This window comes from Schistocerca americana, chromosome 5 (genome assembly GCF_021461395.2).
Source record: "Schistocerca americana isolate TAMUIC-IGC-003095 chromosome 5, iqSchAmer2.1, whole genome shotgun sequence".
Classification (NCBI taxonomy): Eukaryota; Metazoa; Arthropoda; class Insecta; order Orthoptera; family Acrididae; genus Schistocerca; species Schistocerca americana.
This window is the reverse complement of record NC_060123.1, coordinates 354,653,393-354,725,481: the sequence shown is the minus strand read 5'-3', so window position 1 is coordinate 354,725,481 and position 72,089 is coordinate 354,653,393. Positions and strand designations below refer to the sequence as shown.

Below are 72,089 nucleotides of genomic sequence, written 5' to 3'. Positions count from 1 at the left end.
AGGTGGAAGGATTACAAACCATTGTTATTCGAAGGAGCTCATTTTGATGAATAAACGGCAAATATAATCATCATCAAGAAAAATAAAACGGGAATAGGTAATTCATACTTTTAATAACCCGACACTTCACATTGGAAATTATGTATGTTTAAGTTTTACCAGCAAGATTTACATCCCGTAGCGAAAATAATTTCAAGAGCCTGCATCGAATTTTCACTCCTGGAAATGGAAAAAAGAACACATTGACACCGGTGTGTCAGACCCACCATACTTGCTCCGGACACTGCGAGAGGGCTGTACAAGCAATGATCACACGCACGGCACAGCGGACACACCAGGAACCGCGGTGTTGGCCGTCGAATGGCGCTAGCTGCGCAGCATTTGTGCACCGCCGCCGTCAGTGTCAGCCAGTTTGCCGTGGCATACGGAGCTCCATCGCAGTCTTTAACACTGGTAGCATTCCGCGACAACGTGGACGTGAACCGTATGTGCAGTTGACGGACTTTGAGCGAGGGCGTATAGTGGGCATGCGGGAGGCCGGGTGGACGTACCGCCGAATTGCTCAACACGTGGGGCGTGAGGTCTCCACAGTACATCGATGTTGTCGCCAGTGGTCGGCGGAAGGTGCACGTGCCCGTCGACCTGGGACCGGACCGCACCGACGCACGGATGCACGCCAAGACCGTAGGATCCTACGCAGTGCCGAAGGGGACCGCACCGCCACTTCCCAGCAAATTAGGGACACTGTTGCTCCTGGGGTATCGGCGAGGACCATTCGCAACCTTCTCCATGAAGCTGGGCTACGGTCCCGCACACCGTTAGGCCGTCTTCCGCTCACGCCCCAACATCGTGCTGCCCGCCTCCAGTGGTATCGCGACAGGCGTGAATGGAGGGACGAATGGAGACGTGTCGTCTTCAGCGATGAGAGTCGCTTCGGCCTTGGTAACAATGATGGTCGTATGCGTGTTTGGCACCGTGCAGGTGAGCGCCACAATCAGGACTGCATACGACCGAGGCACACAGGGCCAACACCCGGCATCATGGTGTGGGGAGCGATCTCCTACACTGGCCGTACACCACCGGTGATTGTCGAGGGGACACTGAATAGTGCACGGTACATCCAAACCGTCATCGAACCCATCGTTCTACCATTCCTAGACCGGCAAGGGAACTTGCTGTTCCAACAGGACAATGCACTTCCGCATGTATCCCGTGCCACCCAACGTGCTCTAGAAGGTGTAAGTCAACTACCCTGGCCAGCAAGATCTCCGGATCTGTCCCCCATTGAGCATGTTTGGGACTGGATGAAGCGTCGTCTCACGCGGTCTGCACGTCCAGCACGAACGCTGGTCCAACTGAGGCGCCAGGTGGAAATGGCATGGCAAGCCGTTCCACAGGACTACATCCAGCATCTCTACGATCGTCTCCATGGGAGAATAGCAGCCTGCATTGCCGCGAAAGGTGGATATACACTGTACTAGTGCCGACATTGTGCATGCTCTGTTGCCTGTGTCTATGTGCCTGTGGTTCTGTCAGTGTGATCATGTGATGTATCTGACCCCAGGAATGTGTCAATAAAGTTTCCCCTTCCTGGGACAATGAATTCACGGTGTTCTTATTTCAATTTCCAGGAGTGTATTATAACCCGGATCAAAACAAACGACGAGCGACTTCGCCGTTTTTCTCAAAAGTAACATTCAATAGCACGAACGTGGATTTCTTCTCGCTACATAGATTAAGGATCTGCTGACATTTTCATTCCCCTCCCGTTTTTCTTTGATTTTGTGAGGAAGGAACCATCAATACTAAATAGTCGATCGCCGCAGCTTGTGGAGTCCCGGAATCGACATCGCCCAGATTCAGAAGAACAATTCTTCCTCCTGTGAATCTCTGTTGGTGGAGATACAATAATAATAACTCTTATTATTTTTAGACAATCTTCAACATTTTTGCTACTAAAAGTCGTGCAATTAACTTCATAAACATTCATAACAATCTTATTTTTATTTTTTTATCTGCAAAGTCACCCAGCATAGTAAACAGTCATTCAAGAGAGAATTAGTACATTATTGCAATTAACGTGGGGAAGTGATGTTATAGACTTAGATCGTTTTCTTTCATGTTGTACTAAAAACTAGATTTCATGAGGAATAAAAGGAAGTATGTAAAGAATATTTCGAGTCACAATTTTCTGCTGTGCATTACAACTGATTTAGATTTATGTTATAGTTAAGTTCCTGACATTTACTGAAGGAACTCCGGCTGGAGAAGTCGACACTTCCTGTTATTATTTTCTGTTTTATGTACATATAGTTCCATTTCCTCTAACACATCCGGTTGCCTCTTATTGCTGATTCAACATGACCAACGAGTGAGAAACACAGGTATTTCTTGTGCATAATTATAAATCATTTAATACTATATTTTTATTGTATAGCAAATACATGCATTAGCATATGTTTTTGTGGGTCAAGTTAAGTTTCGACTGTTTGCAGTGCGTTTCTAGGAAATATTTTGTGTTATTTTGAAATTCTGACTCTCTACCTAGGCCAAAATTTTCGAAATTAAAAATTCTGTAATATCTAATCAGTAGCCCACGATTTGATGACTGCATTAGTGCCTGTTATTTTCTGAGATGTGAGGTGTTGTTCTGCAGTTAAATGTACGGAGTATGTCGTGTCTGGTTTGAATTTCTAATCCTCGCAGCCGAGGCTTAATTTTCCAAGGTATACATTCGGAATCATCTTTTTGAATAAACTTATGACATTACATCCCATTAAAGTAAACGCTAGTTCATTCTGCTTACATACTGCACCTAAACTTGTAAAGAAATGACGAAAAACGAACTTTTACGTTACCACTACCGTTTGTTTACACACAGGCGACATTAGTGAACTCGCGAACGTTATACATTGTCGCACATTTACAAAATCAAGTGTACCCTCTGTATCTTATTTCATTGATTCCTTGTTTCAAAACTTGTGACCATGTATGCGGTAACGTCATTCTAAGTGCCATAAAGACCCTCTCCTAGAAATGCATGTTACATAGCAAGAATAATTTGACCATGGAACAGGAAGAGAAAATATGTGCCCTTCAAGAACAGTTGGAGGAAGCAAGGAAAGAACTGCTAGGGGTTAGAGAAAACAGGAAGCGAAAGGAAGGCGCGAGGAAGTTTATGTGGAAGTGAAAGTTGACAAAAAGGCGGCTAGGAATAGGACAAGGTATGTGAGTTTCATTGCGTACACTAATAACATGTTCCAGCAGCTGTCTAAGATAAATGATAGATAATTAGTAGAAGCAGTTGTATGAAATATACAAGTCCAGAAGTGATCAGGAATCGTAAGTCTGCGAAAATTAGTTAGAGAGACGGAGATACTGTTGCTAGTATGTAGCCAATGGCGTCGAGCAGGTCGTCACTTCCTAAACCAACACGATGAACAGCACTGGACGTACCATCATATAGTGGGAGGTGGTGCACCGAAAAACACTGACGAACATGATAGTTTCGGTGGTCCATGCATAATGACCTATGGATGTACTGACTTCCAAATCTTTGAATACGGTACAGTCAGCGGTCGACATTGTTGTGACACTTTTCTCCTCGCCATGTTCGTCATTTCAGGGCTGCATTCTGCCTTAACTTCATTTTCACAGATGAAAATATAAGACGACATCGAACTGCACATGTGGATGAGCTCTTGCAACGAGGGGATATTCGAGAATTGACTGGCCTGCCCGTTTCCCCAAACTAAATCCCAACAAGCACATGGTGGACGCGGTTGAGTAAAGGCATTGGAGCATGACTCCATGCAACAATGACCTTCCTGCAGATGTCAACAGCGCTGGTAGAAGGTGTAAAGCACTGCCACAAGAACCCATTACCAATCTTGCGTCAAGGATTGGAGAACGTCGCAGAGAATGCATTGCAGTCCGTGTTGATCACAGACCATATTATGAACCATAACGCACCTCTTTTAATGTCCAGGGGACCATCATGAAGCGCGGAGACTTCAGTGTAATTATTGCCTTTGCTGTTCGTCTCATTGCGTATTTCCTTCATTGACCTTCTTTACTGTACTGTATTATACTGTACCGTACTATCCAGTAGCAGTTCTTTCTATGTATTATTTAAGATGAGCTATGTTACTTGGCAGTAACAAATCATTCGAAAGTTACTTCCGTCCTTACGGTGGCCGTGCAGTTCTAGGCGCTTTAGTCGGGAACCGCGTGACCGCTACGGTCGCAGGTTCGAATCCTGCCACGGGCATGGATGTGTGTGATGTCCTTACGTTAGTTAGGTTAAGTAGTTCTCAGTTCTAGGGGACTGATGTCCTCAGATGTTAAGTCCCATAGTGCTCAGAGCTATTTGAACCACTTTAACTGTCCTTACGTAATGGACACCAGTGTTTATATCAAAAAATAACCTTACCACAGTTACTGATGAGACAAATTTTTAAATGTATGGTACTAATCTAACAGAATTGTGAAAGCCTATAGCATTTTGTGAAACTTTGACCGAAGAAGTTTCACTCTGATATAAACACCAAACTAAACTTTTCCTCATGGCTTTGCTGGCATACACGTTCGACACATTCCACTCTTCCACACATCTCCTCTGTCCTTCTCTATGTGCCCATTTATTCCTGCTCTAGCGTCTCGTCGATCTCATCCTATCACTCCTATCTGTGCATGTCCTCCACAATCTTCCTGAGACTCCATTTCCTCCTCCCTCTCTCTTTACACACTCCCCTGCCCCCTCTCTCCAACCATATCTTATCCCCCCCCCCCAAATTTCCACCTACCCTCAGCATAATTCTCTCTCTCTCTCACTCCATCTGATATTCCCCTGCTCTCCAACCACCTCCACCTCCCCAACCTCTCTGTGCAGCTTCTCCTCCACTCTCTCTCTCTGTTTGCTCATCCTCCAACACTCTTTCTGGTCATCTCCTCTGCCCCCCAACTCTGGCATATTCGCCACCCCCTCTGTTCATCCCCTTCTCCCCTCTTCTACCTGATCACTTTCTCCTGCCCCCAGTCGATATACCACTCCCCTCACTCTTTTTCCATGCCCTCAGTCCCCATCCATTTGCCCATCTGCTCCTCCCCCTCTCTGCATCTCTTTTTCTGTCTCCACCACTGTCCATCTCCTCCTCCTCCTTCTCTCCCTGACCATGAGCTACTGTACTTTCTGTCCATCTACTTATCCTCCCTCTTTGTCTATCCATCTCTTCCTTACATCATCTCTGTGCCTACCTGCTATCCCCCTCCCTCTCTGTCCATCTCCTCCTACACCCATCCCATTCCCCTCCCTGTCCATCTCCTCCTACACCCATCCCTCTTTCCATTTTCGTATCTCCTTCCATCCTTCTCTTCCTGCAACCCTTCCCCTAACCATCACCTCTTGCCCATCCCTTAGTATCTATTTTCTTCTTCTCCTCCCCCTCTTCCTCTCCATCTCTTTCTCCCTTTTGTCCTTCCCCTCCTTCCCTTTTCTGTCCATTACTTCTGAGCCCCCTCTCTACCTGTCATCCTCTCCTGCACTCTCTTTTGCTCCTTCTCTAACTACCGCAACCTTTTCCAGCTGTGCTCATCTGCTTATGTTGCCCATGCAAAGCAGCTGTGCTGGCAGTGAGTGAGAAATCCTACCTGTAATGATACACTTCCATTTTTTTCGAAATTTCGAGAACATCGCGTACATATTACGATAAGCATGCACACTGTATACATTTTAGTAAGTAACACAGGCTGTTTAGATGATGAAATATTTAATCTTTGAAGCTCTATTGCGTTTACAAAATGTGAGAAATCACACAATAAATAAATTTATTTATTTTTGAGATATCGACTCTGACACTGTCTTTGGGAATGTCACATCCCTCCTTGCTGTCGTCTTTGATCGTCTTTCTCCTGAGTGTCTGTGTCTACAAACAGTTCATGTCATTCTACAATTTAAGTCATACGTAACAAAACAGCTTATTCCTTCGAGCCCTTAAAATTGTAGCTAATTACAGCTTTTTAACAAGCCATAGTACTGAATGCAGTAGCAGTTTGCTTGTAATACTTGTCATCCATTGCATTTTTTCTTCGCTCCCCTAGTGAATTAGTGATGAAAGAAACAACATTAGATGATGGCAGTTTACATGGTAGCATACAGATTATCAGATCGAATATACTTTATGTATTTAGACACTACTGCAACATAAACATTACATTTTCTGAAGCATCCTAGAATACTGCGACATTATGCATAAGATAAAACAGTTAATTTGAGCTTTGTACTTATCCTGAGTTATGTCCCAAATAATCGTTTTAAACAACACACTTTTTGCATTCTCGATGTATTTTGCAGAAATTTTAGAATATTGTGACATCATAGATATGGAAAATAGTTAATTTAAGGTCTTCTGTCTTAAACTGATTGTGGTCCATAGCTCGATCTTTGAACGTTCCTGTCAAGTACAGATACCTGTTGGTAACAGTGAGAACAACTAATGTTACAGAGATCGAACTAATTTCACTTTTTGATTGCGAAGTCATCTGTTGGAAACAGTAATCGCATCTCCAGAATTTATGGAATAATATCTAACGCAAAACTTATGTCTGATAACTGTGTATTCCTATTTCGTTATTAATATTTTACAGGCAATTATTAGTTTAAAATTATTTATAAAGCATGCGTCATATATTAGTTCCAATATTCCACTGACAATATAGCTTCGAATCAAATTTATCGATTGACAGATGAGCCAGTCCATAAACGATTTGTTGGAAGTCAGTAATGCAAACAGTTAGTCATTTTCGGTATTGTAGGAAATTCTGATACCGTGACGCATTTTTTGTTAAATATTTTGGATCGTTTTTGACATAGTGCAGAAGAGGCTATATTGGAATAGTAAAACTAGGCTCTGACGGGAGAAGAGAGAGGTGTGTAATGGAGTTTTTGATAAATAATTCGGGTTTTTCGATACTTTCGATTGCAGCTCAGATGGAGTTACTCTGTAATTTGCTTTTACATTTCAGTTCTACCTAATGACTGGAGGAGAGGGTGGGGGGAGAGATCTGTGATGTACTTTTTTATAAAAGTTCACTAAAATAACTTGTGTCCCAACCAGAAAGAGATTTCATTATATTAAACATAGCTGCGTAACAGCAACGGTTCCACGTAATTAGATTAAAAACAGCCGACCCGTTGCAAAGGATAAAGTAGTCTTTACCTAGGTTTCGATAAGTTTAAACCTATCTTCTTCAGAAGTCGGCCTGAGGAAAATGAACATCGTGATTTATATGAAAGGTATACACATAAGTCAAGATTAGAGTTTAACATATTTTGAGACAATCTTGTGTTACAGAATATGAGAAGGATTTCTTGTACTCACAGTATTATATTAACATGGAGTGACACGTCATTGCCATTTTTACAAACATCTCCATAGCTCCATTAGTCAAAATCAAATATAGCCCTAAGAGTAGGGTTTGCCAGATAAATAAAATTAAGTACATGGAAGTTGGAGAGCGCATAAGCAACTGAGTAAAATCGGCCTGCGTGGTAGCACTGCGACCAGGGCAGGTGGCGCTCAGGTCGCGTACTATGTGCCGATTGGAGTACTGAAGCAATATGTAAAATATAAATATTAATTGCGTCCTTAGATAGAGTGACAGTAAATAAAAGGAAAGCAATTTAACATTCCCATTATGACAATGTGGGAGCCTTAGAAACAATAACGTAGAAACGTATTTCAAAAAGGTAGGTGGCGCATACGCCATGAGTTACATGCAGTGTCATATACAGCCAAAATAAAATTATATTACCATATTAGTGAAGCACATAGAACGTATATAAGTCAAAACTTTAAGAATAAACAGTAATGGCATCTTAAGACGTAAATTATGAAAGCTGGTCCACAATCTAGTTAATATATATTCACTGGGATCCGAGGTTTTAGGATAAGCGAGAATTACATGAGGGCCAGTGTAGTGGCAGCCATACATCATGAGTAAATCACATTGCACAAAAGGTAGTGAGCTTAGAGATATAAAAATGCATTATAGCTTCCTGAGGAAATAGACAACTGAGGTTATCAACATTAATGTTATCAATTAAATAGTTCGGGTTTAAAGCCTTCAAAAAATTGTCTACAGGCAAGTTTCAACTGATCGTTGAGTATATTACCGTCTTTGAGCTCTAGACGTTTAAAAATAAATAACTCTTCCCACAGATCTAGTCTCCGTCCTTTAACTTGTCTGTGTAGGATAACCGTGTCTTCTAACTGTTTAGGCGTATGGCCGGCTATCAAGAGGTGTTCAGCAAAAGTAGAGTATATTTACACCGTTTCAATACGATGCTCTGGTTGGTTGGAGATAATTTAAGAATACATCAGAAATAATCTACTTTGATGTCATGTTAATTTTTTTTCACTGTTGAAACTTGACTATTTCCACCATCGTTGCTTTTTAATACTGCTCTATGATTGGCTGGAGATAGGTGGGAAAAGGAGTTGGACGACATGGGGTGAGGGAGGTGAGGGTGAGCAGTTGTCAATTTCCATTTATTCAGCGGTTGGTTGATTGTATTAGGTGATGATGTAATGAGTTGGTGGTCAGCACGGATGTCAAGCTTGATCTTTAAAAAAGGTCAAGGTAGGTGGGCCATAATGCCCATATCCATAATATTGACATGATAGACCCAAAACGCATTTTGGCAATGATACAAAGCATTATAATACGATTTGTTGCTGTCTGCAATATTCTCCATATTTCTTAGGGAAGTCTTTGATGTACCTCAGCATCAATATTGGTCTGGGCATCTGACCCTGATTGAAAACTGGGTGAATTTACTTAGATTCTGATAAGCGTTTTAATAAAACCTCAAACTTGTTTGAAGTTTGAGTAATCTCAGCCAATTGTACCCTATCTGCTATGTAAGATGGGAATCACTCGCAAGCTATACAAATTGTTCCTAAATATCTTGGACGTATTTCAGAAAATATATCTCTCTTGTTTAGCTATCACTTTTGTGTATATTATGGCTGACAGTGCACTTTTATTCCTTATGAACCCCACTGTGATGTACTTCGAAATTTTTCATTCTAGTATTTCATTAATCTGTCTTTGAAAACAGAGTAGATTATTTTTAGAATGATTATAGTGTGGACACCGGCTTGTAGTGTTTTAGGTTTTATGTGTAGAATATACTTAGCAGAGTTACCATTGCTGCCAGCTTAAATACTCTGGAAAGTTCCCTGATGTGAATGGCTCATTCAAGAAATTCATGACTTTGTCTTTCAAAACTGATATTATTATTAGTTAATGACAGCAGCAAAGATATCTGACCGCGGTTTTTCATGTCTTCTGCATAACACTCTTTCACTAGCAGAATTACAATTGTCGTCAGTTTTAAAAACTCTGGGAATATCTCTCATACGAATGACACTACTATTATGTTTGTTCAGCGAACTTGTGTGCTCAGTATGTATTGTTCGATCACAAAGACTGGTGCTCCTTCTGCTTCTGCGGTCTTGTCATCTTTTTGTTTCGGTGCAGTTTTAATGACTCCATCCCAAAGATCTTGCTGCACTGGTAACATCAGTGCCCATCAGATCAACGAAGTCAAGCGCCGTCGGGCTTGGATAGCGTTTGAATGGGTAGCTGTCCGGTCTGATGAGCGCTGTTGGCAAGCAAGTTGCACTCAGCCCTTGTGAGACCAACTGTGGAGTTACTTGATGGGGAAGTAGCGGCTCCAGTCGCGAAAACTGACAACGACTGGGAGAGCACTGTGTTGACCATATGCTCCTCCATATCCGCATACGGTGACTCGTGTGGGCATAGGATGATACTGCGGCCGGTTGGTACTGTTGGGCCTTCAAGGCCTGTTTGGACGTAGTGTTTAATGACTGCATACTCTTCCTGTAGTGATAACATTTATGTTAATTCGTGGATCTGTCCGTTAATTGTAGATAAAGATTGTCGTTACACTATGCTGTCATAGGTGTTTTTCTGCTCTATATGAATTTAAGAAGTCTTGTTAACTGAATCCCTTTCATAGTACTGATCATTTATTGTCATCTCAAAAGTACAAAGCATATAATCGGTAAAATTGAAATCGATCGTTGACATGAGTTTATACATTGGTTGCCCAGCAATTGGCCACGTCAAGTGTATTCCTATTGCTCTCACCACGACTCTAATACTGCATGTGGCTGGAGATGAATATCACTAAAGCAGATCGATTTTAGTCCGCACAGTACCATGTGTGCAAAACATTGACTCCACAGGAGAACCCCATTCATGCTGGTTGGCCTTGTATCTTGTGGTAGAAGACCGTAGTCTTCCAGGTTGTCCACTTCTCTGAATGACCAGGAGGCAGCTCCTCCTTCAGAAATATACACTCCTCCAAATGTTGACATTACCCCCGTCACTTTGACACCCTTTCTTGCTGTAATTTTTCTGGAAGAGCTTCAGATGTTGTGAAGAAGTTCTTACTTGATTTCAGCTGAGAATGTAGTGGCTGGTGGCCATGCAAAGGATGGGCTTCCGTAGTTGTAGCAATGATTTTCTGGCATATAGCAGTTATCTCGCGTCTTATTTCAGGAGTGGCTCCGACAGAAACACAGTGGAGTTCATCGACGAGTGTAGGTATTCTGAGGTAACGGGCAATTGTGACGCCCTGAAAATATTCTAAGTTTGGAGTTGGCATGTCCATACGGGCCGCTCGGTCAGCCGGGGCCCGGCAGCAAACACCTGGGGCGGAACGTTAGCCGACAAGAGGGGTAGTCCCAGCGCATGGTCCAAACACGCGATACTGTGTCGATGAAGGGGACACGCTGGGAGTGCCAAAGATGCCGGACATTTTGAAACCTTTATGGCAGTCATTTCACAGTTCATATAGAAATTAATAGTAGCCAGATGAATCATGATTCCTCGAAAAGAAACATGTACATTACCATTATGTGATCGACGATTCTGATGGTGTAATCAGATTTTCAGTATATTTATTAGTTTAAAGTTTAGTACCTGACGATGAATTATAACAGTAACACCCAGCAACGAATTTCCAAAATCTGAACCGTTCAGCCGATTTAATCGATCTACGTGTCTATAGACGAATGTTGAAAATTAGGTGGACTGATTTGGTAAGGAATGAGGAGGTTCTACGCAGAATCGGAGAGAAAAGGAATATGTGGAAAACACTGATAAGGAGAAGGGACAGGATGATAGGACATCTGCTAAGACATGAGGGAAAGACTTCCATGGTACTAGAGGGGACTGTAGAGGGCAAAAACTGTAGAGGAAGACAGAGATTGGAATACGTCAAGCTAATAATTGAGGACGTAGGTTGGAAGTGCTACTCTGAGATGAAGAGGTTAGTACAGGAAAGGAATTCGTGGCGGGCCGCATCAAACCAGTCAGTAGACTGATGACCAAAAAAAATTAGTTTAAACCTAAATTAGTACGAATTACAGGCATGTAACTTAAATAGTACATGAGTTATTGGAGGTCAAAGTGGCCGATTACTATCGATCACGTCAGGCTAAAAAATGTTCAAATCTGTGTGAAATCTTATGAGACTTCACATAGTCCCTAAGCTTACACACTACTTAACCTAAATCATCCTAAGGACAAACGCACACACCCATGCCCGAGGGAGGACTCGAACCTCCACCAGGACCAGCCGTACAGTCAATGACTGCAGCGCCTTTAGACCGCTCGGCTAATCCCGCGCGGCTCACGTCAGGCCATAAGTAGTCCACAGTTACACGAAGAAACGGTAGCAGCCTGCTTATAAATATATTTATTCATCCCTGTCTTTGTTTATATCCGATATATGCTATTCATGAAGAAATTGGTTAAATATTTACTGTGTTTAGAAAGCACAGAGACATTAGGCTACTGACCAACCTTTTGTTGCTATTCCTTTAATATATGTTTATTTAATTTGTTTATGTATTTAATGATGTATGTTAGAGCGTGTTTATGGTCCAGCTATAGGAATATTTATTTAATTTCAAGTTACTGAAATGTGAATCCAGTATTTCGTAAGTGTTTCCATGTGTTTGTGAGTGCACGTTGGCTTGGAGACATGGAAGGTGCCCTCTAACCGCTCACAGCGCTCTTTACTATGAGAGACGTATGGAGGTTGGGGAGGAGCATCGTTTCCGGAGAGGACATGAGGGAGTTCTGGAGGGTACGGCACAGGACCCGGGAGTGCTGGACGTGACGGCGCGACGGACGGACAGTCGCCACAGAGACTTGGGGAGTGTGGAGCGGTTTGCGCGTGGTCGCGGCAGATAGAAATACTTCCGAGTTCCGATTTGTGCACTTGTGAGACTTCCGTGGCTTCTATCGTGAAGCCATAATGTGCATTTAGACGTGAATATCTCGCGTGCTATACTGTTGTTCATAACTAATTACGTGCAGTAAGAATGTATTGTTTCCCTGTTATTCAACTTATATTTTATTTAATTGCTGGACCACCGACACCAATAAGTGTTTTGCAGAAATATATCGCATTCTCAAAAGTAATTCTACTATCGTACTCATCATTTAAAGTCGTTAAAATAGTATCTGCAGATTTTATTTAATTGCAATCTTTCATTTATAAAATTCTATATTAATTCGCAACCTTAGACCACTCGATTCATGTGTGTATTCACTCTGTATACTGTAGCCTCAGCAGTATTTGACTTGTAATGCGGCAACTACGTATCTCAGCCCTAAGACAACGAAACCAGCCAAAACATTTAATATTTCAACACTGAGTCTGAGGGTAGGTAATTGAGGGCCACCACACCAACATCATTTAATTCATTATTGATTGAATGCCTGCAGTAGTTAACAACACTTGTTAATGTGACAGGTCTCATTAAGCGCCACTGATGTGATAAAAGTCATGGGATAGCGAAATACACTTACACAGGTGGCGGTAGTATGACGTACACGAGGTGCAAAAGAGCGGTGGATTGGCGAAGCTTTAATTTGTTCTCAGGTGATTCATGTGACAAGGTTTCGCGGCGTGATTATGGCAGCACGACGTGAATTTACAGACTCTGCACTCGGAATGCTGGAACATTTCACATGGGAAATCTTTAGGGAATTTCATTATCCGAGATCCACAGTGTCAAAAGTGTTGAAAAATATTAAATTTCAGGCAATACCTCACACTACAGACAAGACAGTGGCCGACGACCTTCACTTAACGACCGAGAGCAATGGCGTTTACGTAGAGTTGCCAGTGCTAACACCCAAGAAACTCTGCATTCAATAACCTCAGAAATCAACGTATCCATTAGAAAAGTACGGGGAAATTTGGCGTTAATGGTCTATGACATCCAAAATCCGAGGCGAGTATCTTACCTAACAGCCTGATATCGCCTGGAGCGCCTCTCTTTGCCACGTTACCATGCCGATTGGAGCCTAGGAGACTGGAAAACTGTAGCCTGGTCACATGAGTCCCGATTTCATCTGGTAAGGGCTGATGGTAGTGTTCGAGTGCGGCGAGGACCCGACGAAGCCATGATGTGGTCAACAAGGCTCTGTGCAAGCTGGTGGTGGCTCCTTAATGGTGTGGGTGTTTACATGGAATGGACTTGGTCCTCTGATCCAGTTGAACTGATCATTGACTGGGAATGGTTATTTCCGGTACTTGGAGACCATCTGCAGCCGTTTATGAATTTCGTGTCCCCAAGCGACGACAGAATTTTTATGGATGACAATGTGCCACGTCACAGTGCCACTATTGTTCCTTATTAGTTTGAACAACTTTCTGGACGTCTCATGGGAATGATTTGGCCACACAGATCACTGGACATGATTCACATGGATCATTTATGAGTCAAAGTCGAGAGGTCAATCCAAACATAAAATCCGCCACTGTCGCAATTATGGATACCTTTATAGGCAACACGGGTCGATATTTCTGCTGGGGACTTCCAACGATTTCCTGAGTCCATGCCACGTCGAGCTACTCCGGGCAAAAGGAGGTGCGACACGATATTAGGAGGTATCGCATGGCTTATGCCACCTCAATGTATGTTTCTGATGTGACTGGACAGGTACCATGCCGAGCATGCATATTCAGCGCTGGAGTACGAGCACAGACCTGGTGAGCTAGTTGTCAGGATGAATTTGTCAGATTTCCATAAGTTACCTATGAGTTTCTGCGCCACGTTGTTTCTGGCAGACAATTCCTTTTTCATGTTTAGGCAGCGTCCCTTATATGTAAGCATATGCTTCAGAGATATCCCTAGATGTTTCTGAACATTGCTCCAGAACAAGTTTTTATTGTTGACCTGAAGAGTTTTAGCAGTTTGTTTGTCCCTGAGGAGGAATAAACAGGTCTGAGGTTTGGCAGGATTCGGCTTCAGGTGGTGGTAATATACTGATATGGTACTGATATACTCTAGATCGGTACTCCGTATCTCACCTCACGGTGGTTTGCGGAGGGTATTTCATATTCCTCCGTCACTTACTCCTTATTATCCAGTCGCGAATGGTGCACAGAAAGTACGAATGTTTGTTAGCCTCCTCTGATTAGCTTCCACTGGAGGTGGAATCTCTAACTTCGCCTTCATTGTCTTTCTGGGAGATGGAAGAAACAACATTTTGGTTCACCCCTCTAGGAACTTAATTTTGTCATTAAATCATACTGCAATGCTGAACATATCTCTTGTAGCGTCTGCCTCTCAAGGTGGATGGGCATTCTCCTTACGCTTTCGCACGTATTAAACGAAGCAGTGACGAAACGCGCTGCTGTCCTAAGGATCTTCTCTATTGTCTCTGACAATTCTAACTGGATATGAACTCAGTCTGAGGAGCAATTTCCAAGTACCACTCACACAACGATTTGGTGCGTTTCCTCCTTTGTGTATGACTGACTTTGTGAGAATTCTTCCAAGAATCTCTCGTGCAGCTGTCTTTCCAACGGTTACCATTCTGTAGCCACTAAAATGTAATGTAATGCACCGTGGTCCAGGGGTGCCGGTTCGGTAGCTCAGCGTGTTCGGTCAGAGGGTTAGCAGCCCTCTGTAATAAAAAAAACTGAGCTAATCGATCAACAACGAACTTAAAACGGATGTCTTACGACGTCCGCCCCGAGCAGATACAACGAACAAAAGCGAACAAAATGAAATAAAAAAAAAAAAACAAAAAAAAAAGGGATAGAGTCTTTGATCAGTAATGAAGACGTCATAGATTGCGTGTTCGAAACCCGCTACTGCATAAATTTTGATTAATTATCAGCATTTGCTCCCGAAGTCTTCCGGTGTAAGAAGTCACACTCATTGAACCAACGGCTTTGTCAACGGTGGCGGAAAGGCGGACGGAGCCATAGGGCATTCTTGTCCTTAGGATACGAAACTGTCCCTAAATGCGGAAGAATCAGCAGTGATCAATGGCATGCGGATGCAGAAGGCAATGGAAACTACCGCATTAAGGACGAGTAGCGAGCATCCACAGGACATGTGGCCCGTTAATGAACAAGTGTCATGATGATCTCTCTGTTGGCAAAAAGTTCCGGAACAGTCCCCCATTCGGATATCGGCGAGGGGATTGCCAAAGAGGAGGTGACCATGAGGAAAGGATTCAATTATCAACGAAAGAATAAAGTCTTACGAGTTGGGGCGTGGAAAGTCAGAAGCTGAACGTGGTAGGAAAGCTAGAAAATCAGGAAAGGGAAATGCAAAGGCTCAATCTAGACATAGTAGGGGTCAATGAAGTGAAATGCAAAGAAGACAACATTACTAGTCAGATGAGTATAGGGTAATATCAGCAGCAGCAGCAAACGGTATAACGAAAGTGGGATTCACCTCAGTTCCAAGAGTTCCGGAACCTGTACCGAAAACTGGAATAGACATCATTTCCGTGCTTTTTATTGCTCATGAAGACCACACGTTACATGTTGAACCAACATACAGCAAGATCTTCAGAGGTGGTTGTTCAGATTCCTGTACACACCGGTACTTCTAATACCTAGCAGCACGTCCTCTTGCACTGATGCATGCCTGTACCCACTGTAGTATACTATCGACAACTTCATCAAGACACTGTTGGTCCAGATTGTCCCATTCCTCAACGGCGATTCGGCGTAGATCCCTCAGAGTAGTTGGTGGATCACGTCGTCAATAAACAGGACTGCTCAATCTATCCCAGGTATTTTCGATGAGTTCAGGTCTGGAAAACATGATGGCCACTCTAGTCGAGCAATGCCGTTATCCTGAAGGAAGTCATTCACAATATGTTCACGATGGGAGCGCGAATTGTCGTCCATGAAGATGAATTCCTCGCCAGTATGCAGCCTTTATGGTTGCACTATCGGTCGGAGGGTAGTATTCACGTATCGTACAGCCGTTACGGCACCTGCCATGACCACCAGCGGCGTACGTCGATCCCACATAATGCCACCTCAAAATAAGCGGGAAGCTCCACCTGGCTGCGCTCGCTGGACACTTTGCCTAAGGCGTTCAGCCTGACTGGGTTGCCTCCAAACACGTCTCCGGCACATGCGACACTCATCGGTGAAGAGAACGTGATGCCAATCTTGAGCGGTCCATTCGCAACGTTGTTGGGTCCATCTGTACCGCGCTGCATGGTGTCGTTGTTGTGAAGATGGACCTCGCCATGGACGTCGGGAGTGAAGTTACGTATCATGCAGCGTGTTGTGCACAGTTTGAGTCGTCATCCGCCGTCCTGTGGCTACGCAAAAAGCATTATTCAACGTGGTAGCGTTGCTGTCAGCGTCCCTCCGAGCCACAATCCGTAGGTAGCGGTCACCCATTGCAGTAGAAGCTCTTGGGCGGCCTGAGCGTGGCATGTCATCGACAGGTCCTGGCTCACTGTATCTCCTCCATGTCCGAATAACATCGCTTTCGTTCACTCCGAGACGCCTGTACACTTTCCTCGTTGAGATCCGTACCTGGCATTAAGTAACAGTGCTGACGCGATCGCACCACGGTATAGACCGTCTTGGCATGGCTGAACAATAGACAACACGATCTGTGTACCTCCTTCTTGGTGGAATGACTGCAGCTGGTCGGCTGGCAGTCTTTTCCGTCAGATAGGTGCTGCTCATGCGTGGTTGTTTATATTTTTGGGCCGGTTTAGTGACATTTCTGAACAATCAAAGAGACTGCGTCCATGATACAATATCCACAGTCAAAGTTTATTTTCAGGAGTTCTGGGAACCGGGGTGATGCTAGACTTTTTTTTATTTGTGTATATAAGGGTATTGAAAAGGTAATACAGTTTGTAAAAAGAGAGGAAAATAAAATAGTCAGAGGGCTGGAATGCAGTTTAGGCAAAGCAGCAAAAGAAATGGCTACAAGAGATTATAGGATTGGCACAAGGAATCAGAGAGGAGAAAGACTAACTGAGTTCTGTAATAAATTTCATCTAGTAATAGCGAATACTCTGTTCGAAAACCAAAAGAGGAGAAGGTATACTAGGAAATGACCGGGTGATACGGAAAGATTGCAGTTAGATTACATTATAGTTAGATATAGCTTCCGAAATCACAAACTGGATTGTAAGGGGTACCCACAAGATGATATAGACTCAGATCACAATGTAGTATTGATGAAGAGTAGGCTGAAGTTTAAGAGATCAGTCACGAAGGTTCAGTACGCAAAGAAGTGGGACACGTATGTACTAAAGAATGACGAGATACCCTTGAAGTTCTAGTCAGCACGGTTGACGAGGACTGGACACCTCTAAAACGGGTAATCACAGTAGCTGGAAAGAGAAACATAGGTAGAAAGAAGCTAACTGCGAAGAAACGATGTCTAACAAAAGAAATACTTCAGCTGATCTATGAAAGAAGGAAGTGCAAAAATGTTCAAGGAAATTGAGGAGTACAGAAATACATGCCCACTAAGGAAAGATCCAAATAGGAAGTGCAGGGAAGCTAAGACGAATTGGCTGCATGACAAATGTGAAGAAATTGAAAAAGAAATGACTGTCGGAGTGACTGACTCAGCATATAGGAATGCAAAAATGACGTTTGGTGTAATTAAAAGCAAGGGTGGTAACTTAAAAAGGGAATTCCACTACTACACAAAGAGGATAGACTGGATAAGTGGAAACAGCACACTGAAGTCCGTTCTGAGGGGAACATTTGTCTGGTGTGATAGAACAAAAAGGGAGTCGATTTAGAAGAGATAGGGGATCTCGTAATGGAATCAGAATTTAAAAGAGCTTTCGAGGACTTACCATCAAATAAGGCAGAACGGATAAATAATATTCCATCAGAATTTCTAAAATCTTTGCTCGAAGTGGAAACCGAAAGTCTACTCAAGTTGATGTGTAAATCTATGTGACTAGCGACATACCATCTGACATTCGGAAAAATAGCATCCTCACAATTCCAAAGACTGCAAGAGCTGGCAAGTGCGATAATTATCGCATAATCCGCTTAACAGCTCATGCATCCACGTTGCTGACGAGAATAATATACAGAAGAACGGAGAAGAAAACTGAGGCTCAGTTAGATGACGATCAGTTTGGCTTTAGGAGAGGAAAAGGCACCAGAGAGGCCATTCTGACGTTGCGGCTGATAATGGAAGCAAGGTTCATAGGATTTTTCGACCTGGATATAGCGGTAGACTATGTCAAACTGTTCGAAATTCTGAGAAAAATAGAGGTAAGGAATAGCGGGAGACGAGTAATATACAATATGTACAGGAGCCAATAGGTATTAATAAGAGTGGACGTCCAGGAACGAACTGCTCAAATTTTAAATGGTTGTAAGACGAGGATGTAGTCTCTTGCCCCTACTGTTTAATCTATGCATCGGATAAGCAATAACAGAAATAAGAGTTTCAGCAGTGGGATTAAAATTCAAGGCGAAAGAATATCATTGACACGACTGGCTGATGACATTGCAGTGCTGATTGAAAGACAAGATCAAATACAGTCTACTGAAGGGGATGAACAGTCTAGTGAGTACAGAATATGGAACAATCAAAGGAAGATGAAAGTAATGTGAAGTAGCAGGAATGAGAACAGCGAGAAGATCAACAACAGAATATATGGTCACGAACTAAATGAAATTAAGGAGTTCTGCTGTCTAGGCAGCAAAATAATGCATGAGGGACGGAGCAGGAGGACCTCAAAAACAGACTGGCAATGGCAAAAAGGGCATTGTTAGACAAGAGAAATCTACTATTATCAAACATAGGCGTTAATTTGAGGAAGAAATTCTTATTGTATTGCACTCTCCAATGAGTCTCCTTTCTGTTCTTTTTGCGGATGAAGAGTATGCAGCGAATATTTCGGTTGTCCTTTGTACCATTAATTACTGGCCTAATTCTAGCAGCAGCGCTCAGCCTACGGGAAAGAGAACAGCCTGCCGGGGTGTACTATCCAGTAGCAGTTCTTTCTATGTACTATTTAAGATGAGCTATGTTACTTGGCAGTAACAAATCACTCGAAAGTTACTTCTGTCCTTACGGTGACCGTGCGGTTCTAGGAGCTAAAGTCTGGAACCGCGCGACCGCTACGGTCGCAGATTCGAATCCTGCCTCGGGCATGGATGTGTGAGATGATGTCCTTAGGTTCGTTAGGTTTAATTAGTTCTAAGTTCTATGGGACTGATGACCTTAGAAGTTAAGTCCCATAGTGCTCAGAGCCATTTTTGAAAGGGAACAGAGTATTGAACAATATTTGTATTTTTGGCCCTGAAAGATGGTTCTTGCAGTTTTACAAGAAAGTCTTTGCGATATGTACGGCACCTTTCTACCCGACTTCCCCGGTAGTGTTTTTCAATCTATCTGTGACACTGTGTCACTAGTTAAGTAAGGCAGTATCCATGTGCCCCGCTGTTCTCTGTGAACCCTCTACCTTCCTCTTAGTCCAGAATGATAAGTGTCCCCACTTATTTCATTAGCATTCAGGACTGATAAGGTAAGCAATAAGGAGGATCTGCGCAGAATCGGAGAGGGAAGGAATATGTGGAAAACACTGATTAGGAGAAGGAACAGGATGGTAGGATATTTAAGATACCAGGGATTAACTTCCACGGTACAAAAGGGAGCTATAGATGGCAAAAACTCTAGAGGAAAACAGATACTGGATACATCCAGGCAATAACTGATGACGTAGGATGCAAGTGCTAATCTAAGATGAGGCGGTTGTCACTGGAGAGGAATTCATGATAGTCTGCATCATACCAGTCAGAAGATTCATGACAAAAAAAAAGAGCCACTTCTTATTAAATTGCTCCGTACACATACTCTTCAGATATTTGATGGACTTCTCAGCAGCCATGTAATCAAACAATAAAGGTTATTTCCGCCAAGTTATGGACTGTACGTAGGCGTTTACACAGAAAAAAAACTTAAGTACTATATCTGCCAACGACCTACAAACAACTGACATTTAGTGGAGCGGTGAAGGGGGGGGGGGGGGGTAGGGTGATGATAAGGTCACCCTCTCGGATTTGGTTATTTAAAATTTAGCATTAGTCAGAAATGAATCTAAGGCCCTTGCGCAATGTCATTTACACCACGTTGATAGAACATATCGCATTCCGGTAACACCAGCTGTTACCTGCGTTAATGGTTTCTGCCTTACCAGATAGGCATCTCTTGTTGTAGAGTCCTCCGTAGCGTAGAGTCTTATTTTTTGGAATACCTGTTATATTTTTCTGTGTCTACGAAATTCCATGAACCTTCGATTTTTTATCTAACTTTCGTCAAATCAAAATAATAACACCAGCTGATCGATCTTTGGGATTTATGTTCCCTCGAATACGGTGGATGTTTTCGTAATACTGACTAATGACGATTCTGCCTTGTACATCCTTATTAAGCAAGTTCCATGTTCACTCTTGATTTTGAAATATAGTTGTAAGTACTTGGCTAGTTAAAAATTTTGGCTATGTTGATACTTTGCTAGTTCAAACTTTCATTTATATACAATCATGCCTTCTCATTATGTAAATAACGAAGTTGTTTCTGTTTTCAGTGGGAATTTGAACAAGTACAAAAAATCATGAAAGCGATGATTTAAAACAGCCCACCAGTACGTGTACTGTCACTGTACGTATGACACCTTACAAGGAAAGACTGGCTTCCACACGACCGCATGTTGCCGCTACGTACAGCACCTATAATAACCGGTTGGTACAGTCTGGTTTGTTTGCCACATCTTAATAAGTAGACGCGGAAGGACAACAGTACCTCGGAGTATGCGCTAAGACCCATAACATGGGCGCTGAAGGGCAACAAGCTCTTTAACTCACACATGTTTTATTTTTTCCAACATTCGTCTTAAATATGTGCACACCATTTACGTCTTAACTCTGGAATCGTTGTGATGTGAATTGCAGAGGTTTTTCTTATTGTATTTAATGAGTCTTTTTTCTGTTCTATTTGCGGATGAAGAGTAGGAAACGAGTATGTGCTATTGATTACTGACATAATTCGAGCAGCGGCGCGAAGCCTACGGGAAAGAGAACAGATGACTGAACAATATTTGGCCCTGAAAGATGGTTCTTGCAGTTTTATAAGAACGTCTATGCGATATGTACGGCACCCTTCTACCCGACTTTTCAGGTAGTATTTTTCAATCTATCACATAATGTCATCAGTTAAACAAGGTGGTATCCATTTGACCCGCTGTTCTTTGTGAACACTTTGCCTTCCTTCTAGCCCAGATTGATAAGTGTTCTCGCTCATTTTATTAGCGTTCAAGTATAGTCCATAATAGTGATTTCTGAATAATACTTTTTGTAGACCATACCCGTCCTTAGTGACCCACATATGAATACTAGCCTGCATTTGCTTTACCTACAAGACAGTCAGTGTGGTCGTTCCAGTTCAAATTCCTAAATATTTCTGCTTCCAAATCTATGTAAGATGTAGCTTACTCTAGTTGTAATTCATTAAGACGGCGCTTAAAATATATCATGTTTTTTACGTTTCGTGAGGTGCAAACCTTTGAATTTCTACACCTTAAGGGAACAAAAACGGTCTTCGCACAAAGTCGATATTCTGTCGAGACCTAACAGGGTAGTACTGTAAATTTTACTGATTAGAATTTCCTGATACTTAACTAGCGATTCCAGCTAATATTATTAGCTAGGTCATTGATGCCTAACTTGAGCAGCAACTGTTCCGTTACAACTCTGGACTACACCATACATAGCTTCAGTGTGTGTTGTGTGGGTGAAGGTCAGATTGGAATCCTGCTGCTGTCCGGGACAACTCCAAACACTTTTAGCTGGTCACTGACGCTAGGTTAGAAACAGGACTCATCACTGATGACAGTTCTACTCCATTCAAAGAGATTCCATGCCGAATACATATCTCGAGACGACCCCGACAGCAGTGGGTTAACAACTTCACTGTCGACGGCAGTACAGTCCGACAACCGGGAGTGATGGTCTGTGATCTGGGGTGCCATTTCGTTTCATAACAGGACCGCTTCAGTTACTGTCAGCGGCACCCTCGCAGCACAGCGGTATGTCGATGACATTCTACACTCCCGTGCTTTCCATGTTTTTTTTCCCCTGGACTTACATTTAAGAAGATAATGCCCGCCCACGTGGCGTGAGTTTGTACTGCCTGTCTTTGTGCTTGCGAAATCCTGTCTTTGCCAGCAAGGTCGCCGGACCTCTCCCCATTTGAGCATGTGTGCACTATTATGGGTGGGAAACTCCAAACAGCTCCGGATTTCAGCGATGTAGTGGACAGAATTTGGCACCATATCCTCAGGAGGACATCCGAGAATTCTATCAATAAAAGGTAAGCAAAATAATTGCTTGCGTAGGAGACAGAGGTAAATCAACGTGTTATTGACTTGCTCACTTTGTAAAGCTCTTTCACTTGAATAGCTCACCCAGCATTGTGGAAATTGTAATCATCTGTTTGTCTTTACGTGTACATGACATTTACTGAATTCCGTCCCATTTGGATAATTCCTTCGTTGTGCATTTTTCCCCTTAGTGTGTATCTGACGTAGAGAGCACGCGAAATAGCTTGGGGCGTAGCTGCGCTGACGACATGGCAGGGGAGGGGACCGTTAATAATGGCAGGGCATCCGTTGTGCACGGCCACAACACATCATGGGATGTGCAGTTCCACAGCTGAAGCACATAGACAAAAACACAACTTGCATATCTCGTAAGCTACAATTATGGAGTGTTGCAGTAACTGTATTAGCAGACTGTATCAGTAAGACGAAAAATTCGACAAACATAGATGTTAAAAATCAACTATTTTGGTTGTCAAAAAAAAAAAAAGAAACTGTTGCGCAGCCAAAAACTAAATGTGTCCGACCACTCTTCGCTAGAAGTAAATCTCAGTAATAAAAATGGGTTAAATTTTAAGCATAAAATTTTCTTCTCCTTCTTCAGCATTTTTCCTGAAGTAGTGAAGCCTTCGAAAGTTCTCCCCTACTTGTTTATTCATTTGATTCTGCTATTTGGACGGCTGCTGTCTCCTGTAACCGTCTCTCACAGTATAAAATGAATCTTTTGCTCCTTCTTTTGCCCCTTTTGACATAAATTTGTTAGCATTGCTATGTCTGATTATGACGACGTTTCCAGTAGATACGGTGCAAGAAGACCTCGCTGCCGCGCTGTGTAGAAAGAGGTAGCATCGAGACAGCTCCAAATGTGCAGGAAAGTTTGGTGTGAACCGAGGTCGAGGCCCCATTCAGAACAAACGGATGGAATTTCCCACTGCTAAAAACTAGAATGTGTTACCTCAGAGTTGTTTTCTGAAGCCTGAAAAGCATTTTTATCAAATATAAGTGTTTTTAACATACGAATGCATAGCCTCCAATCCTAAACCCACGTGCGGGGTATTATTGAGTCTTAGTTTCTGTACGCCTCTATCAGGGATACTTGTTACTTTGCCACTCACTATCTCTGTTGGATTATGGTAACATCCTTCCATTATCGATCGTCACAGAATGTTTGACGACAGAATTCTACACTCCTACATTTGTTCTGACATTTGATATTTCAGTTTCTGTCTCATCTACGGGTATGGGATACTGATTTTTGCCCGCAAGAGCTTAATGAACGACTGAAATTCTTACAGTTTACAGTCAGGTTTTGTGATATTTTCCTACGGAAGCTAGTGAAGGCTTTTCATGCTGTTCCCTTGGCAGACGCACGCATTTCAGTTGAAATCTGCCTGTCTGTGGGTTTATTCCTTGTTTGGTACTGCAATGGGTCCTGTTTCTTAAGAAGCTTTCGTATATTATCTGTATACTAAGGAGAGCTCTAAATTATAGTGATAAACACGATTCTCCTAGATATCTACGAACTATGTGAACATGAGACAAATGACTCCAACTGGTGTCTACCCTTCTCCTTATCTAGTTTAGTAGAAATGTAGACTTTAATACTCATCTTTCTATACATTGGTGCCCCATTACTGCTTCGTGGTGTCTCTATGTAGACTTTTAGAAAGAGGCAGTTTGTTGTCAACTAGTCGAGTATATTTCCCCTCACCAGTGAAATTTTGAATCCTGCATTATAAGCAATTTTCAGATAAAGTTTTTACAACTGTTTTGCAGGACGTTTCTCTCGTACAACACTCATAATACAAAAATTTTGTTTATCAGTTAGATAACACTTGCGCTATTATGCGACTACTGTAACAAGTCTTGGATAATTCATGGTAGTGAAGTGGTCGTGTAGTGACGCAGATGAGGTATGTGGGCAAGTACTGGTAACAGTTACAAAGAACTTTTACCCACTTCGATACAGGGCAAGTGATGCAGGCTGGTGGTGATGAACTTATGGTAGCTACCGGCAGGTGATACCGAACCGTCACTGAGACGCAGCCTCAGTAGACCACTGCCATTCACGTTAGGAGCGCGTCATGTTGTGCTGCTAAGATGCACTACTCAGGAGACAGCACCACGGCTCGTTATGCAGCCATAATGGTGGCATGTGGAGTCTGCTTCGTGCGAGGTACAACCCACTGCTCTCGGACAGAAGTTGGCTGGTGGCTGGTGCTGTGGCACAAGGTTGGCCTAGAAATTCAGCATGCGTGGGCTAGGCACGGACAGCAGGTCGGAAGGGAGGTGACACTAAGTCTCGTGAAGGACTTAATGCAGATTCCACAGACCAGTCGCAACCCATGGTTGCAGCTGGCATATCCCAGTCATCCCAATGTCCGGCGTCGCTCTTGCCTCGTGGCAATGTTGCAGGCTTCCGGCAATGACAGGTAATTGCTGCCTTAAAATCTAAACATTTATATGCCTCCAATGCCAATTTGTATCACTAAACCCAACGCATTATCTGATTGCCACGACAAGAGCCACACTAGTGTGGTGAGACCGATAAAAAGCGACTCACCTTGTTGAGGTAACACCACTCCACGTACAATACAGTTACCGCTCGGCTATCCTTGAGGAGCACTTCACTGCTGTGTCTGTTTTTGTTACTCAGAAGACAGCTACCGACTCCTGGCTACTAACAGAGTACTCTATGGCGCTTACTTTTACTTTTCATAAAGACTAAAATAATTTTCTGAAAAAGGCCATTGTTAAGCCGCTATAATGAGTAAAGACGGTTTTCTTTAAGATTCACATCAGTAGCAAAGTTTAGATGCCAGTAGGAGGGTTCTGTTACAACTCCTCTCCAATGCATGATTTATTCTTGCCACAATCCTTTCCCATACAGAATTAATTACTATCTCAGTTGATTTTAGTTTCTGCGTATTGCTGAAAATACATCATTTCTCATCTCTTGAGATTTGTCTCTTTCGTAAACACTAAGACTTGCTCTAATGATAACGCTACTATTAATGTTTGGCTTTTGGAAGTCTTGGTGGAAATTTTGTGGACTCCACAGCTTTTGATAGTGTTTCAATATCTGACATATTTTTGCGAGTGATTCTGTAACTTATCACTGATATCTTGATACTATAATCTGTGTCCTTGGAGTCATTCACAACAGCATGCCTGAATAAAATCTTCTCGGTTTTCAAGCCGCGTCAATTGGAATAAAATTCTTGAGCTTTCAATGGTTAGCTCCGCCATCGTCATCAAGAGATGACTGACTGCCTGGGCTGGAACTATTTCCCACTTATATACCTACGATTACGGCCTCTGCCATATATCAGAGCACTGAGTTGAAAAGGGACACAAAATACAGATTGACAGCTCGAGAGTTTTGGCACATGAATCGACATACTGAGGCTCCACTGTAAAAGAATCGACTAAGATTAGAATGAACAGTAACAATTTCAACAGAGACCATGGGTAGACACTGAGCAAGATGTGGGGGCTATGGATGTCAAAAGCAAGCAAATGCCGGATTCTTAATGCTTGAAGGAAGATGAGAGCGGCGGTTTCAAACATGGCGCTGGCCCATCACACCACCTGACATCATTCGGTACAGTGGAGGGCAGGAGCTGCCCAACTCACCTTCCACACATGAGTCGTTTCGCCTTCTCCGATTGGTGACAGGGGCCGTAATCGTAGCTGCATAAGTGGTGTAAGGTGGCAGCTTGAATGAATATCAAATTACCACCTTACATGAGACTTTATACGTCATATCAAGCAAATGAATGTGTCACCTGACATACTTTGGCGATTATGAGCAGATATGCCCATCAAAATGTACAGTATGTAATGCAAAAGGATGACACTCGACTTGACACATCAAATCCAAATCCTACATGTCAATGAGAGAAATGTGAAAAATGCTGCTGGAGGAAACGTTTTCGTTTTGGTGACCCGCAGTGAGAGGACAATGAATGCGCCAGGCTATGCTTCGAGGGGAGCAGGTAGCAGCGCAGCCCTGCTTGCTATGGAGAAATTCATTAGAAAACTGCGTTCGGGACTTTCCAGATGGATACAAACAGACCAGCAACGCAGCTGATCACGTCAAATGCTCGTGGTATGCTCGTGACGTACGCGTGTAACTTTTAGTCGTCAGGAGCGCGCACAAAATGTCCAATTGTCTGAAAGAAACATGGAAGGAGTATAAAGGGGCGATATTTCGACGCAGTTTAAAGGTAGGCACTTTCTGATTGGCAAAGGAAGTTCCCAAATGATGAAAGGAACCCTCCCATCGGTCTGAAAAAGCCATGATGTGAAGCACGAAATGCCACAGGTGGGGGACAGCTTGTTACGAAAAAGACAAGACCGATAACTTTGAGGGCTCTCCTCTGAACCATCGTCAAGTGTAGGACAGGGTGCATCACGCTCTGTGCGACTCCAAAAGAGGAATTTGTGTGAATATTTCATTCACTCTGGCTGACATTCACATACAAATTAGCTGAAGAGTCGTTAAACTCTGATAGTGGAGAAACAAAACAGCCATATAGTTAATTGCTCTTGCGAGAACTGTGAGGGCATGGAAGCATACATGCTGCTACATCTATGCACCGGTATATCGCCATATTTTCCAGACTATGGATGAGTGCTTGTTTTCTCACCTAATGAAACATAGGATAGTTTCAGCTGATAAAATCAGTAAAGTTTTTGATTTGCTATTTATAGGATTTTCAGAGGACGAGAGCATCCATGCAGCTGACAGAATATTGCGGATAATGGTAAATGCTGCTGGCAGAGACATAAACTTGTTGGTTCACCAGCTTGTATCCACTGCGAACTCTAGCAACCGAGAGGAGTCTTTTGCTCATCTTGTCACAAAAACTAACCATCCTCTGTAGTCTTGATTGTCATCGTAAATAGTACCGAACGTAGAACCGGAATTCCTCTTAATATTGGCCAACTTCATGGTGTATAAGAAAAATCTCGTAGCGAACCTTCTACTTAAATCTGATGTTGTTGTGTTCAGTGTTATACCTGCTAAACAGGACGTAATGTGTTGTATTGACAACTGTCCTGTAAGTATCATGTCACAATCTAAGTAAATTTGTGTCCTTCTTTGACAATAATTCTGAAATTAAACAAATTATGTACAGCTAAATACCGATGTGCTCTGCCATAGAATAAGGGTCCACTCTTAACCCCAGTAATTTATTCTAGTGACACTAATGCACTCATACGGAGTTCTTGCTGATATCTGAAAAGGAGAACCATCTGGTACTCGCCGCCGCTGCCGTCCTCGCAGCCGCCGCCGCCGCCGCCGCCGCCGCTGCCGCCGACTAGTCCTCCCCACCGCTACCTAGTGCTCGCCGCCGCCCCACCGCTGCCGCCACCGCCACCAACCTATTTCCCCTCATTTCCTCGAAGCCCCATCTCGGCCCTGTCTCCAGTAGACAGCACAATCTCCCATGGATACTTTCATACACGCCTCCACTTCCTCTGTCACCAGCGTTACCTCCTGGAGTGCCTCCTCTGGGCTTCGCCTGTCTGCTCCACCTCCCCTCCTCTATCTCCTCCCCCTCCAACTCCACCCCTCCCATAAACCCCATCTGTATACCGCCCATGATTCTCCTCAACCCACTGCTCTTGCTCATGCTCCTGACTCCACTTACGCCACTACCCCCTGTTGGGATGACTTTCCCCCAGTCCTGCTACGACTGCTCCTGCTCCCCCTGCCTGGACCACTGCCTGCCCTGCCACTGTCTCTACTGTGGAGAACTCACCCTCCCTTCAAAGTGCCCCATGTCACACGAGGCCCTGCTTCCTACCATCTCCCACCACTCCCTCACCTCTCCTTCCAGACCACCCCATCAAAAATATTTCCAAATGCCCATGTGCTGACCTCACCTATAACCTCTCCTCCAAGAAACCACTGCCTGGGCCTCTTCCTTCTGATGCCCCCAAGGACACTACCCCTCCTCTTGCATCCCCAGCTCCTGCCTTGCATACATTTGTCCTTTCCAACCCCAACCTAAATTTTTACCCTCAAACTAGAAATCCACACGTGTATCCCTAGTGCCCCAATGGCTCAGCTTATCCCTACAGAGAATCTTTCCTTATCAAATCCTCATCTCCCTCTTTCCACACTGATCTCCTTCAGAAACTTCTTATATCACCTTTGGCCCCCATGCATCTCTCACTTTTCGTTATCTCCTCCTCTCCACGTTAGTCAGAACCCCTCATCATCCACCAACCCTCACCACCGTGATGACAAGCCTCAGCCCTGTGGTCACAATTACAGAGCAATAAGTGGAAGGGCTGTGGTTGAGGAGGTAGTTGTAATACAACAGCTTTAAGCCTAATTTTATTGTAATAACCATTGAAAATTTTGCAAACAACACAAAATATTTGATTTAAAACTATATGTCAAAACCTTTACAAACTTTAATCGAATTTAATGTGTTATCTTGACAAGAAAAACTTTACAACCATAAGTGCATTTAACACATGCACTCATCCTATCAAAATTACTGCAGTTCCTCATTCATCCATTTTTCCTTAATGCAAACTGCTACAAAAGAAAACACCACTATCAGAATTTGTCTCTGGATGGGACACGAAAATAACCATCTGAATACAGTATATGTGAGAAACAACACAAGTTTTCGAACTCCCCCTCCCACAGAGTTCTCTTAGTTAAATATACGACACAGCTGAGCGACATAAAACACACCCAATATTCAGACCCCTGGACGACAACCGTTCCAATCATCACAGCTCACTGTAACTCAAAAAGGTTAATGATTAGTACTATCCACGGTGTCACCGATGCTAAACAAAGGCATCTTCTGTCCGGAACACGTCTAGTAGTAGGTTGACGCAGTCTGGGGCTCCGCTCTTCCATGTCGCTCCCTGGTTGCAACCGTTCTCCCTGTTGCTGGCTCCGGCCGCCCCTCATGGCTGGCGGCAGAGGGCGACACCTCTGTGGCACTGGTCGTGCCACACTGTAGTACCAGTGCAATAAGTTTCCGTGTGGCAGTCAAAGGCGTCAGACATGTGGAGATGGTACCATCGGCACATCCTCCCCCTCCAATTCCAAGTCCACCGCAGTTGGGCACCTCTGAAACTTGGACCTTGCATTACCTTCACCGACCTGGTTGGTAACACATTTTCATAGAGTATTCTGAGTGGCCGAAGTGCATGATCATCAAATGACTCCACCTGAAATTATTCTCATGGGAGACAAGGTTTACAGAGGATCGCTGAGGGTATCTTGATTGAGGGTCAATGATAGCAACGTTTAAATTCACTTTACGCAGAAAAGCATAGATGACTCAGTCCAATACTACACACAATGTTGCGTAGCCCACTAACGTTATATTTTAAGAGACTAAAAATTTTTAAAGTATTCACATATTCAAATTTCACAATTTGCAGCACAGAACCGTAACAAAATTATTTTGTTGCACCCGTCTTAGCGTATGTCTTAGCCTGCGATATGTGGACACGAAAAATTCTTTTAATTTATGGTTTTCTCACCAGCAAGGTGACAAAGATTTGTACAGGACCGATGAACTGGGGAAATAGCCTCCCCATAATTTAGTCCGCCACCCAACTTACTGCACCAAAATTCTTTACCCAAACCTGGTCGCCTGCCTTCACTGTGACTGGCCATCTACCAGCGTTATAACGCCTTTCCATTCGCTCGTGACTCTTCCGCAAATTCTTCCTCGCACACTTCCAGTTAGCATGGATTTGTGCACCATCCACATTTTCTGGCAACAAGTCACTAAGTGACCACAAATTTGCCAGGGGTAAATTAGGTTTAAAAGCAAACATTAATCTTGTGCGGATGACCTTATGGGCCTCATGGGTAGCAGTATTGAAGTCATACCCTAACCATGCAAAGGAAGTATACACGCGAGACTGATCATTATGGTGGAATGCGATCAGTGCCGCCCTCAAGTTGTGGTTCTCCCATTCTGCCATTGATGGGTTTGGATAATATGGTGTGGAGGTAGTATGGGCTACTCCCGCTTCAAAACAAAAGATACGGAATGCAGTGGACTTAAAAGACGTTGCATTGTCAGAAACCAACACACGACATGGTCCAAACACCCCAAACACACTCTGCAAGCTCCGTCTCCGTATAGGGCTTGCGAGGTTACATTGCGGGTAGGCATCAGCCAGCAAAACGCATGAACGCATCCATGTAAACAAACATATAACGGTTTCCATCTTCCGAAAGTGGAAGGGGTCCTAGATAATCAATATACAACTTATCCATGGGCTCCCTCGCCTCTTCCGAAGCTAAGAACACCTGCTTGGCATTTCCCACTGGCTTGCGAAACCCACACGTCTTACATTCTGATACCATTTGCTTAATCTGACGCTCCATGCCTTTCCAAGTAAAATGCTCCTTAATTTCCATGCGAGCCTTAAAAGTCCCCAAGTGGCCACCTACTGGTGTTTCAAGAATGTATTTGAAGACCATAGAGGTCAAAGTTCGAGGCAGCACTACCTTGCGGTCGCCCTACCCACGCGTCACACAACACAAAATGTTCCCCTTTAAGCAATAGGGCCTAACAACCTCCCCACGCTGTATTCCCTTTTTAAGCTTGTGCAGTACGGCGTCCTCTTCCAGCTGCAGAGGGACATCTTTGAACAGCAGTGGCAACCCGGTCAAAACGGCACAACTGGCAGAATACCATCTTCCAGAACCACATAGTTCCAGTTATCCTGACCGCTGGCCTCTCCGAAACCTCTCTCTTCGTCCTGCTACACCTCGACCTGCGGCTCGAACATTCGGCGTAATCTGTCCTCCGTAACATTATCCGAGCCCCTGATGTGCTTAACCCTGAACCTGAAAGCCGAAATTCGTATTGTTCACCTCGCTATTTTGCTTGTTCGCCTCGGTCTTGCAAGCACCCAACTAAGCGCTTGATTGTCAATTTCTAACAGAAATGGTTCGTGTTCATGATATAATTTAAATTTTTCGAGCTTGAACAGGACTGCTAAGGCCTGAAGTTCGAACACGGAATACTTCGCTTCTAACGGAGAAAGACAACGCGAAGTGTAAACGTTTGGGCGTCTCCCCGACTCTTCTTGCAACAGAACTGCAGCAACTCCCGACATGGAGCCATCAGTCGGGACTATAAACTCTGGTAACTGGGCAGGTAACTGGGCAAAATTAAGAACGAATTTTCGAAAGAAATAAATCATTTCTATAAAACGAGCCTCGGCCTTCGCATTTTTAGGAGTTGCGAACGAACAAATGGCCTCTGTACGAGTTTGGTCAATTCGAATTCCGTTCTGGGAGACAATGTGCCCCAGGAAGTGTATTTCGGTCTGCACGAACTTAGATGTGGCGCTTCGCAACCTTTGGAGTACCTCACGAACATGCACAACATATTCTCCAACATTCTCACTAAAAATCATCAAATCATTCAAATAATGATACACACACTCAAACTTAAGATCCGAAAAAACTCTGTTGAGGATACCGAACAACACAGCTGCACCTGTCGATAACCCAAACGGAACTATTGTACTCATAAAGTGACCAGTCGGTGGCAAAGGCTGTCACCAGATTAGATTCTTCCGCCAAAGGCACTTCATAATACGCCTGGTTCAAGTCAAAGGTAATAAAAACCTTGGCCTTGTGGAACTAGGAAAAACATGAATGCAAATCAGGGAGAGCTAGCACAATTTTTTTTATTAAGCGCCCTGTAATCCACCACCGGAAGCAATCCTCCCTGCGATTTGATTACGACAAATATAGGTTAAGAGTACGGAGATTTCGATGGTCCAATCACTCCGTCCTGCAACATTTCCCGAATAGTTTCCCTTAATGCTTTCATACGAGGCGGGGATAACCTGTATGGTGGGCACCTTACGGGAACGTTGTCCATTAATTCGACCTTATTCTCGGGTTCATTAATCTCACCTAACGGATCGGTTAGCACATCACTGAACACGGAACACAACTCGACAGTCTGCTGTCTTTTCTGCTCTGGCAACAAATGCTCCAGGTCATACACGGAAACGGTTTCCACTGTGTTCATTACGTGTCTGGAACCGTTAATCCAGCGATGTACACGATGTTTACAGAAATTGTTAGACCTTTCCCTGGCTAACTCGAAATAAAACTACCTCTGACCCCACTGGGCACCTGGCCCACCTTCCCGACAAAATCGGCACCCAGTATAGCCGGTACTGACAGATTACAGGAAATTTCCACGTAAACTAACCAATTTCGATCTTTACCTTAAGTGTTTCCAAAATTTGCATTTGCTCTGAGTTGGCTACTAGGCAATAGCCAATTCTGTCTGGTATGTCCGGCAACTTGCTGTGTCCGCGGTGTGCGGACACCCATCTTTCATCCGCTAAATATGCGGAACTGACGGTGTCCAAAACAGTGCACACGGGTTCCTCATTTAGTGCTACGCAAACAAAATGAACTCCATCGTTAGTAACCGCTTCAATGCTCCTACAGCACCCCCTACCACGCAATCACCGCTTACAATAGCGTCATAAATTCTTGTCCTTCCCCTTTTCAGGGCAGTTCTAGCCAATATGGCCCCTGCTCATGCGCTGGAAACACCGTACTGTAGGACCGTTCCTAACAACATGCCCACTGCTCTTACACTCAAAGCACTTTACCCCCATGGAACCCGCCTGTCGCATGAGGCTACAATCATCCAGCTCTTGCTGTTGAGAACCTTTTCCTTTGCCCGTTGTTGGTTGGCGTAGACGAGAGCTTGTACCCTATTGATCAGTTTATCTAATTACCTAAAGCTCTGTGGGCGTTCACAAAACAGAGCCCTGCAAGGTTCGCTAGGATGCATCCCCTGGAGAATATTCTCGACCATCTCCGCTTTACTGTAATTAAGACATAAGCTTCTGGCACTATCCCTTTCCCTTTTAACATTCATCTCTAACGGTTCGTTATCGTGCTGGACTTCAAGATATTCCCTAACAGTAGTTTCATGTCGAACTCGTAGAGACAAATAATTTTGGCAGATTTACTCCCGAAAAGCAGTAAACGACCACCCAAGACGCCTAGCGTCCATTAACAGTTGTTCCAGACGCCCTCTCACTATTGGACTCAATAACTGATAAAGATGACAAGCAGTCAAGTCAAAAAATTCCCCTCTATTCTGTAACCTTGATAGAAAACGCAAAGCGCTAAGTACCTAATCAATTGAATCTAGTGATAACGTACCGGTCTCCCGTAGTAATCTTTCTAAAATGTTGGGCAACTTAGCTAAAATATCAGTACCTTTAATAGAAGGGGCATCGATCGCATCGTGTCCTAAGGTAGGCTAAGGTAATTCCCCGCCAATGGCGTCTCCTCCACCTATTAATATCCCCTGGATACATCCTAATAATGCGTTTAACTGTTCAGACAATTATTTATACTGGGTATTGGACGGGTTGGCGGTACACAGATCCTGCCCCTATCAATATAATGTATAAACCGAGCTCTCACTCTATTAATATGTGACCGTGACGGCTCACTGAATCCAAAGGAGGAAACTATTGACTGTAAGTCACCTAGCGCACACTTAATGCTGGATACGGCGTCACACACTTCGCTTTCCTCCAGCTGCGGCGGTACAACCGGACGGTCAACATTTCTCGCAGCCGCCGCTCTAACTCGGCAACACTACCCGACACCCCAATCACCTCTCTGGCTATCATGTTGAAACCATACAACACCACAGTACTAACGGCTTTACAAAATATAACACAGTTCAATCTTAGTGAACTGTCATTAAAAAAAAAATACTTCGTACCGCACCTACCGCCTTACACCACAACCACGCCCTGCTAACATTGTGTTACAGAGCATTAAGTGGAATGGCTTGGGGTGAGCAGGTAGGCGTAATACAACTGTTCTAAGCATAATTTTATTGTGTTACCCATTGAAACATTTAAAAACAACAAGAAATAATTGATTTAAAACAATATGTCAGTAAACCTTTACAATCAAACTTTAATTTAATTTAATGTGTCATCTTGACAAGAAAAACTTTACAACCAGAAGTGAATATAAAACATGCACTCATTCTATCAAAATTACTGCAGTTCCTCGTTAGTCTGTCTTTGCTCAACGCAAACTGTTACAAGAGAAAACACAACTAACAGAATTTGTCTCTGGATGGGACACGAAAATAACCATCTGAATACAGTACAAATGAATAGCATGACAAGTTTTCGAACTCCCCCTCCCGCAGAGTTCTCTTAGTTAAATATACGACACAGCTGAGCCACATAGAACACGCCCGGTATTCAGGCCCCTGGGTGACGACCGCTCCAATCACCACAGCTCACTATAACTCACAAAGGTACTCAGTACCATCCACGGTGTCACCGATACCGACCAAAGGCATCTTCTGTCCGGAACACGTCGTGTAGTAGGATGACGCAGTCGGGGGCTCCGCTGTTCCGTCTCGCTTCCTGGTTGCAAGCGTTCTCTAAGTTGCTGGGACTGGCCGCCCTTCGTGGTCGTCGGCAGAGGGTGACACCCATGTGGCGTTGGTCGCGCCACACTGTAGTACCGTCGCGGGAAGGTTGTGCGTAGGACATAATTTTAGGTAGAACATTAGGAAAGGTAGTAACGCACACTTTCCATTCATGGAGAGATCAGTCGAATATTCCTTGTCTAGTGTTCTTACCAGTACGATTCAGGATCTGACAGATGATGTGTCGGCAGAAGTGCCGACACAGTGTTATTTTGAGTGGGCCGATATGCACGCTATAAGCTCTCGCAGAATATCTTGAAGTCTGAAACAGGACGCTCAATGAATGCTATAAAGAAAAGTACGTTGCTTTGGGAATACTTAACTTTAATCCATCCTTGTTGTATACATCGTTCTTGTTGAGACATGCTTTAGACGATAATTATCAATTGCTATGTAAGGCTAATGGCGCCTTGCTAGGCCGTAGCCATGGACTTAGCTGAAGGCTATTCTAACTATCTGCTCGGCTAATGAGCGATGCTTCGTCAGTGTAGTCGCTAGCAATGTCGTCCGTACAACTGGGGCGAGTGCTAGTCCGTATCTCGAGACCTGCCTTGTGGTGGCGCTCGGTCTGCGATCACACAGTGGCGACACGCGGGTGCGACATGTACTAATGGACCGCGGCCGATTTAAAGCTACCACCTAGCAAGTGTGGTGTCTGGCGGTGACACCACAACAGACATGTGTGAAACAGAGTTGTTTCTAGGGGTGCCGGTGCGGAGGAATTCCCATGGGACATCCCTGCACACAGAGAACAAGAGTGCACTACGTATACTTCGTATTTGACCCAATGGTAGTGATCGCCACCTGTCACGAGCAGGGATATGCGAACGGTACAGAACAGTTAGAACTATGGGTCAGCAGGATACTACCGAATACCACAAAGTGCGATGTCTCAGACCAACTTTACGGCAACGACTAGAAGGGCTAAAACTCTAAACCGAACATGTCCAATACCTTACCTACCCAGTACATTGAAAGTACTGAGTGCTACTAGCTCAAACTTCCTAAGAAAAACCACTGATCTTACCGTGTACCAGCTTACAGTCACACAGAAGCGGTGCATTAGTGTAGAACGAATATTCCGTCTTATCCAACAGTAATGCAACAGATACTAGCACAGGATCGTAGTAATACGAATTTCATCTTCGTGTACGATTTTAATCCTTGTCCTGATTTGTGTAACCTGTGTCTATCTAAGGCCTCCATAATTCGTACTCCTCTACATTACGATCGCGGGAATCATAGATAAAATTTAAATAAAATATGAGTGTACCAACCTTCTTTCAGTGTGGGGTAGTGTGTATAAAAGGAGAAGAGATAGCAGTATCTGTTAACAGGAGTGTAAGATAATGTAAGCAATACTACGTTATCTTAAGTTATTCGCTGATTTAGCAGCAATCTGAGAATTGCTGGACCAAATCTCCAAAATGGGGTCGGGAGGGGGGGGGGGGGGGGGGGGGGGGAGTGACGAGGCAGTATCCCTTCTCTGAAAATTCGTCGTAACCTGTGACGAGGCAAGCAAGATAGCTGTCTGTATAATCCCGTTGCTGGGGCCAGAAAACTGGCAGGCGATCACGGTGCAAGATGTTTCAGGCTGCCACAGTGGCGAGCTGAATTACCTCCTGCCATGGTGGTTGTGCCACCTCAGTCCCTCCTCATGTGGTCGTAACAGCCACAAAGACTCGCCACTCTGACACAATAATATCATTGTCTTCGGCTACTATCGACACTGGGACATACTCCAGTCCATTTGATAGCCCATTGTAAGTCAATCAGCTTTTCATACGTCTGACCACATCTTCTGCTAGGTGAACTGATGATATTGGGGTTCGAGCCTAACCACTGCGAGGGGGCGGCCGACAGGTTGACGTCGTCCAGTCCCTGGGCGTCTCCCAGCGGTCTTGGGTTCGCAGCATGCACTCCAGAATGCCTCGAACCTGACCCACTGCTGGAGCCGCTGCCTGTCCTGCTGCTACAGAAATGTCTGACGTCAGGCGCCCGCCCACGAAGCCACTGACGCTGCACTTTTCGCCAAGTCTTCTATCCAGTTTGGCAAGCAGGCGACGTCGCAGCCAAGCAAGATGCCTTACGCTTCGCCGAGGCAGTCACTGCTGCTGGAGTCAATGGACGCCTTCGAGTTGCCTAATTCACTGTTATACGAACATCTTACTGGATAAGGAATGGATTTTTCATTTCATTTGAGTTCTGCTGATTCCATGACAGCCGAGTTGCCGATGTTACACAAACCACCACCCTGCGTCTTAAGAGATGGCCTTCCTGGCATATCATCGCGGTTCACATCGTCTAACCCTATTATGTCTGTGCGAGGAAAGCTGCCTTCTATTATGCAGCTATGTAGTATTCTTTTGCTCCGTTCTGTGTCTGTTTGACTCTTGTTACGTTATATCAACCGCTGTTGGTTGGTTGGTTGGTTGGTTGGTTTGGGGAAGACCAGACAGCGTGGTCATCGGTCTCATCGGATTATGGAAGGATGGGGAAGGAAGTAGGCCGTGCCCTTTCAGAGGAACCAACCCGGCATTTGCCTGAAGTGATTTAGGGAAATCACGGAAAACTTAAATCAGGATGGCCGGACGCGGGATTGAACCGTTGTCATTCCGAATGCGAGACCAGTGTCTAACCACTGCGCCACCTCGCTCGGTCAACCGCTGTTGAATTGTGAGATGTTTAGCTTGCGGATGTGTGTGTGTGTGTGTGTGTGTGTGTGTGTGTGTGTGTGTGTGTGTGTGTTGTTGTGAGACAAACACACACAGAGATGGAGAGAAAGAAGCAGATGGGGAAGCAACAGTCAGCAGCGTGGAGCAGAGGGGAAGACTTTAATACAGAAGGTAATAAAATGCTGTTTGCGCTGAAAGGAGGTTATTTAGACAGTTCCTCTATTCTGGTATTTGGTCTCTATTGGTTAAATACATTCTTTCGGTGGTCTGTTAGTCCTGTGTGTGGTAATTGTCTTCTCTTGTTAGTTTTTGGCGCAAGAAGTTGCCAGTTTTAAGAATTTCAAAATCGATTTCTACATTCGTTCGTTTCTGACTCTATGTTATTTGGTGATCACCAAATGATGATACTCTGAGTGTTTTGTGTACGTGGGCCTGAAATTTCTACACGTTTGACTCACATATACAGACTGGCATCAATTACAACTTATTTGGTAGATACCAGACCGGTTATAATAGTCAGAGTTGGTGCTTTGCCTTAAGTCTGTTCTACATTGTGTTATTAACCTGATATGCTTTTTCACTCACTGTCTCATCCGGATGTTGCACATCCTGTGTGTGACTTCATTATTGTATGTCAATATGGGCCATTTTTTGTTTACAGTCCTCTAATTTGTCTGCATTGTGTTGTATTTGTCTGTATGTGCATTTCATGATGTTTTATACGTGTCTGCCATTTGTTGTTGATTTTATCTACTATTTACTTTACTGTCTTTAATTCCTTTATGTCGTCATGTTTGTTCATAGATATTCTGTTCAGTGGGAGCATTAAGTATCCGAAACAAGCTAGTTTATATGTTATGGGTGCTAAATTGGTTGTGGATCAAAGCACTAGTCTTAGTGTGTACCCGTACATCTTTAATTGTGTCCATTGTTTCTTAAGAGTATAGCGAGATCTATGAAACTAAGTTCTTCATTTGTCTGTGTCTGAATGATGAACTGTTTTTGTGGAGAGATGGTGTTTATGTCGTCATGTAGTTCCCTTATACAGGCGTGAGGTTCATCCGTTAGGTAAACTACATCATTTACATGCAGGTATCAATATTTTGATTGTTTCCTCTATGGCCGACTACGTGAAATATATATGAACAACGCTGCCAAACATCCTGTTGCCTACTACGTCAAAGTCTACCCTCCACCACAGTACTCATTCTATCTGCGTCTCCATCGCTATCGCTATACAGACCGATTGAGAGAGAGAGAGAGAGAGAGAGAGAGAGAGGGAGGGAGACCCACATTTTGTGTTATGCTGATAAAATATGCCAAGAACGTACTGAACAGCTAAAATTGCCAGTGGTAATAGAAATAAGTGTTCTAATTAGTCATAAACACGGTAATCACAGCCCCAGCATAAAAAGTTGTATGTGACAATAAGTGGAGTCATGTGAGTCGTTAACAATTGCCACCTAGAATAACTCCGAAAGTATAATAGTAGCTGAAACGTTTGTGGGAGAAATGTTGCGAGGGAGAACGGGGCCTTGATATGTCTTTGGTTTTTTGTTGCTAGGTGTAGTGGTGCCAGAGATACGAAGGTCAACTTTTTTTCTTTTTTTTTAACGGAGTGCTATAGTTTGGTACTTATTTTCTGATAGCTGCTATCGAGAAGAATCCAATGATGTGTAACACTATCCATCTAACGTTCCACTGAAATGTAAACGTCGTTCGACGGTTTCACAATACAGCACTAATAGGAACGGTAAGAGTAGTATCGTCGAATCAAGTGAATGTGAATGGTGTAGTCCTTCGATGAACGGGTCGATATGCTTCTCATTTACGGAGAATGCCAACGAAATTGAGAGCTAGAGACTTATACGCTAAAAGATATCCTCAACGTACTCACCCTACACGTCCTTCATTCATAAATTGAGATCAACTGGATCTTTGACGCATCGGAAACATATCCGGCAAAGGAAAGCTACTAACGAGGAAATTGGTACTCTTGCCACCGTGATTCTAGTACAGTGGAGAAACGTGTTGTTTAGTGTTCTTTCATGTAGCTTAAGTGCTCAAGGTATTTTGTCTTTTTCTTTGATCTTGGTTGTGAAAGCATTGGATCGAATTCGTAGATTCTGCTGTCTGCAGTAAGAATGGTTTCTTGTACGAACCTGCAAGCTGACGTCCCGGGTGTTTGCGATGAATGTAGTACGTGTTTGTGATCCTAATATACCAAAGATACCATGAATAATGTTTTATGAAATGCGTTGGCTCTACTGGGAGTGTGTTTTGAGATACTTGTGAAGTAACACTGGAGAGACTGCTGTGCGTTAGATGATCATTCTGTGTTGTTATTCGATGACACGTGGTTTCCGACAGCCGTGTTCCTGCAGCATTAAATTTAGCTGGCTGCGTTTTAGTAATTTATCAAGACATTGTTAACTTTTTTGATTGTTGGACTAACGTTGTCGTGGTTGGTTGTATGGTCGCCTTGTGTTGCGCTGTAGATGTTTTGAGTATTCCGTCGGGATTTTGATAATGCTTGTACGTTGAACACATGTCTGCGCATTTGTATTACGTCGTGTGTTCGTTGTCGTGATCGTCCACTTTTCTCAGTATTCGTTTAGAGCTCTTGTTTGCTAAGTCCTACAGCGAGATTTGGTCTAACTCTTTAGTGATAAATTAATCTAAAGCGTTGGTTACTACTAAAGCTGTTCCGTAAGCTGGGATTTTCTGTTAGTCTAGTACTTGGTTAGCTACTTTACTAGGTTAGTGCTTGTTTATTTACAGACGGACTAAGTCACCACACTAAAGTGAAATCCTAGTTTACGCTATCGATAATGCTGATTATGTCATTCACATACTACCACAAGTGCTTACTGGCATTGTTTCAAGTGTAATTAAGCTCAGTAAAGTTACTAAGTTTAGAGAGCGCCACTACTGTCTAATAAAAATCTTTTAGTACCAAATGGGCACGTGGAAGTATCTTAAGTATGTAACTTCTTGATTGCGAGCATTAGTTTTGAAAAACTGCGCACGTTGCTATCACGTTATTCAATGCCATTCTGATTTTAAATTTTTGATTTTAAGTTTCGTCAGCCAGTAGTGCTGTTGCCTGAAGTGCAATAAAGTTTCTTCCTCAGATCTCTGTATCGGAGTAAGAGTGCTTCCGTTTTTCGTTCATCCTGAACTCTCAGCAGCTGAGGAATGCGTTCCATCGTTACTACCGACGGCGCGCTGGTCGAGATGGGCGGGTTCTCACATCTGGCGCCCACATATCTCCAATGACGTCGAGTGTTGCACTTGGTTACAACTTGGCATCGGATCAGATGATTCTATTTTAATGAAACACAAGTTGGAAAAATTAAATGAAGCATTGAAAAATGTCGTTCAAACCATCATCAGTCGCAAACAACAATCGCCGACGGTGCACCAGGCCGTTCCAGTTTCTTTACCAAAATGTTATTATCTTGAAAGACTTACTCGGAATACCTGTCAGTAACATTGATATATGTAATTTGAACACAATTACTACGCTATACTCACATTCACTGTGTTCTGGAATTTAATGGCCCCAAACAATAGGTTTCAGAACAAGCTAGCATTCAAAGGTCTATGTACTTTTTGATTTAGATAATCATTATGCAGCTAGGATTTGATGGAGTAGTGCCTGGGCGTATGACGCTGTTTCATCTCGTTCACTTATTTTCTCCCAAGATTTATTCACCTAGCCCAAAATATCAACTTCACAGGAATTCACACATGCAGCAAGGCATCCGATAAACCTACTGTGCTAGACACATCAGATGATTTCGTAATTGCTAATAATGTCTACCATCGTCTGTAGAATGGAATGACGAGAATGAAAATTTTGTGCCGGACCGGGACACGAACCCCAATTTACCGCTTATCGTGAGCGGTCGCCTTACAATTCGGCTATCCACGCACGACTCACTGCCAGACTCAAACTTCCATATGTCGTCAACCATACGTCTATGATCTGTACTCGCACATCCGTAATGTGTATTCCCGTACAGGTCAGACGTTGTACTTGAAAGTCGCATACCCGGTATCGGCAGATAAATACGGTACTTTTGGCTATCCATGCATGACTCTTGGCCAGACCCAAACTTCCATATGTCGTCAACCATCTGTACTCAATGATCTGTACTCTCACATCTATTATGTCTATTCCCATACAAATCAGACGAAGTACATGAAAGTCGCATGGCCGTTATCGACATATAAAGGCGCCCGCTAGCGATAAGCGGGAAATCCGTGTTCCTGTCCCTATCCGGCACAAATTTTCATTGGCGTCATTCCATTCTCTAGCCGATGGTGGTCATTATTCGCAATTGCAAATTCATCTGAAGTGTTTCATAATGGCTGTGGTCGCCACAGTGCTTTGTCATCAGAATAACAGCCACAGCTGAATAACAGTGAGTGATCTTTACAAAACATTTTCATGCAAACATCCGTCCAGCTTCCAAAGTGACTTCGCCTCTTACTAAGTTTACCCTTCTTCCACAGGATAACCACAGCATTTACGAAAAGACTATGTATCATCAGTATGACCTTATTGTAAAATTGTTTCTGTTATGCCATTTAGCCTGAAGATGAGGTATCCCTCGAAACATGTCGCTAATAAACAAGTAATACAGTAGTCAACAATGTTTGTGACTGGTAGCGGTAATTTCAAAAACCCTCACATATTTCTTGAGACAGTCACGATCTAAAAATAGTCAAAATGCCTTCAAATTCTTTCAGTGCCCTATTGTTACTGCCCCAAGGTCAATACCAGCTTCAGATCTATGTCATTTTTGTTTAACTATTTTTCTAAAGAAATTGTTATCTCGGACATATTCGATTTACTTAACATTATGGTAAGCAGCAGTCATTCACAATAGTTGTTTGCTAACTACACAATTTAGAGTACTAACAGGGAACAATGCGGAGGGCATTACTATTGCACAGATAAGAGCGAGAAATTTTATTAGTTCCGAAATAGCATTCATAAAGCATAGGGACTATTACTTTCAAACTAATCAAGTCTAGTTTCATTACCAGAGCCAGTTTCATATCAATAGTGTTACATAACATTCAATTTTTCTTTTACGTAAATTCATGCAGTTCTACATTTGCTTCATACTCCGCAAGCCACCTAATGGTGTGTCGTGGAGGGGACTTTCGGTACCACTATCTGATCCCTCCAATCCTGCTCCACTCATGACTAGTGCGTGTGAAGAATGATTGTCAGTAAACCTCTGTATTGGCTCTAATTTATCGAATTTTCTCCCCGTAGTCCGTACGTGAGATGTGTGTGGGGGGGAAGTAATATGTTGTCGGACTCCTCCTGGAAAGTGCTGTCCCGAAATTTCAATAGAAAATCTCTCCTTGATGCACAACGCCTCTCTTGTAACGTCTGCCAGTGGAGTTTGTTTAGCATCTCCGTAACGCTCTCTCGCCAGCTAAAGGATCTCGGTACGAAAGGTGACGCTCTTCGTTGGATCTTCTCTATCTCTTTTATCATTCCTACCCGATAGGGATCCCAGATAGATGAACAATACCCAAGAATCTGGCGAACAAGCGCCTTATAAGCCCCTTCTTTGGTGGATGAGTTATATTTCCTTAAGATTTTTCCAATGAATCTGAGTCTGGCGTCTGCTTTTCCCACTATCTGTTCTATATGGTCATTCCAATTAAGATCGTTCTGGATAGTTACGCATAGGTATTTTACGGCAGAAACTGTCTGCAGCTGTTTGTCATCAATAGTGTAGCTGTACAGTAGTTGATTTCTTTTTCCTATGTATGCGCAATATGTTACATTCATTTACGCTCATGGTCAGCTGCCGGATTCTGCACCATTCATCAGTTCTCTGCAGGTCGTTCTGCAAATTCTTACTATCTTCTGGTGCTGCTACTTTGGTACAGACCACTGCATCTTCTGCGAATAGTCTTAGAGCAACCGTTGCCTTCTACTAGATCATTTATATATACTGTAAACAGCAACGGTCCCATCACACTTCCCTGTGGTACTCGGGATACTACCTTTACATCTGTCGATTTAGTTCCGTTAAGAGCGACAATCGCAGGTTTTTGCCGTCACTCCACAAGCTCGTATTTTTTTCATTAAATGTCAATGCGGGTCCGTGTGAGATGTCTTACTGAAATCAAGGAACACGTCATCAACCTGAGCGCCATTGTCCACTGCGCTGTGGATCTCATGGAGGAACAGAGCGACCTGAGTTTCGGAGATCTTTTTGCGGAATCCATGTTGATTTTTAAAGGAGAGATGTTCATTTTCAAAGAACGTCGTAATTCTCGAGCTTAAAACGTGTTCCACAATTCTACAGCAGACTTATGTCAACGATATGGGTCTATGATTATGTGCATCTGTCTTACGGCCTTTCTTAAAAACAGGAATGTCCTGCGCTTTTTTCCAGTCGAGGTACCTATCGTTGCCCAAGCGATCTACGATAAATTACTGCTAGAAGGGGAGCAAGTCCTCTCGCAAAATCTTATAGCTGTCACATATGTTCCTGAAGCCTTTCCACTACTAAGCGATTGTAGCTGCTTTTCAATTCCGCGATAGCTTATCTCAATATCTGACATTTCTATGTGCGCAAGAAAATTAAAAGGAGGGAGAGTGTTATCATCTTCCGCGGTGAAACAACTTTGGGAGACCGAATTTAGTATTTCGGCATTCCCTTTGTTAAGTTCCGTTTCGGTGACGGAGTGGTCGCTGAGAGAATGAATAAATGATTTTGACCCACTTACTGAATTTACGTAAGACCAAAATCTCACAGCGTTTTTACTCAGGTCGGTTAACAACGTCGTATTTTCAAAATGATTGAACTATTTACTCGTTGGTCTCCTTACGCTCATTTTCGCATCGTTCAGCGTTTGTTCGTCAGCTAGGTGTTTACGTCTCTTGAATCTGAGATGAAGTGCTCGTTGTTTACGTAACGCTTTTCTAACACGGCTGTTAAACAATGTGTGTCTAGGGCATATTGAACGATGCCATTCAATTCTTTCCATTTGTTCTCCACATCTTCGTCCTCATCGCTGATGCTGTTTGCTGAGATATTCTGAGATTTGTATCCTGTCACCCTTGCTGAGCAAATATATGTTCCTACCTTTCTTAACATTCCTTGTAGGACCCGTCGTCATAGATACTGTCACAGCCCTATGATCACTGATACCTTCCTCTGCGTTAACTGTTTGATAAGTTCAAGTCTGTTTGTTGCCAGGTGATCTAAGATGTTACCCTCAAGAGTTCATTCTCTAATTATACCCTCAAGGTCATTTTCGGAGAAGACATCCAGTTTTGGTTTGGTTTTAAGTTATAGACAGTTTACAATCTCGCACCCAAATTAAAGTTGTATTCTCGCAGTCAGAAAAGTTCAGTACAGGGCAAAGCGCATAAGCTACGAGATAAAATACATGTTCACAAGCCATACTTAGTGTAATAGTTCATTTTCAGACCACTGACAGTTACGTAATTTCAGTCATATTCCAAACGTTCATGTTTCACATATCCCTCGACATACACCAATATTTTCTATCATGCAGGTTTTATAGTAGAAAACAAAGTGTAAACTTAAGGGAAACATCCGTATACTACAAATCCATTTACATGCTGTCACTAATCAATTCTTTTTAGCGTGCTAAACGAGTATTATAGCAATGCCAAGAATGACATAAATTAATGATTTTTTTATGTTTGCTACATAAAAGATTCAATTTCCTCATGCTCTACAGGTACAGCGAGCCATTTTTCAACATCCATTTCTTTTCTTGTCTATGCATTGCAAGCTATGCTTATACTATATGCTACTAGCTGTTAAGTTATTCTTATTTCTTTAACATTTTCATGTCTATGCTTAGAATAGTCTTATGATCACTTTTTACCTTGCTTTATTTTGACTGACCAATTTGACGACTATGGACGGTAATAATTTTTTTTTTACAGCAAAAGTACACTTTCCTTTGCCTTATTCCTAATTTCCCCAACACTTATGCACATTCCTTAAATCTGCTCTTATTTTCTTTCACTTTCACTACGCTACATGAGGTATGCTACTTATGTGTAGTCAATATCTGCAAAAATACAATTTTCAAATCTCATGTACTACAGAGATTTTCTACTATACTGATCTTTCTTATGAGTTCTGACAGCTTAAGACTGATTAATTGTGAACTACGTATTTTGTCATTTATTACTGTCGATCTTCATGCACTATTTTCTAGAATTATTGCCTGTATACATTAAGTTTTCAAGTCTGCTTACTGGCGCAGCCATTGATATTCTATATATAACCACTCCTGTTCTGCAGACAGCCACTACCAGTAAATGTATTTATCACTAGTCTCCTACTAGAAAGCTATGAGTGTAAAACATACTCTTTGTACTATATTGTTAGATAATGAACTATGAAGACAATTTCTTATATATTGATATCGCTGTCATAAATAATGCAGTTTTTACCTACGTAAGTTTAGGATTTTGAGCTGATATCCACCACTGTCATACTTCACAGTCTCTTTACGCTATTGTCCTCTACCTTATTCACTGGGATGGTCATGTAACATACAGTCGCTTACTTATCAACAACAATATAATTCTATGCAAGCTTACTGATATCGACGATAATACACTACAAACGAGAGAGCTGTATGACAACATTCACTGTGGTCACGACTGTACTAGGCAGCACATAATATATAATTAGCTGAGTTGTTATTGGGTTCTATACCTCCCGCTACCGCCAATGAATGTGCTAATTGCCAAATCTCACTGCTTTGACATTCCTAGTGATGTTTAAAAAATTATTGAGGGTAACATGACTTAAACATGCATTCCTCTGATGAAGAGATATGAACTAATGTCTATGGATTCTCGAGTTCCAGACCATCTATACTGTAACTTTACGTCAACCGTGACATTGTCCTTGACTTTTTCACTCTTTACTTTATATTTTGTACTCGTGATATAGCTACACTATGTTTTGTGTAACACTGTCTATGATTAGTTATAACTATGGAATGAAAGTTATAAAAGTGACGCTTGATCTCACAAACTAGTGCATATGAGCACTACATATCTTAACAAATTTGTAAATAGTAATGTTTTTCTATAACTCTGTACTGTATAACTCAGGCTCTTTTGATTCCAATGTACTTTGTAAAGATCGAGTTGCTCATACTACATATTGTGTTTTTCTTAGATATTAGGCTACATTTTAAATATGAGCACTATCATACCTGACTATTTGTACATTCACGATTCCTATTTGATCGATGACCTCAGCAGTTTGGTCGCTAAGTAACTTACCGCCACCTAACTACAGATGTTAGATTGTTAAAAAAAATACTTCACAAATTAACCATAATACTTTTATGTTATTAAAGGAGCCAGATGCTGACAAAGATTTGTATTCCTTTATTAATTACCTCTTGTATGCTACATTCTCGAACTTTTATCAGCCTATACTTATGTACTTTTGAGAATTTGTTGTGTTATTACAGCCAATTGCCATAAGAATCCTGCCAAATTCATCAGCAGGAGGCAGCAGGGTTATGAAAGGTATGTACACAGGGTACATTAATTCAAGATTTATAAAAAAATATTGTATTGAACGAGAGATGGTCAGATGTAGTATCGATGTGTAATAGCGTCGCTGCTCAACTGCGATTGCTGATTCGAGATGCTATGGGTGAGGTGTCAGAGTAACTTTAGTTCGAGCGATGTATGGAGGTCTCTCAAGTGTAAAGACGTGTTGTATCTGATGTGTGCTGAATATATACTTACTCGCCACGGGCAGTAATGATATTTTTATTTACAGAATACTATGATGTTTGGTAACTGAAAGGAATCGCAACAGAAGTTGGAAATAATTAAGGTAAAGTAAGTGGTATTGTTATCAATGCAATGAGTGTTTTCATAACTGATGATTGAGATAAAGTATAGCACTGACATCAGATCTTTTGTAGAGCTAATTGTTAATGTATAATCAGTTTATTTAATGTGTTAATTGTGAGCATTATTCATTTTCAAAGAGTCAACATACAAGTTTTAAAGTTAGCGCCAAATTGCTACTTACCCCAATTCAGTACCAGTTCCCAGATCGATGTCATGTTTGATTAACTATTTTCCTCAAGAAGTTATTGTCCCAGTCATATTCGGTTTAATTAAATTGTATGCTAAGGACAAGCCATGTACAGTAGTTGTTGCTAACGGTAGAGTTTAAAGTACTAACACAGAGCAACGCGAAGAGCAGTAGATAGAGGTAGGAAATTCTACTTTTTCAGAGATAGTATTCACTAAGCGTAGGGACCATTATTCTTTCAAACTGAACAGGTTTTGTTGTATTACCAGAGTTAATTTAAAATGAATAGTGGCAACAGATTCATGTTTTGTGCTGCGTAAATTCATACAGTGATTGTTTCTTTTAAAGTTATTGACCACATTCTCACGCCAACATTAAATTCACATTCTCGTAGTCAGAAAAGTTCAGTATAGGGCAAAGTTCATAAGCGACGGCATAAAATACACGTTCACGTGCGATTCCCATTCTAACAGTTGTGTTTCAGGCTACTATCAGTTACGAAATTTCTATCATATTTCAAACGTACATGTTTCAAGCAGCGAACGTTTGATACCAGCAAATAAATCTGGAACCTGGTCGAAATCTGAAGGAGAGAGGCATTGCTATCTCAGCCATGATGTGATATCTGCTCACAAGAACCAAGAACGTTTCCCACGACAAAACTTTGCGATAGAGTCCCTGTCCGACACACTGTTTTATCTATCTGTTCAATGTAGCCCCTTCCCAATTTGCTCAATGGTGTGTATTACTGGAAAGGGAACATAAAATGTTATGGTTTGCGACTTCATCGATATCAAACTTATTAGAGATGGCCTACTGCCTCAGGATGAGAAGGGCGACTGAAAGAAGTAACGAAGTCCTATCTACGAAATCACCTGGGCTAGCGCGAAAATAACTAAGTAAAGTTACAAAAACAATAATAATAAAGGCGACAAAGTGGTGATTGAAACCATATTCATCTTGAATACGATTGTAGCAATTTGCTCATAACTAATCATACACATCCCAATACATTAGAGCAGTAGTATTTCCAATGTACATACTTCAAGAATGTATTATAGGGTAGCGTGTATTCTTCTGAAGCTCCTGAAATGACTCGCGTAATTACGATGCCTGTATAGAGCACTTGACATACATCTCCAGCAACGAGCGTAAAACTAGTCTGACCTTTACCGTCCTTGCGAATAGTGAAAGTTTCTAGTTTAATGTACTCAACCACCTCGACCTCGGTGTTGTCGGCTAGTGCACCAAGCAAAGTGCGAAAGCTGCTGAATACTATATAGGGAAGGTTTTGCGCATATTCAACACTGGAAGAAAAGTAACTATCTCAGCCTGTCTTCGAGAAACACATGATGTACGATGCATAAAAGTCCGAGCTGACAAACTTGTCAGACCATAGATTTGATAACGTCTTGATATGGAACCGTCTGTGTTCTGTCATCAGATGTAAGCACACTAATATTTCATTAGTTTAAGTGACGAAGCTAACAAAACCACCACAGCTAATAACTATTACCTGTTATATGTATCGTTATGGTGTCATACGAGGTTATGGAATTATTAAGAATAATTTCGCACCATTCAAATCATTTGATGCTGGAGAGCAACATATGAACATGTTTATGATTTGGACAGTTGAGATTACCTACACGTTGGTTCATCCCTGCATTACCCGAGTGTGACCTCAGGCAAGTTAAGCAAACCATATGAAGTGGTATTCGTCTTTTTTTATATATTACATGACATCCTAATAGATAGCGACTCTTGGAAATAAACACTGTAATTTCCATTCTTGGGAAGCAACTGACTGACAAGACAGAAATCAAAATAGTCTCAGATCTTTTTATTACTTATGACAGACTATTTCACAAAATTAAAATATTTCAAAACATACACACAGGTATATCATTATTTAACGCTAGAATTAATATAACAGTCGTTACTGATTCATCGACAAACTGGTCCTACCCAGAATGTCTTTTTTAATACAAATATACTGTTAATTGGTAGTACGTATATATTGAAAATACTGTCGTCCTTACTTTGAAGTAAGATCGTGCTTCGAGGGCGTTCTCTGTGTTCGTAAAAGAAATTTGCACTCTGTAAATCATCAGCGCCTTTGATTCCAGTATGTACTCGAAGACAGGGTAGTAATGCATTGGTTCTTTGTCTTTGTCGGCTATAAAGAGACTGCACAAAGTTTGATATAATTACTGACAGCTCGAGAAAATAAAATCCTGTAGACGTACAACGACAGAAAGTAAGATTTCCGAAAACTGAAACATATTCTGTCACTGTTCGTAATTTACGATTTGAAAAACTAGTGCGCTTTCATCAATACTGACCATCTTGTACCCAACATGAGAGATTTGTTATAAACTTTGATATCTATAGATTCTGCTCTTATGTAAAACAACATGGAAAACGCCTAATCCGATAAAGCTAAACACAGTGAAGCATCAAGTAAGCAGATACCTTCATCGATTGTGTGGAATGTCTATACAAGTTTCTGGGCCGAATTCAACGAAAGCATAACTGAAATTGGTTTGTTATATAAGGCCCGCCTTAGGGTTCTTGTTTATTATGGCCAGTACACACAAACGTAGTTACAGAGATTAGGAGCTGAAATTGAGGAGGGTGAGGAAGAACTTGTCAGTGGCCTCGTCGATGAATCCCTCCCAGTATGTACTTTAAATGATTTAGGAAAACTTCAGAAAAACCAAATTGGGATGGACAGACGATGGTTTGAACACCATAGAGAGTTTAATGTCTTGAATATTGCTCTACCTCGCCCAGCACTTTAATTTGTATTTGACCGAAATGTCCTGGTATGTGAAACTAATTACTAACTAGATTATCTTACAGGGAGAGAAATGTCTACGTTAGTACTTAAACATAAGTAGCGCGAGCCTTAGGAACGAATGAAATGTGTGCATTGGTGCAACTGCAGTCTAGTGTAGATACGGATCTCACGTGCGCTGATGGTAGCAATCTTAAACAAATAGCCTGTTTTATGCATTCAAACAACTGCGGACATACAGGCCGCCTCGTTTCATTAGTGATGGAAATATAGTTTCCATGCAATAAATAGGAAGTTTTGCAATAATTGAAACATCAGGCATGCTGTGGTTAGACCGCGCTGAAGGAATCGCTGTAAACGGACCTCTTAGGGAAGAGCTGGTCGTAGGGTACAGTACTGAAGACGGCTTGTGCACGCTGGCGGTATACTTCGGCCAACCATTTCTCCAGCGTCGGCAGGAGTTCGGGTTGGACAACCTTCGTGGCGACGCTGTTTATGAACATATTTCCGGCGTGCACTGAAAACAGAGAAATGATAGCCTGAAACTGATCTTCTGGTAGAAACTGAAAATGAGAAAGTTTGAATCGAAAACTGTAATGATACCGTACTTTAATGAGTTTTCAGCGCATACTTACATGGGGAAGAAGCAAACAAAATAAGATTATAATATAACTTATCACTGATGCGCCTTCGTCAGAGGCGTAGAAGAATGGGGTAGGTAAGTATCCGTTACTTATTGAAAGGAACAATCTCAGAATTCCTCTGAAGTGACTTGTGGACAATGGAAAACCTAAGTTTGTTGACATCATGAATACAAGTCCCACCGCAGATGTGAAGCATTCATTCCACTGGATTAACTGACTTCAAGTGACATGAATTTTTTCCTACTGCCCTCTCACATCAGCTTGGCAGAACTTGCTGTCCTAGCCCACATCACTGAAGCACACCTGTGCGGTGGCACTCGATTCGGATTTAATCTGGTTCCAGTCCTGATGGTGGATGAAATTTTCAGTGTCAAGTATTTGGTCGGCGAGGGGACGAGAGATGGTGGCCTAAAGTTCCTGATCACCAGTCTTTCCATCAGTGTCCTGGATTATTTTCCAAACCTTTCCGCAATGTCTAATGAAGTGAGGGCATATGACACTATTGGCGGTGCTTTGTCAATCAGATGTGGACGTTAAGCCCGGCGGCCCCTTAGTGCTGTTCGAGAGGAGGAGGCTGTGTGTCGCCAGTGGGCTTCCCCCTCAGTTTCCTCCTCCTCCTCACCATCATCATCGTCATCATAAAAAACGAACGTAACAGTAAGCTATACAGTCTTCCATTACACTCACATATCTTCACGAATGCACATTCTACAGCTCTCACACATCCGTAAGGAAAGGGACCAATGTGCGAGGGCGAGGAAGACATTTTCCGGCGGGCAACTGAATCCACACCGTGGGATTTCCCAACCAGCTTTTACATACCGTATTTAATTTTAGTCCTGGTTGACGTAGGGCTAATGGATAGTCCAACTGAGTCAGCGTATTTCAGAGCTGTTTAAGCATTTATGCCAGAGGTGTGCAAAAATTTTGAGAAATGGATATCGTAAATTTCGATTGTAATTTCTTTGGACGGTATCTTTGGTTCAAGCTGAGACACTCGCCGTACATATGTGACTTTTTACTGATTTACGAGCACACAATTTTCCAGCAACGCGCACAGTCCACTTTTCATATCTATTCGCATGCGTTGAAGATTGCAATGAATGCTTGTGATGCGCAGTATTACTTTCATATATACTGGCCTCAGATGCACACAAGGTGGTTGTACAAGTAGCTGGAGCAAGGCAACCAAACACGAAATTGGGTTTTGATTGCTCTCGGTCACCTATTTGTAACCAATTTTCTTTTGGAGAGGATGGGCATGAAGTATCCCCCTCATCTTGGCAGTGCTCGTTATGGTAAATGGTTTGGTGCTGTTATGATTAATTTAAGGTTTAGACACACATTCTAAAACAGAACTGTCAAGCGAGTAAGAGATCTGCATGATCGACAGGAATACAACAGATGTATGAGGTGACACGTGGGAGACAAGACTGAATGAAATGAAATGAAATTGAAACGGACGTGGACAGAACATACTTCCAGTGGAACAGATAATAATTACATCAAGTAATTCGTTTGCTGTAATCCAGGAAATAAGGAAAGATCGGTACCTTGACAATGTAAAGTGTGTAGATGAGATTACACAACGTGCATGTAAATAGATAGGATAAACAGAAATGGCTTAACGCTTGAAGAACTATGGTGGGGTCTTTGTACAGCATCTGACGTCAAATTCTCGATAACGATGATGATGATAGCAAGGCAAAGTATTCAATAAAACAATGTGTGCAAGTATTCCGCTAATGACCTACCTAGAGGCTTGTACTCCCCGAAGAGGCCAGTGAGTTCATACTGGCTTTGGCCCAAGTCGAGCTTGACGCTGACAGAGTCCACCTTGAGGTATGACTTATCCCCGTCAGCAGTCTCGAGGTGTCCAGCGTACGTCACGTCCGCGTTGCCTCCGCCTGAAATGTGACGACCAGGGCTCTGTTAGTATCCAGTTAGGATGATTCGTTCTACATACATCAACACAGTAAGCCGAAATGGTAATTCTAATATCCTTACTATAAATTTGATAGCCAATACAGTCGGCCCACTTGTTTTTTAAACTCTGTCCAGAACTGAATCGCACACCACACTTCTCAGACGAAAAAGGCAATATTCCTACATCATCTACCAATTAGTCATTGGTCCTTCAAATTTTAAGGACTCTCAACCATCACTATACATTTTATTTTGTTCTCCTTACATAGCTACTTCGTTTATATGTTTGGTCCTTTCACTACGTATTCTGTTACGTTTGGCTTAATTTTCACACTAGCATTCAGAACATTCTCAGGATTTTTAATACTGGCTACCACGTGCTAATGTTTTCACTGATAAAGTTGATATGTGAAGCAACATTTGATCTTAATTGTCAAATATTTCAGCTAAATGTTACATACCGTCTGAAAGTTGTGTGTCAGTGATATGCGTCGCTGTTGAAAGAATGGTCTATGCTAATTTCCGCTTACTTTTATTCGCGAAAATGTTATAACTTACTGATATTTATTTGAAGATATGACATTCGTTAATACTATAAGACACACTGATACACGCGGATAATTACACCTTTACTCTATCCCAGCTTATGCCTTAGGCTGACATGATATCGGCATATCAAAATAGTAAGGGATTTAGAATATTTGTTATTTTATTTTTTCCTTGCGTATTTAGAATATATAACACACAGTAATTCGACCCGTCTTTTGTTATTGGTTTATGTGGTTATTTATACTTACGCATAGAAACCTTGAAGGAACCACTGCCGTCCAGAGGGACGCCGAGGACTTTCCCGGACATGGCGTAGGCGCCCTCTAACGCGTTGACGCCGTCAATGTGGGTAACGACGCGGATGCGGTTGTTGACGTTATCCACCCTGGAAACACCATGCCGCCGAATTAAATGACGCAAAATACAGATGGATAACAGAGCTCGGGATCCGAGCGAGAGATAAATAGATCGGTGGGTAGGTATAGAGATACAGACAGACGACAGACAGCGCAGCAAGTTCCGATTACTACCTAAATGTGATACTGGCTGAACAGGATAAGTTGCGTTATCGATTTTTGCGACGTGAGGCACAAACATGAGGCGTGAAATGCTCTAACTAATGGATGAACATTAAGAGGCAGAAATTAGAGGTCATAGAGGGATCATCATAAAAAGCTTCACACGGAATTAGTCACCGAGCGAGGTGGCGCAGTGGTTAGCACACTGGACTCGCATTCGGGAGGACGACGGTTCAATCCCGCGTCCGGCCATCCTGATTTAGGTTTTCCGTGATTTCCCTAAATCACTCCAGGCAAATGCCGGGATGGTTCCTCTGAAAGGGCATGGCCGACTTCCTTCCCTGTCCTTCCCTAATCCGATGAGACCGATGACCTCGCTGTTTGGTCTCTTTCCCCAAAACCAACCAACCAACCAACGGAATTAGTCGACCTATTATTTTCGGATATTCTGTCATCCTCACATACTGAAAGCTTATAAAATCAACCTTATCAATAGCTTTTGTTTAGTGAACAACGTCTTAGGAAAATGATATCCAGTGACTTGGAAATCATATTGTTTGACAAAACACGTTACTACCTGATTGGTCTGGTCCTATAACACACGGTGTTTCGTCTACTTTGACACGCAGACGAATTTCTTCCAACAATCAAATACACAGTATATTAGATTAGGGAGGTTTTGAAAAGGTACACCTTTTTTCCGAGGCACTGCAGAACACTGTCAGCAAGCAATCCTGCACTTCTTATATTCATGTAAAATGTCTGTTGTCAACAAGACATTAACTCCAAGCTAGTACCCATACATACAACGAAAGAAGGAGTGGCCAAGTAATTAAATTCGTGTAAATGAGAGAGAAAGAGCCGACCAAGTATTTTCCCATGTAAATGTGTAAGTAACAATTTTGGCTGCACCTCTTACTAGGTTTAAAACAGCGAATAACCTGAAAGTCGCAAGCAATGGATATAATGAGATTGGGTTGAGGGGTAGGGGAGGTGGTAGTTAACAAGGATATGTATATCGCTGGCCTCCGTTCAGGAGAGTTAATACTTTGGAAAAAACTTAATTCCTAAAGAAGTGAGCGCGGCTGCAGGGCAAAACGCAGAGACTAAAAGGAAGAAATGAGAACTGCCACACATTTCTGGAGTCAACCAAGCAACTTGTTGTCTGCCGGTGTGCGCGTGACTGTAGAGGAGACCGTGACAATTTCAGTCGACCTACCCAGCTGAGTTAACACCAGCAGTCCACACCGTGGCGCATGTGGTGATCCATGTTTCACGGAACAGCGGTACAGCAGTTGCCTGCCGACACGATGAGGAGAAAACGAAACTTACTGCAGGTTGTCGACGACGGAGCGGCCCAGGCCGGTGAAACGGGCGTTGTCGAGGCGGAACTTGAGGGCCATCCCTCTGGAGTTGGTGTGCCACGTCAGCGGTGGCAGCTCGTCCAGGGGGTCGATTGGTGCGGCACCCATCTGCGGAATGCCTGCGGACAGATGTCAGCCGTTCACACGCGACTGCTCATCTCACACTGAAACTCACGTTACGAAGGTTACCTGCTTATGCTTGCTATCCTTCAACATAAACTTGTTTTGCGCGGAGTGTATACGCTCTACCTTTACTTAAGAGTTCATGAATGGTGTCTTAGAGTAGGTAGGAAGATCGAAACGCATTTACAAAATGGTTCCTATGTAATGCTGTAGGGGACAAATACATTAATCGTTTATTCATTGTTTGACCGATTTAAGCCAGTTTAAAACTTGCGGGGCTACTCAGGTTCATAACACAAATTTCTAAACAAGTAGCATCTGACAGCAAAGTCGCCGTTTCGAGCACCTTACTATTCTCTTGGTTCTTTCTTGTAAGTGTCTCACTTGGGAACTATATACAGTTATTTTACTTCAAAAGCTTTAATGTTTAAATAAGAATTAAAGCTACCTGTTAATAACTATGATGGGTAGCGGCAAACATTTCTTTATAAAACAGAAAAGTTTAAACTTCGATAAGTTTGTAAATGTAAACACAATGTCATCAACAAAAAATTCCAGAACAAAAAATTGCCACACAGGATGTGGGTTCAATTCTCGTTTCTGCCAGAGATTGTGCGTTGGCGGGAGGACTGGAACGGGGTCACTAAGCCTCGTAATGCCAACGAGAATGAGAAGCAGCGGCTTCAAGGTCTGTAAAGCCGACATCGGCCGGGAAAGCGGTGTGGTCACCCCAGACTCCTTCATACCGCCAGAGAATGACACGGTGGCCGTCCGGCCCTGATAGGCCCGTCTTCGACCAGAGCAGCGGAGCTTTGCTTTCGTTTCCTGTGATGATGTCTCCGGTTGATGTAAATAGCTGGCCCGTCCCACAATAACCCTTCTCTCCTCCCCCCACTAAGATACAAGCTGCCCTCTGTCATATTACCAAGGCTTCATCAGAAATCACTTGCTCAACATAGAGGCAAATGTCATATGTATTTTACCTCTATGTGATTTATCTGCGTTGAATTGTCTATATTAACATTATAACAATTCTAGTTTTTTCAACCGTTGTAATCTGAGTTAACTGCGAAAGCTCACTGGGTCCATAAGCGCTTCTCACCAAATTATGACAAGTGCAAAAGGCTGTAAGACGGCGTTACAGCTTGGCAAATTATAGTTAATTATAGGCATTCTGCATTCCTTTATTATTATTACTAATCAAGTCATGATGTAGCTGATATAACATTCATGGGTTCATGTTATGTTGAGATAGCAGACGGTGATAGTACATCACAACTGCTAAAGAGCATTCAGTCTGTGATGCCCTGCAAAGTACAAATAAACGTCAACATACAACTTCATGTTCTAAGAATGGTGCAAGTGAGCTACTGAGCACTATTATTTAACTTAAACATCAAAGAAGTTTCACATAGTTCCCAGTAGTGAAAATCTTGTACTCGTCTCCGTTCAAAAGATGGGCTTGCTTCTGTTACACGCGGAGTAGACCTTACCGTTAACAGACGTACTTCCCAGTACTCACCAGTAGCCAGATGTGGCACTGCGTCCTGTAAAGCCTTCCGCCGACATTCGACGACGTTAGGCTGGTCGTCAGCACATGTCTTGACGCCGAGAGGTGTCACTGAAAGACAAGAATAGTCATACACAATATGCCGTTCCGATAAATTTTCTGGCAGTCATGACAACCTGTCAGCTGCGCTCACGGTATTCTGTCTCCCTAGGACTAAGGGAGCAACATACCTTACATGACACAGTTGAAGCTGAGTCGAGATACACTACTGGAACGGAATAACCGAACTTAAAACGTCCAAAAGTGGCATGAAAAAATGAAGCGTTCCGGTTTTACTTTTAGCAGTTATGATTAAAATTGCACACGGAACATCAGCTGGACAATCGAGTAAACAAACGCTGTAGTGTTGTTAAACTGATAAGCTGCAACTATACCGGTATTTTTTTCTTTTCTTTCTCTTTTTTAAACAAAGTGTACTATATAATCAAAGGCGTCCCGCTGCAATAAGTGGCGTAATTTTCCGATATATTTTGACTGTTGCCTGTGCTATCTTCGTGACAAGCAAGAAACTACATTTCAGTTTCGATCGTTCTGTGGTAAGATCCAGAGAAGGAACAAAACAAATAGCTTTGATGTCAGAATGTGACTGGATCAAGTATGGTAGATCATTCCAGACCAAAGGTACAGCTTTGACAAGATCTCTATGTCTATTCTGAAATGTTTATATCTCCCATTACTTATCAAGATTTGTAAACAATTCTCGTTGACTATCCATATAACTGCCCTAATGCGATGTACAATGCGTCGCGTTACACATAGCATTTCTGGGAAATATTATACTGAGTCTTCAGCAAAAGCAACACTCTACTAGGATAAAAACTACTTTTATTTAAATAGGGATAGTGACGCAGATACAGCTGCAGTACAGGAACAGTATGAATATTATTGAAATATTTGTGAGTGGTAACACGTGAAACAAATACTCTTCTGAGTGTACTTTGTAAGCAACAGAGCGATTGGAGGAACCAAATATTTTTGCAATCAGTTCATAAAATCAAAAAGTATAGCTTCTACTGCTTCAGTAAAACAATTTATGGTGAGTGAGGGCTTTGTCCATAGAAATGGGAAAAGACTGCCAAGGGGCTTTCTTAACATAGAACGCCAAACTTAGCAGAAGAATAGAAATGAGTTGAAAGCTTTGAAGCAAACTCACTAAACTCTGCCTAGCTCAAGCCAACGAGTATCTATCGATACACAGACGCCCGTATTGCGGCCACAATGACTGAGTAATTCTGAATTTTAAATTCGCTATAGAGCTTGAACACAAAGTCTGGTTAGAGTAAAGGCAGAGAAAATGCAACTCGCAGCACGTGAAGCAGACGACTGCATCGGCCGTCGAAATGACGTGCGGAAAAATGGAATCAACAGCAACGAGAGCACGTTACGAAAGTGAAATTTGCTTCAAGTTTGGGAAACCGCTGGAGCGTTTGTGATGGCGCCGATTTGAAGTGCTGGCGGCAGACTTACCTATCTCGGCGACGGCCAGGCCAGCAACGAGCAGCAGAGAGGAGGCGACGGCGATACGGCAGCACATGTCTGGGCTTTGCTGGACGTTGCGGCTTCGAGTTGCCGGCGCCATGTCCTGCCGCCCTTTTATATGTCCTGTGCGCGCGCGCCGCGCCAGGCCCTGCTGCGCCGCGCGGCCGCCAAGCCTCCCCACTCCGGCCGCAACAACCCTGTAGCCGCAGCGGCACTCGTGCACACTTACGTAACTGCAGTAAACCTCTAGGTCGTCATTGAAAATTTTTTCAAACTTAATCACACTCGTATTGGAAGCTGACGCCATGGCCGTATGTACAGCCTGCTTATTGTAATGTTTCACGAATTTCTTTAAGTAACCGCTTCGGTTATATTTTTCACTTACCAGACTACACGTGACAAATTTGATCGGTTTTATCGGGAAAACTGGTGATATTTCCTGCAGAGTTCCTCCTTTTCGATTTTGAGTTGTATTCTTCGTCGTTACACAATCGGCAAACCACATCTTTGCCTCAACGAGTGTGTTTGAACAAGCAACACGACGTTACATTCGTCGTCTATCTATTGCTCTAAACGAGTATACTTAATTCTTTTTACGATGTAGCAGTATTATAGTGTTCTCCCCGATTTCAGTAGCTACTTGTCATACATTCAGATGACAAAAGTCATGTGGATTGCAATATGCACACATTGCGGTAGTATCTCGTACGCAAGATATAAAAATGCGGTGCGTTGTCATTTGTACTCAAGTGAGCAAGTGAAAAGGTTCGCGGTGTGATTACGGCCTTACGACGAGAAGTAACAGACTCTCAGTGTGGAATAGTACTTGGAGCTAGACACAGGGGACACACCATTTCGCAAATCGTTAGGGTATTCTGTATTCCGAGATCCACAGTGTCAAGTGTATGCTGAGAATAGCAAAATTCACTTAACGAACGAGAGCAGCGGCTTTTGCGTAGGGTTGTCAGCTCTAAAGGACAAGCAGCACTGTGAAACATCCACAGAAACAAATGCGGGACATACGACGGATGGCTCCGTAACCACGCGAAATTTGGCGATAACGGGCTATGGCAGCAGACGGCCGACGCGAGTGCTTTCCATACAGCACGATAACCGATACCGCCTGTAGCGCCTCTTCTGGGCTCGTGATCATATCAGTCTTGTGACTGGTTTAATGCGGCACGCCACAAATTCCTATCCTGCGCCAAGCTCTTCATCTCAGAAGAGAACACTTGCAACCAACGTCATTTAGGGGTGTGTATCTCAATCTCGTCTTCCTCTACAGTTTTTGCCCTCTACAGTTCCCTGTAGTGCCATGAAAGTCATTTCCCGATGTCGTAACACAGGTCCTTTCGTTCTCTCCATTCTTCTTGTCAGTGTTTTTTACATATTCATTTTCTCTCCGACTCTGCGCAGAATCTTCCGTTAATTATCAGTAAAAATAATGTCCCACATTCATAGGCAGCACCACATCTCAAATTCTTCGATCCCCTTCTATTTCGGTTTTCCCACAGGCCTATGTTTGATACTGGTAGACTTGTCTTGGCTAGGAATGCCATTTATGCCAGTGCTAGTCTCCTTTTGATGTCCTCCTTGCTTCATCCGTGATGCGTTGTTTTGCTGCTTACGTAGTGGAACACCTTAACTACATGTACTTCATGACTATCAATCCTGAAGTTAATTTTCTCCCTATTCTCATTTCAGCTACTTCGAATTTCTTTCGTCATTCTTCTATTTGTTCTGTTCGCATTAAGCTCTTCATTCCATTCAGCCGCACATGTAATTATTCTTCACTTTCAATCAGGATAGCAATGTGATCAGCGAACCGTATCATGACATCCTTTCGCCATGAATTTCGGTCCCACTCCTAAATCTTCTTTTTATTTCCACCATTGATCCTTTGATGTACAACTTGAACAACATGGGCGAAAGACTTCATCCCTGTCTTACATCTTTTTTAATTGAGTACTTCATTCTCGGTCGTCTACTACTATTATTCCTTCTTGGGGCTTGTACATATTGTACATTATCCGTCTGTTTACCCTATAGCTTACCCGTTATTTTTCTCCGAATTTCGAACATCATGCACCATTTTGGGTTGTCGAACTCTTTTTGCAGGTCGACTAATCCTATTAACATGTCTCAATTTTTCGCCTACCGGTGTGGCCGAGATGTTCCAGGCGCTTCAGTCTGGGACCGTGCGACCGCTACGGTCGCGAGTTCTAATCCTGCCTCGGGCATGGATGTGTGTGGTGTCATTAGGTTAGTTACGTTTAAGCAGTTCTAAGTTCTAGGGGACTGATGACCTCAGATGTTAAGTCCCATAGTGCTCAGAACCATTTGAACCATTTTTGGAGGAATATTATCTATCCCTTCTGCCTAATTTGATCTCAACTCTTTCAGAGCTCTTTTTAATTCTAATTATAATACTGGATCCCCCATCTCTTCTAAATCGACTCCTGTTTCTTATTCTTTCACATAAGACGAATTTTCCCCCTCATGTAGGCCTTCAATGTACGCTTTCCACCTATCCACTCTCTCCTCTGCATTTAACAGTGGAATTCCTGTTGCGTTCTTAATGTGTTATCACCCTTGCCTTTAATTTCACCGAAAGTCATTTTACACTTTCCTACATGCCAGTTAGTCTTTACGACAGTCATTTCTTTTTCAACTTTTTCACATTTTTCATGCAGCCAATTCGTCTTACCTCCCTATATTTCCTATTTATTACCTTCTTTAGTGACTTGTATTTCTGTGTTTCTGAAATTCACTGAGCTTTTCTGTATTTCCTTCTTTCATCGATCAACTGAAATGTTTCTTCTGAAAGCCATCGTTTCTAAGCAGTTACCTTTCTTGTATCTTTGTTTTTCCTTCCAACTTCTGTGATTGCCATTTTTAAAAACGTCCATTCCCCTTCAACTGTACTGCCTACTGAACTATTCATATTTGCTGTATCTATAGCCTTCGAGAACTTCTCGTCATTCCTTAGTACTTCTGTATTTCATTTATTTGCGTATTGGTTCTTCCTGACCAATCTCTTCAACTTTGGCCTACTCTTCATCACTACTACATTGTGATCTGAGTCTAAATCGGTTCCTGGGTACGCCTTATAAGACAATATTTGATTTCGGAAATTCTGTCTGACCACAATGTAATTTAACTGAAGTCGTCTCGCACCAACAGGTCTTTCCCATGTTTTTGAACAAAGTATTTGCTGTTATTAGCTTAAATTTGTAATAGAACTCAATTAGTCTTTCTCCTCTCCGATTCCTTGACCTAAACCTACAAGCTTCTCTGATCATTTCTTCTGCTCCTTCCCCTAAACTGCATTCCAACCCCCATGACTGACTTTTTCTCCCTTTACTTACTGTATTACGTTCTTCTTCATCTTCAGCTTGCAACGTCGACCTGTTTGGCTAAAATGTATATAGATAGAGCCTTTGCATTTCCCTTTTCATAGTTTCTAGCTTCCCTACCACGTTCAAGCGTCTGCTATTCCAAGCCCCAGATAGTAGAACGTTATCCTTTCGTAGATTATTCGATCTTTGGGCCATAGATTACTGTAAAACAGTAGCCTGGTTAAATGAGTCCCCATTTCCGTTGATAAGAGCTGATGATAGGGTTTGAGTGTGGCGCATACGTGACGAATCCACGTACCCAAGTTGTTAACAAGGCACTCTAGAAGATGGAGGTGCCTCCTTCATGGTGTGGCCGTGTTTACATCAAATAGACTGGGCCTTCTGGTCCAACTGAACCGATCATTGACTGGAAATGGTTATGTTCCGATAACTGGAAACCATTTTCAAACATGCATGGACATTATGTTCCCAAACAATGATGAGCTTTTCATCCATTCTGCCATACTTTGTGTCTCAGACTTCGCGAGCTCCGTCGTGTGCCCCATGACAGTCGGATTGTTCTCCTGTGGCAGAACTAGAGGGTGGCGCTGATCGCATTCCACCATAATGATCAGTCTCGCTGGTATAGTTCATTGTCGTGGTTAGGGTATGACTTCAATACTGATACCCATGAGGCCCATAAGGTCATCCGCACAAGATTAATGTTTGCTTTTAAACCTAATTTACCCCTGGCAAATTTGTGGTCACTTAGTGACTTGTTGCCAGAAAATGTGGATGGTGCACAAATCCATGCTAACTGGAAGTGTGCGAGGAAGAATTTGCGGAAGAGTCACGAGCGAATGGAAAGGCGTTATAACGCTGGTAGATGGCCAGTCACAGTGAAGGCAGGCGACCAGGTTTGGGTAAAGAATTTTGGTGCAGTAAGTTGGGTGGCGGACTAAATTATGGGGAGGCTATTTCCCCAGTTCATCGGTCCTGTACAAATCTTTGTCACCTTGCTGGTGAGAAAACCATAAATTAAAAGAATTTTTCGTGTCCACATATCGCAGGCTAAGCCATACGCTAAGACGGGTGCAACAAAACAATTTTGTTACGGTTCTGTGCTGTAAATTGTGAAATTTGAATATGTGAATACTTTAAAAATTTTTAGTCTCTTAAAATATAACGTTAGTGGGCTACGCAACATTGTGTGTAGTATTGGACTGAGTCATCTATGCTTTTCTGCGTAAAGTGAATTTAAACGTTGCTATCATTGACCCTCAATCAAGATACCCTCAGCGATCCTCTGTAAACCTTGTCTCCCATGAGAATAATTTCATGTGGAGTCATTTGATGATCATGCACTTCGGCCACTCAGAATACTCTATGAAAATGTGTTACCAACCAGGTCGGTGAAGGTAATGCAAGGTCCAAGTTTCAGAGGTGCCCAACTGCGGTGGACTTGGAATTGGAGGGGGAGGATGTGCCGATGGTACCATCTCCACATGTCTGACGCCTTTGACTGCCACACGGAAACTTATTGCACTGGTACTACAGTGTGGCACGACCAGTGCCACAGAGGTGTCGCCCTCTGCCGCCAGCCATGAGGGGCGGCCGGAGCCAGCAACAGGGAGAACGGTTGCAACCAGGGAGCGACATGGAAGAGCGGAGCCCCAGACTGCGTCAACCTACTACTAGACGTGTTCCGGACAGAAGATGCCTTTGTTTAGCATCGGTGACACCGTGGATAGTACTAATCATTAACCTTTTTGAGTTACAGTGAGCTGTGATGATTGGAACGGTTGTCGTCCAGGGGTCTGAATATTGGGTGTGTTTTATGTCGCTCAGCTGTGTCGTATATTTAACTAAGAGAACTCTGTGGGAGGGGGAGTTCGAAAACTTGTGTTGTTTCTCACATATACTGTATTCAGATGGTTATTTTCGTGTCCCATCCAGAGACAAATTCTGATAGTGGTGTTTTCTTTTGTAGCAGTTTGCATTAAGGAAAAATGGATGAATGAGGAACTGCAGTAATTTTGATAGGATGAGTGCATGTGTTAAATGCACTTATGGTTGTAAAGTTTTTCTTGTCAAGATAACACATTAAATTCAATTAAAGTTTGTAAAGGTTTTGACATATAGTTTTAAATCAAATATTTTGTGTTGTTTGCAAAATTTTCAATGGTTATTACAATAAAATTAGGCTTAAAGCTGTTGTATTACACCTACCTCCTCAACCACAGCCCTTCCACTTATTGCTCTGTAATTGTGACCACAGGGCTGAGGCTTGTCTTCACGGTGGTGAGGGTTGGTGGATGATGAGGGGTTCTGACTAATGTGGAGAGGAGGAGATAACGAAAAGTGAGAGATGCATGGGGGCCAAAGGTGATATAAGAAGTTTCTGAAGGAGATCAGTGTGGAAAGAGGGAGATGAGGATTTGATAAGGAAAGATTCTCTGTAGGGATAAGCTGAGCCATTGGGGCACTAGGGATACACGTGTGGATTTCTAGTTTGAGGGTAAAAATTTAGGTTGGGGTTGGAAAGGACAAATGTATGCAAGGCAGGAGCTGGGGATGCAAGAGGAGGGGTAGTGTCCTTGGGGGCATCAGAAGGAAGAGGCCCAGGCAGTGGTTTCTTGGAGGAGAGGTTATAGGTGAGGTCAGCACATGGGCATTTGGAAATATTTTTGATGGGGTGGTCTGGAAGGAGAGGTGAGGGAGTGGTGGGAGTGGGAGATGGTAGGAAGCAGGGCCTCGTGTGACATGGGGCACTTTGAAGGGAGGGTGAGTTCTCCATATTAGAGACTGTGGCAGGGCAGGCAGTGGTCCAGGCAGGGGGGGCAGGAGCAGTCGTAGCAGGACTGGGGGAAAGTCATCCCAACAGGGGGTAGTGGCGTAAGTGGAGTCAGGAGCATGAGCAAGAGCAGTGGGTTGAGGAGAATCATGGGCGGTATACAGATGGGGTTTATGGGAGGGGTGGAGTTGGAGGGGGAGGAGATAGAGGAGGGGAGGTGGAGCAGACAGGCGAAGCCCAGAGGAGGCACTCCAGGAGGTAACGCTGGTGACAGAGGAAGTGGAGGCGTGTATGAAAGTATCCATGGGAGATTGTGCTGTCTACTGGAGACAGGGCCGAGATGGGGCTTCGAGGAAATGAGGGGAAATAGGTTGGTGGCGGTGGCGGCAGCGGTGGGGCGGCGGCGAGCACTAGGTAGCGGTGGGGAGGACTAGTCGGCGGCAGCGGCGGCGGCGGCGGCGGCGGCGGCTGCGAGGACGGCAGCGGCGGCGAGTACCAGATGGTTCTCCTTTTCAGATATCAGCAAGAACTCCGTATGAGTGCATTAGTGTCACTAGAATAAATTACTGGGGTTAAGAGTGGACCCTTATTCTATGGCAGAGCACATCGGTATTTAGCTGTACATAATTTGTTTAATTTCAGAATTATTGTCAAAGAAGGACACAAATTTACTTAGATTGTGACATGATACTTACAGGACAGTTGTCAATACAACACATTACGTCCTGTTTAGCAGGTATAACACTGAACACAACAACATCAGATTTAAGTAGAAGGTTCGCTACGAGATTTTTCTTATACACCATGAAGTTGGCCAATATTAAGAGGAATTCCGGTTCTACGTTCGGTACTATTTACGATGACAATCAAGACTACAGAGGATGGTTAGTTTTTGTGACAAGATGAGCAAAAGACTCCTCTCGGTTGCTAGAGTTCGCAGTGGATACAAGCTGGTGAACCAACAAGTTTATGTCTCTGCCAGCAGCATTTACCATTATCCGCAATATTCTGTCAGCTGCATGGATGCTCTCGTCCTCTGAAAATCCTATAAATAGCAAATCAAAAACTTTACTGATTTTATCAGCTGAAACTATCCTATGTTTCATTAGGTGAGAAAACAAGCACTCATCCATAGTCTGGAAAATATGGCGATATACCGGTGCATAGATGTAGCAGCATGTATGCTTCCATGCCCTCACAGTTCTCGCAAGAGCAATTAACTATATGGCTGTTTTGTTTCTCCACTATCAGAGTTTAACGACTCTTCAGCTAATTTGTATGTGAATGTCAGCCAGAGTGAATGAAATATTCACACAAATTCCTCTTTTGGAGTCGTACAGAGCGTGATGCACCCTGTCCTACACTTGACGATGGTTCAGAGGAGAGCCCTCAAAGTTATCGGTCTTGTCTGTTTCGTAACAAGCTGTCCCCCACCTGTGGCATTTCGTGCTTCACATCATGGCTTTTTCAGACCGATGGGAGGGTTTCTTTCATCATTTGGGAACTTCCTTTGCCAATCAGAAAGTGCCTACCTTTAAACTGCGTCGAAATATCGCCCCTTTATACTCCTTCCATGTTTCTTTCAGACAACTGGACATTTTGTGCGCGCTCCTGACTACTAAAAGTTACACGCGTACATCACGAGCATACCACGAGCATTTGACGTGATCAGCTGCGTTGCTGGTCTGTTTGTATCCATCTGGAAAGTCCCGAACGCAGTTTTCTAATGAATTTGTCCATAGCAAGCAGGGCTGCGCTGCTACCTGCTCCCCTCAAAGCATAGCCTGGCGCTTTCATTGTCCTCTTACTGCGGGTCACCAAAACGAAAACGTTTCCTCCAGCAGCATTTTTCACATTTCTCTCATTGACATGTAGGATTTGGATTTGATGTGTCAAGTCGAGTGTCATCCTTTTGCATTACATACTGTACATTTTGATAGGCATATCTGCTCATAATCGCCAAAGTATGTCAGGTGACACATTCATTTGCTTGATATGACGTATAAAGTCTCATGTAAGGTGGTAATTTGATATTCATTCAAGCTGCCACCTTACACCACTTATGCAGCTACGATTACGGCCCCTGTCACCAATCGGAGAAGGCGAAACGACTCATGTGTGGAAGGTGAGTTGGGCAGCTCCTGCCCTCCACTGTACCGAATGATGTCAGGTGGTGTGATGGGCCAGCGCCATGTTTGAAACCGCCGCTCTCATCTTCCTTCAAGCATTAAGAATCCGGCATTTGCTTGCTTTTGACATCCAAAGCCCCCACACCTTGCTCAGTGTCTACTCATGGTCTTTGTTGAAATTGTTACTGTTCATTCTCATCTTAGTCGATTCTTTTACAGTGGAGCCTCAGTATGTCGATTCATGTGCCAAAACTCTCGAGCTGTCAATCTGTATTTTGTGTCCCTTTTCAACTCAGTGCTCTGATATATGGCAGAGGCCGTAATCGTAGGTATATAAGTGGGAAATAGTTCCAGCCCAGGCAGTCAGTCATCTCTTGATGACGATGGCGGAGCTAACCATTGAAAGCTCAAGAATTTTATTCCAATTGACGCGGCTTGAAAACCGAGAAGATTTTATTCAGGCATGCTGTTGTGAATGACTCCAAGGACACAGATTATAGTATCAAGATATCAGTGATAAGTTACAGAATCACTCGCAAAAATATGTCAGAGATTGAAACACTATCAAAAGCTGTGGAGTCCACAAAATTTCCACCAAGACTTCCAAAAGCCAAACATTAATAGTAGCGTTATCATTAGAGCAAGTCTTAGTGTTTACGAAAGAGACAAATCTCAAGAGATGAGAAATGATGTATTTTCAGCAATACGCAGAAACTAAAATCAACTGAGATAGTAATTAATTCTGTATGGGAAAGGATTGTGGCAAGAATAAATCATGAGTTGGAGATGAGTTGTAACAGAACCCTCCTACTGTCCTCTAGAATGTGCTACTGATGTGAATCTTAAAGAAAACCGTCTTTACTCATTATAGTGACATAACAAAGGCCTTTTTCAGAAAATTATTTTAGTCTTAAAGAAAAGTAAAAGTAAGCGCCATAGAGTGTTCTGTTAGTAGCCAGGAGTCGGTAGCTGTCTTCTGAGTAACAAAAACAGACACAGCAGTGAAGTGCTCCGCAAGGATAGCCGAGCGGTAACTGTATTGTACGTGGAGTGGTGTTACCTCAACAAGGTGAGTCGCTTTTTATCGGTCTCACCACACTAGTGTGGCTCTTGTCGTGGCAATCAGATAATGCGTTGGGTTTAGTGATACAAATTGGCATTGGAGGCATATAAATGTTTAGATTTTAAGGCAGCAATTACCTGTCATTGCCGGAAGCCTGCAACATTGCCACGAGGCAAGAGCGACGCCGGACATTGGGATGACTGGGATATGCCAGCTGCAACCATGGGTTGCGACTGGTCTGTGGAATCTGCATTAAGTCCTTCACGAGACTTAGTGTCACCTCCCTTCCGACCTGCTGTCCGTGCCTAGCCCACGCATGCTGAATTTCTAGGCCAACCTTGTGCCACAGCACCAGCCACCAGCCAACTTCTGTCCGAGAGCAGTGGGTTGTACCTCGCACGAAGCAGACTCCACATGCCACCATTATGGCTGCATAACGAGCCGTGGTGCTGTCTCCTGAGTAGTGCATCTTAGCAGCACAACATGACGCACTCCTAACGTGAATGGCAGTGGTCTACTGAGGCTGCATCTCAGTGACGGTTCGGTATCACCTGCCGGTAGCTACCATAAGTTCATCACCACCAGCCTGCATCACTTGCCCTGTATCGAAGTGGGTAAAAGTTCTTTGTAACTGTTACCAGTACTTGCCCACATACCTCATCTGCGTCACTACACGACCACTTCACTACCACGAATTATCCAAGACTTGTTACAGTAGTCGCATAATAGCGCAAGTGTTATCTAACTGATAAACAAAATTTTTGTATTATGAGTGTTGTACGAGAGAAATGTCCTGCAAAACAGTTGTAAAAACTTTATCTGAAAATTGCTTATAATGCATGATTCAAAATTTCACTGGTGAGGGGAAATATACTCGACTAGTTGACAACAAACTGCCTCTTTCTAAAAGTCTACATAGAGACACCACGAAGCAGTAATGGGGCACCAATGTATAGAAAGATGAGTATTAAAGTCTACATTTCTACTAAACTAGATAAGGAGAAGGGTAGACACCAGTTGGAGTCATTTGTCTCATGTTCACATAGTTCATAGATATCTAGGAGAATCGTGTTTATCACTATAATTTAGAGCTCTCCTTAGTATACAGATAATATACGAAAGCTTCTTAAGAAACAGGACCCATTGCAGTACCAAACAAGGAATAAACCCACAGACAGGCAGATTTCAACTGAAATGCGTGCGTCTGCCAAGGGAACAGCATGAAAAGCCTTCACTAGCTTCCGTAGGAAAATATCACAAAACCTGACTGTAACTGTAAGAATTTCAGTCGTTCATTAAGCTCTTGCGGGCAAAAATCAGTATCCCATACCTGTAGATGAGACAGAAACTGAAATATCAAATGTCAGAACAAATGCAGGAGTGCAGAATTCTGTCGTCATACATTCTGTGACGATCGATAATGGAAGGATGTTACCATAATCCAACAGAGATAGTGAGTGGCAAAGTAACAAGTATCCCTGATAGAGGCGTACAGAAACTAAGACTCGATAATACCCTGCACGTGGGTTTAGGATTGGAGGCTATGCATTCGTATGTTAAAAACACTTATATTTGATAAAAATGCTTTTCAGGCTTCAGAAAACAACTCTGAGGTAACACATTCTAGTTTTTAGCAGTGGGAAATTCCATCCGTTTGTTCTGAATGGGGCCTCGACCTCGGTTCACACGAAACTTTCCTGCACATTTAGAGCTGTCTCGATGCTACCTCTTTCTACACAGCACGGCAGCGAGGTCTTCTTGCACCGTATCTACTGGAAACGTCGTCATAATCAGACATAGCAATGCTAACAAATTTATGTCAAAAGGGGCAAAAGAAGGAGCAAAAGATTCATTTTATACTGTGAGAGACGGTTACAGAAGACAGCAGCCGTCCAAATAGCAGAATCAAATGAATAAACAAGTAGGGGAGAACTTTCGAAGGCTTCACTACTTCAGGAAAAATGCTGAAGAAGGAGAAGAAAATTTTATGCTTAAAATTTAACCCATTTTTATTAATGAGATTTACTTCTAGCGAAGAGTGGTCGGTCACATTTAGTTTTTGGCTGCGCAACAGTTTCTTTTTTTTTTGACAACCAAAATAGTTGATTTTTAACATCTATGTTTGTCGAATTTTTCGTCTTACTGATACAGTCTGCTAATACAGTTACTGCAACACTCCGTAATTGTAGCTTACGAGATATGCAAATTGTGTTTTTGTCTATGTGCTTCAGCTGTGGAACTGCACATCCCATGATGTGTTGTGGCCGCGCACAACGGATGCCCTGCCATTATTAACGGTCCCCTCCCCTGCCATGTCGTCAGCGCAGCTACGCCCCAAGCTATTTCGCGTGCTCTCTACGTCAGATACACACTAAGGGGAAAAATGCACAACGAAGGAATTATCCAAATGGGACGGAATTCAGTAAATGTCATGTACACGTAAAGACAAACAGATGATTACAATTTCCACAATGCTGGGTGAGCTATTCAAGTGAAAGAGCTTTACAAAGTGAGCAAGTCAATAACACGTTGATTTACCTCTGTCTCCTACGCAAGCAATTATTCTGCTTACCTTTTATTGATAGAATTCTCGGATGTCCTCCTGAGGATATGGTGCCAAATTCTGTCCACTACATCGCTGAAATCCGGAGCTGTTTGGAGTTTCCCACCCATAATAGTGCACACATGCTCAAATGGGGAGAGGTCCGGCGACCTTGCTGGCAAAGACAGGATTTCGCAAGCACAAAGACAGGCAGTACAAACTCACGCCACGTGGGCGGGCATTATCTTCTTAAATGTAAGTCCAGGGGAAAAAAAACATGGAAAGCACGGGAGTGTAGAATGTCATCGACATACCGCTGTGCTGCGAGGGTGCCGCTGACAGTAACTGAAGCGGTCCTGTTATGAAACGAAATGGCACCCCAGATCACAGACCATCACTCCCGGTTGTCGGACTGTACTGCCGTCGACAGTGAAGTTGTTAACCCACTGCTGTCGGGGTCGTCTCGAGAGATGTTTTCGGCATGGAATCTCTTTGAATGGAGTAGAACTGTCATCAGTGATGAGTCCTGTTTCTAACCTAGCGTCAATGACCAGCTAAAAGTGTTTGGAGTTGTCCCGGACAGCAGCAGGATTCCAATCTGACCTTCACCCACGCAACACACAATGAAGCTATGTATGGTGTAGTCCAGAGTTGTAACGGAACAGTTGCTGCTCAAGTTAGGCATCAATGACCTAGCTAATAATATTAGCTGGAATCGCTAGTTAAGTATCAGGAAATTCTAATCAGTAAAATTTACAGTACTATCCTGTTAGGTCTCGACAGAATATCGACTTTATGCGAAAACCGTTTATGTTCCCTTAAGGTGTAGAAATTCAAAGGTTTGCACCTCACGAAACGTAAAAAACATGATATATTTTAAGCGCCGTCTTAATGAATTACAACTAGAGTAAGCTACATCTTACATAGATTTTGAAGCAGAAATATATAGAATTACTTTTGAATGCATTAAGGGAACAGCAGTGATCAATGCCTTGTAAATAATTACTATTAAAAACAGTCTTGATCACGATTTATTTTATAAGGTGACCGGTTTCGACCACTACTGTGGTCATCTTCAGACCTACAAGATGTATACAAAGCACTAATTAGAGGGCTACATGCATTAATGAAAATACATAGAGTTATACGGCTATAAAGCTACAAAACGTTGAATTACCATTGAGTGGAAACCCCTTTCTGTTGGAGAATCACAACTG

At 42.8% G+C, this 72,089-nt stretch overlaps 1 protein-coding gene across 1 annotated transcript; it reads right to left on the bottom strand.

Annotated features, from left to right (window-relative positions):
- Positions 1–49,861: 49,861 nt before the first annotated feature.
- On the bottom strand, positions 49,862–59,116 carry LOC124615815 (putative beta-carotene-binding protein). Its single transcript, XM_047143957.1, has 6 exons — positions 58,995–59,116; positions 57,480–57,578; positions 55,803–55,953; positions 54,201–54,337; positions 53,232–53,384; positions 49,862–51,350 (listed from the first exon to the last, which is right to left on the bottom strand). Exons 1-6 carry the CDS (start codon positions 59,104–59,106, stop codon positions 51,163–51,165), a joined length of 840 nt encoding a protein of 279 aa, XP_046999913.1. The 5' UTR covers positions 59,107–59,116; the 3' UTR covers positions 49,862–51,162.
- Positions 59,117–72,089: the final 12,973 nt, after the last annotated feature.

Bases quoted from the DNA above. Each gene is read 5' to 3' on its own strand.
- LOC124615815 (XM_047143957.1), bottom strand. From the start codon at position 59,106: ATGGCGCCGGCAACTCGAAGCCGCAACGTCCAGCAAAGCCCAGACATG. The intron at 55,954-57,479 runs GTGAGTACTGGG...ATCTGTCCGCAG, and splicing joins AGTGCCACATCTGGCTACTG to GCATTCCGCAGATGGGTGCC. The intron at 51,351-53,231 runs GTAGGTCATTAG...CTCTGTTTTCAG, and splicing joins CGGGGAGTACAAGCCTCTAG to TGCACGCCGGAAATATGTTC.